The sequence below is a fragment of the Hemicordylus capensis genome, chromosome 2, assembly GCF_027244095.1.
Source record: "Hemicordylus capensis ecotype Gifberg chromosome 2, rHemCap1.1.pri, whole genome shotgun sequence".
Lineage (NCBI taxonomy): Eukaryota > Metazoa > Chordata > Lepidosauria > Squamata > Cordylidae > Hemicordylus > Hemicordylus capensis.
Window position 1 is genome coordinate 360,364,423 of NC_069658.1, and position 72,089 is coordinate 360,436,511.

The window sequence follows — 72,089 nt, forward strand, 5'->3', positions numbered from 1 at the left end:
TAAGCTGGGCAAGGATTGGAATTAAGGACAAATAAGAGTATGCTTTGTATTTTAATTCAAATTGTCTATTGATGGCAAACCCACTTTCCTGGGTTTAAACAACTAGATCAATATACCTGTATCACACTGTGTTTCTGGGTATCTCTTAATGTGTTACATGTTTACGTACATAAAAATCATAAGATAGTTGTGCTGGTGATCCATTAGAAACAATCCAAAAGCCACAATGTATGCATACCTTTATTAAATATATACCTTTATTAGGTATTAGGGTGGCTTTTGAGTTTTTCAGAATACTTCACCAGGCTGGAAGTTTATCAGAACTCTTTATCAGGTTGGATGTTAAGCAAAGAAAAAGAGAGAGGTGGAGGGGGCATGGAGAAAGTAGTTGGGCATGTTGTAATCGCCCTAACACGATGCAATTTACATGGCCATCTCTTCCATAAGCCCTGCTGAGGCAACCTTTCAAATGGGGTATTGCCTGCCAACCCCTCAAATAGCTGCCGTGCACCTGTGCATTGGCCAGCTGGTGAGTTGGAGGTCAGTGAGGCCCAGTGGTGGCCAGGGACACATGAAGAGGGGGTAAGCAAGGCAGCAAGCACAGCCCCCATTCACCCGGGGTCTGGGTTCACTGTCACACCACTGTCCCCACTTCTCCTGCAGATGTGTTGTTGAGCCAGTGGGCAGCACTTCCCACCTCTGTGCTCCAGTGCTCCAGAAGCGCTCTGTAAGAGAGGAAACATATCACTGCAATGTGCTTCCTCTCTTACAGAGCACTTCCAAAGCATAGGCAGAGCTGGGAAGTTTTGCCTGCTGGCGCAAGAGCACATGCGAGAGGCTGGGAAGTTGCTTGTGGGCTCCCATTGTATCCCCACAGAGCTTTGTTAGGATGTCAGCCAGTTACTCCTTATGTGTAGGTATACACCCAAGATGTTTTAAAGTATGAACACAGAAAATCCATGTCTGCAAACATGCGTATGGTACAAGTACACTCCAAGAACTGAAAGTGGCTGCAGCTCTCTGTTGAGTATAAACTTGCTAGCAAACCTGGGCATGCCTCTGCATAGTATACGGATGGCCATAATACATCTTCCTATTAGATTTAACTTTGTGGTCTCTGTGTTGATTGAAAACTTCTTCACTCTTTCATGCAATGGCTGCCTTCATCGGTCTTGCTCTGCAGCGAAGTACCAGTTGGTACTATTTTCTGTGGCCTGATAAACAAATAAACATTCAGTTAAATGGCAAAGGCTATTTACATTGATGACATAGATGGTCAGGCTGTGTGAAAGCTACTCAAACCTTTAGGGGCCAGGACTGGGAAAGATAATGGTGTCAGGGCAGGCTTTACCAGGCCTGAAACTATACTGACTTCTTACAGTTCCCTTCTGCTTTTGTTCAGCTAAAAGTCCAAGAACTCAACCACCTCTTGAAGAGCACTAGCTGGATAGCCCATCAGGTACTCCATAAAGGTCAGCAAGTACTTCATAAAGGTCAGTCTATCTGTTTTTCCTCTCATTTTTAGAATGCAGAACCCAAGGGACTCAGTTCACTCTGACAGCAGAAGGGAACAATCACACTGTTGTTTTTCTGTTAAAGCAGGTACTGTCTCTGCTCTGTCTTCCTGGGCTAATGCTGCAGAAAGGTGTTCTGCTTGCAAAACACACTCACATTGCTCCCAAAGGGCTTGGAAGACACCTAGCTCAACCTGCTCTCCAAATAGTCCCCAGCTATTGTTCCATGCACCTGCCTCCCTTAGCTCGCTATAAGGAGCCTGCTTCAGAACAGCTAGGGATTCCTGCCTAAAGAAAAAGAATGTGATAAGATCTTCTCTTAGGGAAAGCCTCCTACTAGAAGATAGGGGTGTTTATTTCTGGCTTTCCAGTGTGATGATGGCTGAGCTTGAGCTGGTTATATGGGCTTCTTCAGCCCTGCTTATGATCTATATGCAGAGTGGCATCGGGAGGTATCAAGTCTAGGAGGAGTGTGGGGTGTGAGGATAAGATGGGGGCAAAAAAATCAAATCAAGGAGAAGGTCCACAGTGCTGATGCTGCAGGCATCGTGATAATGGACACACATGATATCACATAGAGAAACATAATGGCAAGGACTGGGAAAGTTAAAGGATCAATCTGTTGCCCCACAGATAGCCTTTTCCATTGACAGTGTGTTGGCACAAAGTGTATGCTTGTTGCCATTGACTTCTCTGTTTGTCACCCTGGTCAGCCCTAGTGAGAAATTTCAAGAATAGGAGTGGTTTTTCAAACAAAAGCCTGCAGTTTGGTACCTACAGTTGTGTATGCATTTCCCCTTTTTAGCCTACTTACGGAAAGTAAGCTAATGAGATCACACAGCATAGTCTGTGTGTGTGCGCGTGTGCATGTACATGTGCGTGTGTGTGTCTCTCTATCAACTTCACAATGCCTGGCCCAATATGAACCAAATTAAGTACAGTTGTAGGGACACCTCAATGACATAGTTTGTGATTATCCACCCCAATTCAAGATGGCGGACATGTGAATGTTTTGAGACACAAGTGGGCTAACTTGTGAACTGCCTGACTGATCTGAATCAAATTTGCTACAGCTGTAGGGACTGGGGATGTGCATGGAACTGGTATGGCTTGTTTGGTTTTATTTCAAACTGAATTAAAACCGATCCGGCCCAGTCTGGTTCCAGCTGAACCAAGCCCAGTCTGGTTCGACCACTGAACTGGGCCGAACCAGTTTGTGGACCGGTTTGGGTCAATGTTTTTAAAGGGGAATCTGCTGAGGATTTTCTTTTACAAGCAAAGGGGGATTCTCAAAGGGTGAGAGGGGAAGGGGGAATTTACCTTCCCACCAGTGACAGAATGGCAGGGGTGGGGGCTCCTATAACACTTCCACTAGCCTCCCCAAAAGCAGTCCAAGCCAGTGGCTGTGGCCCCACTTGGGCCCTGTGCAGTAACTGCTGAGCATGCAGTGGGCCTCCACACATGCGTGGAGGCCCGTTGCACACTCTACTGTTACCGTATGGAGGCCCAAACAAGGCCGTAGCAGCCGGCCTGGTCTACTATTGAGGAGGCTGGTGGTGGTTTAGAGGAGCCTCCATCACTTTCATCCCACCAGCGGTGGGAAGGTAAGTTCCCCTCTTGTCCCCTGCCCTTTGTGAATCCCTTTTTCTTGTAAAGGGGAATGCTCGGCGAAATCCCCCTTGCAAGCATTGCCACTAACTGGTTTGGACTGGTTATGTTCAAACCTGTGCCGGTCCAGTTCGAATTTGAACTGGCTGAACAGGGCTGGTTTGACTCAAACCGGGGTTTGAATCAAACTGGTTTGCAAACCCTAGTAGGGACACCTCAATGGTATAGTTTGTGATGATGTCATCTACTCCAATTCAAGATGGTAGACACAAAAATGTTTGAGGCACAGGTGGGCTAACTTGTGAACCACCTAATCGATTTGAAACAAATTTGCTACAGCTTCAGGGATGCATAAGGACACCTCAACAGCGTAGTTTGTGATGATATCATCTACCCCAATTCAAGATGGTGGACATGTGAACATTTGAGGTGCAATTAGGAACTGTTTGGACCAAATTTTATACAATTGTAGGGATTAATAGGGACACTTCAACGGCACAGTTTGTAATGATGTCATCCGCCCCAATTCAATATGGCAGATATGTGAACATTTGAGGTGCAAGAGGCTAACTTTTGAATTGCCTAACCAATCTGAACCAAATTTGCTACAGGTGTAGGGACACAAAGATGGCTTGGTTTGTAATGGTTTCATCCACCCCAATTCAATATGGTGGGCACATGAATATTTGAAGTACAGTTGGGCTAACTTGTGGTCTGCCTAACTGATTTGAACCAAATTTGATACAGTTGTAGTGAGTGACACATAGGGACACTTCAATGACATAGTTTTTGATGATGTCATCCACTCCAATTCAAGATGGTGGATGTGTGGATGTTTAAGGATGAAGTGGGGTAACTTGTGAGGACGGTAATTATATAGTAATTATAGCGAGAGGAAAGTAGGCAGATTAGGATGCTTGTGTTTCTGTGTTAATAAGATGTATGTATTAGGTGGTGCTCCTAGCTTGTAAAATATGAATGAAAAGAAAACTACTGCTATTTGAATTGTTGTGAATCCTGACAACATATTTTATTGTTCAGTAGCATATTATATAACCCAGCAAGAGGATCATTTGTTAGACACCAGTTTCTATACTGAGATTTTTTTATAGGTGAGTATGATGTATCCTTATAACAGTGCTCACTAGTTCTAATATATATTGAATGCATGTATGTACATGGGTGCTGTAAATAATGAAAAAGCACTTGAGTTCAAAAAATATGATTTCAAAACCTGTGAGCTAGTTTACAAATGACCTGTATTTTAATCTGTGTCATTATATAACTCTTCTATTATATTATTTGTAGTTCTAGGATGAGGAAAGAGTTAGTTGGGGGAAATGAAGCATGATTTGTATATTTCTTGCACCCAAGAAAACACCTTACAACTTAACAAGTGTTCTGTTCCTTTCAGAATCTATCTATCTATCTATTTATCTATCTATTGATCAAATGTGTATACCGCCCCAAACTTTCATCTCTGGACAGTTTACAATAACATAAAACCAGTTAAAAACATATACAAAAGCTTAAAAACAATTTAACAATTTAAAAATAACCAGAAATTAAAACCCAAAAATATTAGGAAGCTGAGAAAGCTTGGGTGAAAAGATGGGTTTTCAGGTGTTTTTTGAAAATTGCCAGAGATGGGGAGAATCGTATCTCAACAGGGAGCGCATTCCACAATCTCGGGGCAGCGACCGAGAAGGCCCATCTCTGTGTAGCCACCTAATGAGTTGGGGGTAACTGGAGACGGACCTCCTCAGGTGACCTCAATGGGCGATGGGACTTGTAATGAAGAAGACACTCTCTTAAATACCCAGGTTCTAAGCCGTTTAGGGCTTTGTAAGTTATAACTAGCACATTGTATTTTGTCCTTTGTATTTTGTTAATGGAATGAGATTTCCATTGGATGTGTCACTAGAACCAAATATTTATATTCTTTACGTGAATGCAGTGTGAATCTTCAACTCATGTTATTCAGAGTGAAACCAACAATATATAGAATTCCATGTGATCTTTTATATATATAGTTAATAAATTGGCCTTCAAGCACTGTTTTTCAGAGATTGGCCAAGGTGCATATTAATGTTCCAGATTTATTTCCAGTTGCCTTTGCCAACTTACTTTGCCTCAAAGTATTTCTTCACATGGAATTATACCGTGTATACGACCACACTGTAAATGAAGTGGAAAGCCAAATTGTTTTTATCTGAAGTGTACACTTGCAATGAATAATTCAAGAGCTCAGACTCCTTGGAAAGCTGAGAAAGTGGCTATTTAGAGGTTCCTAATTAATTTTTTTCTCTCTTGTGTACTTTCACATGCTGTCAGAGCCCAGACCTTTAGGTGCATCAGAACTCCCTCAATGCAGCTGGGTTGTGTGTAGGGAATTTGGAGGCTTAAAATACTGCCTTGCATAAATTAAAACAGTCACTACAACTGTAGTCTGGAAGGACTCCCAAGGGCTGCTCCAGTTCACCAGATATTGCTAGAGCACATCATGTTTCAGTTGCAAATGCCTCTTAAATCATAGGTGTCTGGTACTGGTGTACGTGTGCCAGTGCAATCCTACACATATTTACTCAGAACTAAGTTTTGTTGTGTTTCAGGGGGCATACTCTCAGGTAAGGTGTATAGGATTACAGCTTGAAGGAGTAAGTTTTCCAGGCTCTTTGCACCACAAGAAATGTTCATATACAGGATGATCTGTTTGATCAGGTTATTCATAAAAATAAATGTCATAGAATCATAAGGCAGAAAGGAACAATCATGTCTGATCTCTAGCCCAACGTTGGTAGTGCCTGCTGAGAATATAGTTTGAGGCAATCCCACTGAGTGAGTTTCATAGTCAGGAAGAGGCAAAACAACTCACAGGCACCAGCCAAGCAGACCTTGTGGAAAATTTCTTCCTGGGTGTCATTTGCATTGAGATCATGCAAAAAACCTTGGGGGAAAATGTGATGCTGCCAAGATAGGGAAGAGTTCTTAGATTAGAGTTAGGAACAGTAAAAAAAGTTGATTAAATATCTCCAGTGCAGCTTTTGGGCATTGGATGGATGTGATGAAGCAAACCTGTTTCTGAGGACATATTCAAAGGTTTTAGGAGATCCATAGCTATTCGTTGGAGCACAAGCTTTGCTCACAGAAGGACTGTGTTTAACTTCTTAGCAACTCCAGTTAAAAAATGGATCTGAGGTAGCGTGATTGGAAAAATCTGTCTAAGCCTCTGAAAAACTATTGCCATTAGAGTAAACAGTGCTGGCCTGTGGTACTTTCTGACTCAGAAAGGTTGTTCTCACAACCGGCTAAACCCAGGTAGGGCAGCCCTAAAGCTGGTTGTGAGAAGCACTGAGATCAGTCCCAATCCCAGCACTCTTCAACCGGGTAGCCTGGGTTTTGTATTTGGGCTAAAAGTGAGGTAGGAGAGTGAGGTAGGAGAGACCCGCCCACCCCACTGCCCAGTCACATGGATGACTGGGCTGTCAGCATCCATTTTGTCCATGGAAGCTGGGGGAAGGAGTGTCCTGGCCTCAGGGATTTCTACAATGTACCAAGTGAGCAGTGGTGTCCTGTGGGATGGATTCTTGGAGGCCTTCCCCTGGCCTCCCTGTTGTCACGCCACTTGTGGCAGCAGCAACCATCTGGGATTGTGGCAGGCGGCATGGTGAGTGGGGTGGCAGTGGCAGTCATGTGGGGGAAGGTAAGACCAATCCTGCCTTCTCCCTGGTCCTGAGAAATGAGGTCATATGAATGTCCTCACTATAAAACAACTTATTTATTCTCAGTTGCTTGCTCATTATATACAGTACTAGCAATACACTGGTCTCAAGTACAAACCTACCTTTTCAAATATAGCACAAATAAAAAAGCACAGAATCAGATGCCTCCAGCCAATTGAACGAACTTTGGCATTTCCCCCTCCCCCATCTGTGGTAGAACAGACCCTTTCCTTGGTTTGCAAAGGGTATTGAATAATTTTTTACCAAGCTGGAGTATTTTAAATCCTCAGATGTATGCATTTCTTGAAAAGCAACAAAACTTTTAATAATGACAAGCAAAATACCTGTCAAACATTACATTAGCCTCTGGGGGCCCCAGTAATGTGATTTGCCTGTTAAATATAAGCCCATTTCCTTTTGCAAGCCTGACCTTTGCTGCTCATACATGGAATCATTTATTTAAAAAGTTCTGTGTTACATACTTTTCAGGGGGGGGGAGAGAGAGAGAGAGAGAGAGAGAGAGAGAGAGAGAGAGAGAGAGAGAGAGAGAGAGAGATGCATTTTATTAAACAAAATAAGCTAGTAAAGAACCATGCTAAACAGTTTATATGCATTTCCTTTCATTGGAGCTTTAATAGTGATATATGTCAGTTATGTTGTGTGTTTTTCAGCTATTGATCCTCAATATTGTTTTGCTTCTTTCATTAAAAGAGACTCATCAATACACCACCCACCTACTGCTTCAACTCAACTAAGCAGAATTTATGGATGTAGACTCCTGATTTACTTAGGTTTTAGACACACAGAAACATCAGGCAGTGATTCTGTTTTTCTTGTAGTTGCAACACTAGCTAGTAGCTACTATCAACTTACCCTTCATCAGGTGAAAGATCTGTATACTCATTGTCTCTGGCTTTCTCCATTATTTTTTAAAAGTATTGATTCAGGATGGCATCTTGTCTGAATTAAGTAATGCAGTGCGACTGCAGAATGGCTAGATTGCATGTATTCAGTCAAAACAAGTCATTCCTTTAACTGGCAGTCATCAAGCGTAGGCTTATGCTAATTGCCACATCTGTTAACTGTGGTGTTGAAAAGGTTTCTGTAATAGTATATTAGTTTAAAGTATTTACCTTGAGCAGATAACTACTATATTTCATCATTTTGGACATTTTAAAGAAACAGAAATCAAGAATATGATTTGGGAAACTGAAAATAACTGCTGGTGGGGGGGAGTCTATCTCTATGTGCTATAAAGGAAAAGCTGGGGCAAATTGGCAGTCTGTCAGGTGCTGTGATTATTGCAAATTTTGCATCCTAGCTAAGGCAAGCAGGGTACACTCTCTGCCCAGCTCTGCCTCATCTACCTTTCAACTCCTCCCTAGCAGTAGAGGGGAGGGATATTCTCTGATTCTTAGCCGCCGCCCCCCTTTTGTTGTCTCATTGCTACAAAGCTCTTGTGCCATTTTGGGGCTCTTGTCATGACAATCATTGCTAGCCAGGCAGGCAGAGGACAGCTCTCTAAACTGGGGCAGGGTGAGGAAGGGGCTTGGACTCAGAGCTTAACCGGATGCTCTCTCAGGACTCTTGCATTATCTTTCCTCCTACCCAAATTATAATATTTATTCTTTATGACTAGATGGAGTTACAAAATGTTCCTTCTGTTAATTGAGTAGCCTTTGCCAGTGTTTAGGTAAGCTAAACAAACAATGAAATAGTATACTGGGCATATATTGCAGATTCTCTTTTCTCATGGTCAAGCAGAGCACCAGGCTTTAAATGTTTGTCCTTTAAATGTAAAGAATACATCATTATTCTTAAGTAGAAACTGATCTTCCCAAGCTTATCTGCACTTTCCATGTTGGCAATGCCAGAATGGGCCCTTTGATCATGTGGACACAGATGACCACTTTACCATGATTGTTCCAGTGTGTGGCAAATATGGATACAGATGGCCATTTTAACCACACGTCTGTTCCAAGGTGTGGCAAAATCCTCCTTACCATTTGGCAGGATGATACAAGTGGCAGAGTGTATCCTAAGGGAGTTTGTTCATTTGTATGGGCTGATGGACTGTCAATTTCACTTTGTAATAGCGTGGCTAAGAATCTGATTCTGAGCTATTAGTTAGGACTCTACCAGTTCAAATATTACCTCTGCCATGAACTCATATGAATCCAGACAAGACGGAAGTGCTTGTTGTGCGGGGTCATTACTCGGAAAATGATATTGACCTGCCTGTTCTAGATGGGGTCACACGTTCTCAGATGGAACAGGTACGCAGTTTGGGAGTGCTTCTGGATTCACGCCTCTCCCTAGTTTCTCAGGTTGAGGCAGTGGCCAGAAGTGCTTTTTATCAGCTTTGGTTGATACGCCAGCTGCATCCGTTTCTTGAGATTCATGACCTCAGAACAGTAGTACATTTCTGGTAACCTCCAGACTTGATTACTGCAATGCGCTCTATGTGGGGCTGCCTTTGTACATAGTCCAGAAACTACAATTAGTACAGAACGCGGTAGCCAGGTTAGTCTCCGGGTCATCTTGAAGAGACCATATTATTTCTATATTACAGGAGTTACACTGGCTGCCAATAGGTTTCTGGGCAAAATACAAAGTGCTGGTTATAACCTATAAAGCCCTAAATAGCTTAGGCCCACGGTATTTAAGAGAGCAGCTTCTTCTGCATGATCCCCATCGTCCACTACGTTCGTCAGGGGAGGTTACCTTCAAGTCGTTTGGTGGCCACTCAGGTTCGGGCCTTCTCACTTGTCGCTTCAAGACTTTGGAATGTGCTTCCCGCTGATATAAGACTCTCCCCATCTCTAGCGGTTTTTAAAAGATCCTTGAAGACTCATTTTTTTAACCAGGCCTTTTAGCTTTTGTAATTTTAAATTTCATAAATTGTTCTCGTTTTAGGCAGCTTTTGGGAGTTTTAATTTATTTTAATGTTTCATTAATTTGTATTGTTTTATGATTGCGAACTGCCCTGGGACTTTGGTTTGGGGTTGTATAAAAATCCATCAAATAAATAAATAAATAAATAAATAAATATGATGGCCTTGGGTAAGTCACCTTCTCTCAGCCTCAGCTCCCCAGCTACAATATAGGGATAAAATAATATCTACATATCTTACAGGGTTGTTAAGATTTACAACAAGATAATGCATGAGAAGCCCTTTAAACACCTGAAAGTCTGATACAAATACTAAGTATTATTATGTTAGCATTGTCTGAATAGAGAGGTCCTTACAGGTTCAGGAGAATCCATGTGAAAATAAGCTCCTCCTAAGCAGCACCTAGGAAAACAGCAATGGAACTAAATAGCTAACTAAATACTCTTTTCAAGTTTAGACATACCTACAATCTTCTAATTCTCTCTCTTTTTTAACTTAACTGCTGAATTGCAGTTTAAAAATCTGAAATCAATGTGTCAATCATATTAAAATATCCAAAACAGAAAGGCAGACACAGTAATTACTATTTTAATTACGATACTAATAATTGCAATATTTCAAAATCATGTGTGCCTGGGCTTTGCACACATTCAGCTGGCTAGGGATCTCTTCCATGTATGAGGCACCATGTGACGCAGCATCATACATGTACATCAATATATGTGAACGCCCAATTTGCAGCACCCCTCCCTCTTAAATAATTGGGGATAAAACTGTATGAAAAGAAAGAATGTGAGTGTATGTAAGGTGGAGATACATCCTTGCATGTGGATGGGCTGAGGAAGCACATGCCCACCCCTCCACCAAACATCCTGGATTCACATGCTGGGCAAATGTGAGAATTGGTGCTCCAAAGATAGCAATAACTATCACTCAAGATTATTTGTCTTAGTGTCTAGGAAAACATGTACTGCAGGAGGAGTCAAGGTCTCTTGCTAAGCAGAAAGCCATGAACACACACAATGTAATACTAGATTCCATATTGATGAATTTAGTGTTTTGGAACATGCTGCCATCTAGCGCCTTATCTTAAAAAGAACATGATGTCTGAAGTTCATTCCAAAGGGACACATTAGGATAGGTGGAGACTGGCATGATCTCCACAGTATGGGAGAGCCCCATTGGCAGTATATAAGTAAAGGGAAAAGCTTCAGGGCAGGCTACTTTGACTGTACATCTTCTTCTTCTCATTCATCAGAGCAGTCATGGCTTACATGTACAAACATTCCTGGAAGTTGTTACAAAAGCATTGTTATTGGTAAGTTATCATTCTGTCCTTCTTCCTTATCCAAATTCCTTCTTTCCCCAGAGATTGCATTAATTTCCTCTCTAAATTATGAATCCCTCGAGAATCAGTTTAACACAAAGAAGCTTTCTCTAACATCCATCCCTGATGCACAATGATTGTCTCTCACACACTAGAATGGGGTAATGTCCTCCCTTTGCCACATCAAAGCCTTAGGAAGGGAGAGGGTGATTAGGGTTAGAGACTCCACCACAGTCCTAAGTGAATGCTGGTAAGTTGAGAAGTAGTAGCTAGAGCCACTACCTTCATTGGCTTTGCTTTATTTTTTATTCTTAAATATTTATTTTGCATATCTGTATACCACCTACAATAAATGTCCCAAGGTGGTTTACATAAGAATAACAAATGCATCCACAAAAATTATAATTCTGTTACAACAAGCAGTTTAAAATGTTTATGTAAGAAGCATGTGTATATGATGTTCAATGGAATTATGCTACAGGAAAAACACTCAGGAGAGAGAGTGCTCTCATGGGGAAAGCTGGAACTTGGAATGGGGGCTGAAGGACTGGAAGGTGGAGTAAAAATGAATCCTCCTCTCAAAGAAAGAAAAATGTATCCATTATACATGTGTATTTGTGCACATGTATATCAGATATGAAGGGTGCACTGTGCACTAACTGTGCCATTTGCATTTAACAATTCACACAGTGGAGGTTTGATCCTCTCCTTAATCCTGCTCAGATGATTTTAAAGGTGAAAACTACAATTTATTCTCATGCACACCTCTCATAACCCTTGCAATATGTATTTTCCACTTGGGGATCTGTACCCACACACAAAATGTCTAATGAAAAGTGACCTGTACTGCAGCCCATACAATGGTTGCAGTGCTACACACACCTAAAGGAGAGTAGGTCCCATTAAAATCAGTGAGGTTTACTTGTGAGTAAAATGTTGCTGAAAGTCAAGCACATTATTATAAGTGTACATACTTTTGTCAAATGTTTTTTTCACACACAACGCTAGATTCATTTCAGTCACTGATTTTAATATCTCATTCATTTCAGTTTAAATAGTACATTAAATGCCATCAACACTGGCAAGACATTGTGCTAAGAAGTACATTTTAATGTGTCACAATATAATCTAGAATCATGTTTCCAAAGTGGAAATATTAATAACTATTCCATTGTACTATTTATATAAGTTTATTGCACTTTATTGGAAATATTTTTTAAAAAACATTCTCTTTCTCTCAGATCAGAATAAATTTTCTGATCTTAATACTATTTTGTTCTGCTTAATAACACCAAGAGAAATGTACAATTATTTATCCAGTAGAAAAGCATAAGACTGATATTTTTTTTTTTAAAAAATACCACTCATCATGTATTTCTTTGCTGTCAAACCTATGCATGTTGGCCTGATAAAATATATCCATACAAATCTTTGTGCTAGGCTGTATATTAATCCAAGCACACCACTTGCAAATACCAAATTTTCCAAAAGTTCTGAGGTCACATATAACATGGATCTAGTTTACATCAACTAAAAACCAAACAAAATGGTTGGAAAAGTTGCCCCCCCACAAGGAATCAAGCCCTTTAAACAGGAGATTAAACAGGAATCAAGCCCTTTAAACAGGAGATTGATTAAATTCCTTCCTGTAGTCTCTGCAGCTATGGAATATATGCTTACTTGCAATTCATTCAATTAAAATGCACAAAAATTTTGAAATGTACATTTTCCCCATTTCTTTTTATATCCAAATACTTATTGCATGGTTTTGTTGGAATTTACCAGGGAAACCAGGTCAGTGCACCAAATCAAATTCCTACGTCTTTTTTTAACTAAGAGGTAAATCATCACTAAATCCAGTGAGACTCTTAATCTCACATGATACAATCTCAATTCTGAGCACACATGATATGATCAGGCCACTAGAAAAGTGTTTTAAAAGCTGTGCATGCACTAGCCCAAATCTGAATGTTCAAGGCACGTCCATCTTGCACAGTCCTTTGATAATACTGCAGAATTGCCCCTCGTCCCCGTCTGCATTGCAGCTGGGAGCAGGTGTCATTCATTACGTCTACATTGTCACACGAGCAATCTGTCTTCTGCCACATCACTCCTGTTTAAAGGCAAATGATTTATCCCACTGTCATTTCCCACACTACATTCAAAGCAAGAGTGTGACAGTATGGGGAGGTCGGGTGTGCAGAACACTCTAGATGCACCCTAAGAAAGCAGCTTGAGGTTTGGCAATACAGGAAGAAATGAGAGGAGGAAAGGCTCTAAAGAAAACCCCAAGGTTACAACTGGCATATCACCACTTCAGAAGTTTCAAACTTTTCTACATTCAGGGATCCCTTTCAACACTGACTTCTTTGCTGAGGAATTAAAGCATGATGTAGAAGATTCTGAGGCATGTTCTAGGACATACACTCCGCTCATGTGGGGATTGGGTCAGTCCTGTTGAGCCTCACCATTGCCTTGTGCAAGCTGTGGATGAAGCTTCCAATATATCTAGTAATCTCCTGGGGCTGCACACTGCCCCAAAAGACAGGCAGTGGTTTGCAAGCTGTTTTTCTTTTTACAAAAGCTTGTCTTATATTATTGATCATATCTTCGAGAAAGTCCTTATATACTTCCAAGCAACCCTAGGGCTCTCTGGAAAGAGTTTGTAAACCACTGCTTTACATGGCAAATCTCACTGTCTGGGTGTCTTCCAAACCAAGTGTTCCGGTCAAGCATCAGATCTGCTTCTCCTTTCAGTTCATAGAGGAGCATCAGCTGCCACCAACCACTCTCTGCTATATGGCACGTTTCACTCTGGTATTACAATAGTGAAAAACCTGGACCTCTATGCTGAGATGAACACATCTGCATACTAGCTAGGATAGCAAGTTACTACCACATTGGTAGCACAACACTCAACAATTGTGTACATTATTTGAATAGGTACAAAGGCCAAGGCTATGCTGGGTAACAACTCTACTGAGTACAGAGCTAGATCTATTCATATCACCACAAAGGGATCTCCACTGTGGCATTATATTTGGAATACTGTACATTAATGGTAGATACCAATGGCATGCATGTGCCAGACACATCAAGATTACAGTGAAATACCAATAAAAATAATTTCATAATAATTTGTGCCGCAGTGAACCAGCATAGCTCAGGGGAAAGAATGCTGGAACTTGGGGTCAAATCCCATCTCATCCCCAGAATGGTGGTGGGTTGTTGTTGTTTTTTTTAAAAAGAAAGCCTGGATTTCTCTATTGGAATAAAAAAATAGCAAGCTACTTTGCAGGATAATTGCAATGGAATAAAAGACAAGGACACATGCTTTGTCTGTGCTTCTTAGAGGATAAAACCACTGTTAAAGTTTAAAAGGCTATGGCACATCCACTTGGGGGAAAAACAACTTTTAGCAGCATGGAGCTTCCATGTGAATATGTTTAAAAGACTGTTTCAAGAAAGTCACATGAAGCTCAATGATTGTCAGATATGAGAAAACAAGGCCAGTATATGTAAGCTAATATATTCCTGTTTCTGGGGAAAGAACATGACAAGCAAGGCAACTCAAACTCCCAGTCTCCTGGGTTTGTCTTTTTTTGCAGAATTTGGCCACTGTCATGCATTAGGCAGCACAAGTAAGGTTTGACAACCATTAGGAAATTCCTATAGGATCCTGCCCATTGCTGCAGGATGTCAAGCACTATGTTGGAGAGCTAACTGAACAAATTGGACAGGACAAGATTTCCCTCCACTGGCAGTGTTTGGATGGTGTTCTAACTTTACATGTGCAGGGACGTTGTTGAGATACAGACACATTCACACACATGCTGAACACATGAAGTGGTAGCACAGTCCTGAGAAGACTGCACCACATACCTTGCTCACTGTTTGGATGGGCTCCAGGGCGAATTTACAAGGACAATTATAGTGATTGTTCCCACTGATTATACTACCACTTGATAAGCTTGTCCTATTGGTGGGGAGTTTGGGCACTGTAAGAGAGTTTGATCCAGGGATGCAGATGGTTATCAACTTCATACAACAGAGCTTTCATGGGGCAGTTGCAAATATGAAGTGCTAAAACAAGTAATGGGAACTGGCCTCAGAAGTGGTTTGAGAAGATACCTTTTCCTTGCCCCCTAACACTCAAATGTTCCCTCTATCCCTGTCCCTCACCACAAACACTCAAGTTATGTAAGCAAGGTAAGGCAACTTATGAAATAAGCATCAAGCAGACACACCACAAAGGTTCACCCTATGGGCCTTTGAATAACTCATCTGATGGGGACATACAATCTCAAATGTAAATACAAACATGGTAGCAAAACCAAATTTGTCCTTTTTTCTCTTGTCAAGGAAAATTAAGATAGATTTACTGCCTAAGATAGAACTGTGTGATTTCCTTGTCCCTGACATTTTTCAATTTTTCAAAAGGAATTTAAAATATTCAAATTTCAATAGCTACTTGAAATTTAATGTAAACCATTCCAGAAAAAACTGAAGCCTACAACGTGGACAATGTAGTCATGGCATCAACTGTGATTTGAATCCATAATTACAAACATCCTCTTGTGATCAACAAATACTGTAACCCCAGTGTTTAAAACTGTGCAAGACTGAAATGACATATCAGGACTGAGTTGTCTTCAAAATTGTCACACAATTCAAAAACAAATTTTTTGCCTCCTACAAAATTATAATCCTTTGTTAAAATACACACGGTCCAATTCAGGGTTGATCTTTTGTAGCTTGGCTTGTAATTCTGGCTCCAGATGTGTTACAGACATGGAACTGAGAAGAAGAAGGAGAAAAATAAAGACATTGCATAAAATCCATGATGAAGTCTAACATAAGGGTGAAACTTCATGTTTTTAAATGTGTTTGAATCAATTTTATTAAATAAATATAATTTGAACTAAAAGGGACTTTATTATCAATTTCATAATTCTTTGTAAGTTGGCTTAATATTTTCTTGTACCTCAGACAGTTAGTCTCTGTTGAAAATAACGAGTTACAAAATGAGCCACAGAAGAAACTTGAAGTGTTTTGCTTGCTAATGTTAATTGGTATGGTATGTTAATGTGTCAGCCAGGAAAACATATATCACATGAACAGTTAAGTGTTCACTTGTAAATTGAAATTGAATTAAAGAAGTCAGGTATCACCAAAACATTTTTACAATTTATTGTTAACATTGTAATGTTTACTATTAAGAGTGAATGAATTTAGCAAGTATAAATGTAAAGGAATGCAATACAAATTGGAAACAGTGCCACAAATTCACAGCCACCTAGTGAATACCCACCTAGTGTGATGAATGCTGATCCACCTCAGCTTAGCCTAGAACTGCTTTTGCTATTGCTATTACAGCTCATAAGTCTTTGCTAAGCCAAGAGGAAGGGAAGCACGGTTTGATCATTTTTAGGGAAACTAGAAAGATAACTTTAAGGAAAAAGAGCATGCAAGGACGCCATGTGTGGGGGGCTTTTTGAGATGTGCACCACCCCAGCAGGAAGCTGGAAGGAGCAGCGGAGAACAGGTAAGTAGCTGTTCTTCTTTTCCTTAAAGTCCCTGGGATATAAAATGTAAAAATAAAAACAAACAAACAAACAAATAAAAAATATATATGATTTCCCTAAAAGTGCTCAAATTGTGTTTCAAACTGTGCTTTGGGCACATCCCTACCAAGAGGGCAAATAAGGTTAAGATTGATTGATTTTGAGTTAAATCAGTGCTGCCAGAGAAAAATGCTGCAAGGTTTGCAGTTCCATTAAAACACTTTCATTCCCTGCAGTGCCAGCGCACCAATGAGGCCCCAGAGAGGCTATCACTTCAGGTGATGGATGGCAAAAGGAAGTAGTGATGGCTCACCCCCTCACCAAGCCTCACTCTCCTGGCCTGAGGTAGGGATGTGCACGGAACCAGCGGGGGCCTTTTGGAAGGTGTGGAGAGGACATCTTTAAGGGCGGGTAAACTCCCCACACCGGTGCTCTCTTAAAAACCAGTCCAGCGGGGCAGCAGCATACCTCCCTGCAGCCCTGTTCCCTCCTCGGTCCAGAAGTGACTGGAGGTATCCTGCCTGAAGTGCGCACACACATCGTGCACACCCCTAACCTATGGTGGTGGTAGCAAGGCTGCCCCCACTCAGGCTTGCCCTCCTTCCCATTCTGCCAGGAACTGCCCATCTGGTCCCCTGCTCTTCCCACCTTTTCAAAAGTACGAGAAGAGTGTTAGACCAGAAGGACAGGAAGGATGACAAGCCAAGATGTTGTTGCCGCCATCAACAGTGGGTGACAGACACTGGGGCAGGGAGCTGGGGGTTGTACAGGTTGAGATCACCTTGTTTTGCACACTGAGGTGGAGGAAAAGACTGGGGCTTGAGGGGGAGAGATTGGGGCTGGGGGACCTGAAATTGGTGCTTGGCACATGAAGTGCCGCTTCTCGCCTCTGTGCCCGAACAGTGAGGCGGGGGGCGGGGTTGTGCGCCTGGCCGGAAGAAGCAGGCACGGAAGCGCCATCTTGGCCCCCTCCACATGACTAGGGCCTGGCCAATCAGGAGAGGGTGCTGGGGAAACATCTTAGCCTGGCAGCCATCTCAGGAGCAGTCTCTCTGCTGCCCTTAGCCCTTCGCCCTTCGCACTCTAGTTAACTGGGACCTCGTTGCAAGTGTCGTTACCTCTGTACAATAATAAAAGTGGCCCTTATTTACTCCAACTAAGCGTGTCCTGATTTCATTGGGGGCCTGGGGGTGCAATGCACTGAGGGAGGTGACAGTGGTGGCTCACCAGGTTTCCTCCAGTGACAGTGGGGCTTGGATTGGGCCTGATTTCATGAAATGAATTTAATGTCTATTCCTGCCAACCGATAGGAGTTCTACTGTAGCCCTCTTCACACATTATGTTGTACAAATGTACAGGTGTCTGCATATTTGCACATGATTTTGTGTGAATGACTGTTTACATATACATTAGGAACATAGGAAACTGCCATATACTGAGTCAGACCATTGGTCTATCTAGCTCAGTACTGTCTTCACAGACTGGCAAAGGCTTCTCCAAGGTTGCAAGCAGGAATCTCTCTCAGTCCTATCCTGGAGAAGCCAGGGAGGGAACTTGGAACCTTGATGGTCTTCCCAGAATAGCAGCTCCATCCCCTGAGGGGAATATCTTGCAGTGCTCACACATCAACTCTCCCATTCAGATGCAACCAGGGCAGACCCTACTTAGCTTTGGGGACAAGTCATGCTTGCCACCACAAGACCAGCTCTCCTCTTCTAAAAGTGAACCTGGGTACAAGCCCCTCAGATGAAGGATACAGACAGGAAGCATACTGCTGTATGCATGCTGAACACCATGTCTGAATAGAGCTTTTGTTGATGCAATATCCTTTGCAACTTCATGGAGAAGCAAATGTCTCCCTTATTCAGGCTACTTCCCATACTCCAACTATTTTGGGAGAGTATTTTCTCTGGGAATCTGGGATTCTCAGCCCTCATTTGAAGAAATCCTCTTTTCAAACAGGTTTCTCTGGGAGAATCTACATTTTACAATAGATGTAACAGTGAACTGTAACAGGAAATGAATTTCTTCTTCCTAGATCTAATATTTATTTAAAATTACATTCCCTATGCTGCTATCAGATTTATTCCTCCATCAATGAAACAACCTTAAGGCCACTTTAGTTTGTTTTGCAAATCATTCTTCTCATAGTCTCAAAATCTACAAACACTATTTGTATAGTATAACCTATCCACCCCCAGCACAGTACCTCCAGTGGCTGTTGCTGGTGTCTATCTTATGTTCCTTTTTAGACTGTGAGCCCTTTGGGGACAGGGATCCACCTTATTTATTTATTATTTCTCTGTGTAAACTGCCCTGAGCCATTTTTGGAAGGGCGGTATAGAAATTGAAATAATAATAATAATAATAATAATAATAATAATTTTTAAGTACAGGATTTTAAGTGAGGGTAAGGACCAGTGTTCCCTCTAACAGGGATTCCCAGATGTTGTTGACTAAATACCTCCCAGAATCCCCAAGCAAAAGCCATTGCAGCTGGGGATTCTGGGAGTTGTAGTCAACAATATTTGGGAATCCCTGTTAGAGGGAACAGTGGTAAGGACACACACTAACCCAACTGGTTGGCAGTCAACAAGGGAAGCAGGAGCAGAGATGGGGAAATTGCTTCTTTTCTACGAAAGCTTCTTTCTGGGTATGTATAGTGAGAAATTCCGGGAGCAGGAAGTCCCCTTCCTTGCGATGCAGAACATTGGAGAATGACCGATGAGGGGGTTCCCTACTCTCAGCGTTGAACAGCAAAGACTTGTAAACCAGAAAAACCTTAACTAGAAAACCAACAGAATACAACAGTAAAGGGAGAAGAAGGAATCTAAACCTTACAAAGTGAGCAAGGTTTAGTGGTTAGAGTGTCAGACTAGGAGGCTGTTCTCATGAGCAGCAAAGCTCAGGCTCAAGTAGTCAAGCCTGAGCTTAGCTGCCCATGAGAACCGCTGGGATCCGTGCAGATCCTGCTGGTGCTAAACTCAGCATCACATGCGAAACTGGGTTAAGGGAGACCAGCCCATTTTTGCACGCTCATGTGAATTTGGCCGATCCTGGCGGCTCCATGGCAGCAAACCCGCCTATTTAGTCACCGTGTAAAAGGGGTTAAGGGAGTGAGCGCTCCCTTAACCTCATTTATTTGCTTGTGTGTCAGCCACAGCTGATTGCAGCCAGGGCTGGCACACTTGGGGAGGGGAGGGGGGACTGTGAGAAGAGGCTCAATGTTGTCTCCCAGCTGATGCTGTGGGTAAGAAATTGTTCCAAGACATTACCCTGCCCTAATTACAGGTGAAGGGGAAGAAGAAGGGAAAGGAATAAGAAAACAGGATAAGGAAGCAATGTCAGCATTAAGAAAGAACTTCCTTCTAGCCCTAGGCTGGAACAGATTGAGACCTTTCTTGAGTGAGTGAGGGAAGAGGATTTGATCTTTCTGAAGTGTTCTTCTGCTACCTAGAGTGAGAGAAAGGGAAAGAACCACTACTGACCTAGAGAGGAAAGTGAGTGGTGGAGAAGGGGAAGGGTTTGAAATTGCCATAGGCATAGTCTAAGGTGAGTAAAGAGGAAAGCAAACAACAGAGAGAAACAGAGAGTACTAGCATAGCAAAGTAAAAGTAGAGGGAGAAATACAATGCTCATCCTTCCCAGAAAATTAAGTAAGGAGGGGAAGCAGGGGCGTAGCTACCATTAGGCAAGGGGAGGCAGTCGTCTTGGGGGCCCACTGCCTCGAGGGGCCCCCCAGAGGCACATCACATGACTCCCCACCCGCCCATGTTGCACCCCCTATGAATTATGTTGAGTCTCTTGGAGATTGGCAGGAGCAGAGAGTAAAAAAGCTAGATTCAATGTGAACTGGATATTCACCGTATTCATAATGGGGATGTGAGTGTGAGTGCACTATATATTGTGAAGTGTGTTTGTATGTGCATATCAGCGGGGGCCCATTTTCAAATCTTGTCTCTGGGCCCCCTCCAACCTTGCTACACCCCTGAGGGGAAGTAAGTAAGCAGGGGAAGCAGAGAAAGGTTTGTGCTCAGCAACTAAAGTGCCTGGTAACAGCCCTCTACAGATTTGGACAGGTGCCCACCAGTTAATGACAACTACCCTAAGTCTATGATTTCTCTCTTTCCAAGAGAGAATTCACAGACATACAAACACACCTGAATTGAGAAGATTTTCAAAGCAAAGTACAAATTCCCTCATATTTTTGTAGCATGCTTCACATAATCATAGCACCCACCATAGAGAAAGTAGTATTTAAAAATGCAGTACCTTTTTTGTGGAAATAATGCACAGCATAGAGGTGTTGCAAACACCAGACTGGAAAAGACAAACATAAAATTAGATTGATTGGGGTAATAGCTCTCAATATGCAAGTGGGGTGGATCACTCCAGGAATTGTAGATATTTATAAGGGAGCTGTCTAGGCCTGCTTATCTATCTATCTATCTATCTATCTATCTATCTATCTATCTATCTATCTGAGCCTCTTTGCTCAGTTAGCAGGACTTTAGTTAGTTTAGCAGCTCAGTTAGCTTTAGTTTATAAAAACTAAAGAATCTACCAGATATAAAGAGAGGTGAAACATTAAAAATCCTCTTTTAAAAGATGTGTTTTCATTAAAAAAAAACAACCGAGGGAGGAAGCATGGAGAAGCTCTTTGGGGAGGGTGTTCTAAAGCCAAGGGGCCACAACCGAAAAGGCCCCGTCTAGTCCCCACCAACTGGAGTGGGACCTGAGATGCTGAATGGAGGGCCCTGGCAGGTTGGTATGGGTGAATGCAGTCCAACAGGTACCCTGGCCCCAAGCCGTGTAGAGCTTTAAAGGTCAAGACCAGCACCTTGAATCTAGCCCAGAAGCGGACCAATAATCAGTGAAGCTGCAGGATGGATATGACACAGGTGAAGCGACTTGCATGCATGATCATCCTTGCAGCAGCATTTTGGACTAGGTGAAGCATCCATACTGTCTTCAAGGGCAGCCCCATGTGGAATGCATTGCAGTTGTCTAATCTGGATGTTACCAAAGCATGAGTGACTGAGGTCAGGTCTGACTTCTCCATGTGGTAACTTAGTCAGGTCCAGCTTCTGCTAGTGGTGACAATCTACTTCATACCACTTACTCAGTATACAGATTCCATAATTGCCAGGTTTTGAGGGTGTGTGTGCATTACAGCGGACATTATTTGTTTTTTTTTTACACAAGTTTTCTTTCCCTATGATTTTTCTCCTTTCCATGAAGCCTCCACTTGTTGGAGGTCTATACAGCTCTATTCCTTCCACGTTCGCTTGATCTGTTTGCCCCCACCCAAAGTCAACTATATATTTGAACTTATATCCTGCCTTCCTCGAGAAGCTCCAGATCTGCTTTTGTTTGCATTGCTTCCAGTGACCAGTCTACTAAAGAGATTATCACTTCACTTACACTCTTTGTTTGCCTTTGTCTTAATGAGGTTTGGACAGGCTTGCTATGAGGAAGCTCCAGAACCACTCATGCAAGGTTAACAATTGACAACTGTCATACAAGTGAAGATTGCTAAGCACTGGTTTTTTTTTAACTCACCAGAAGCCAACTAATCCCACTTGAATGGGAGCACTCATCCATGGGAATCGCTGTGTTAAAAAAACAAAATCCAAAAACATACAAGGTGAATGATGTGTTCCTCCTCACTGCATATACACAATGCAAGTTTTTTGGGTACTGTTTTTGTTTTTGTTTTAAAAGCATATGGCCATTGAAAACATGAATATGAAGGCTTGCTGGAGTATGTGTCTTACTGTCTTTGTGACTATAAGCAGTTCAAACCTTAGAGTTTGAGATAACAACCAGTGTTCTCTCTAATTATGTTCCTCTGTGTGCAGAATAAGTTTTGTTCTGGGTAGCAGTATCAAAGCAGTGTGTGCACACATGCATTCTGGGTGCGGCCTTCCTGATTCAACCTGAGCGGGATCTAAAATTAACTGAGTGGACATCAAAAAATGTGTGAGCATGCACACACGTTAGAGGGAACACTGGTAACAACCTCCAGAGTCAATAAAAGCTCCCATTCTTTGATTTGTCTATCTGTTTGCAGTAGAAGGATGACTTTCTCATACACAGGAAAGACTTATGCTGTCATACAAGTAAAAGTTTCCATGAGAGAGTGGTTAAGAGATATATAACTCTTTGTGAGTCTTCTCTGCTCTCACTGCACTATTTCTATAAACTTCCATTGAAAGAGGGAGGGGTATTATGAATGGGAAAAACCTTATTATTCAGTCACTGTTACTTACATAATGTTAGCATAAGACTTAAGGCACTATAGATGGTGTGTGTTGGTATTGTTAGGAAATACAACAATCACTGTGATAGAAATGAAGCAATATGATCACCATACATTTTTCAGCCTATATATATATATAAAGCATTATCACCTGGAATGGTAAACATGAACAAAACAAACATTGAAGTCTGTATGGATTAACAAAATAATGAACTGAAAACAATATCTCAGTACTGCAGCTGAGATGCCTCAAGATGACATGCATACAGTGTTCTTTTTTTTTTAAAGTGCAATTCTTTGGTCAATAGATTTAGAGCTGATTGCTACCAAGTTTTATAATTAGCAACTATAGAGCAATGATTCACCTGAACTCATAGTCCATGAGGCAGAGAAGGGCGGGGAGGAGCAGGGAAAAATAAAATCGAGTCAAAAGAATACTGGAAGAGTTATTTAAGTTTGATGATCCTCAATATTTGTAATACCTTCAGGTTGATTAAAACTGTGCAGTAGTCAAATGGTGCTCCTTGACAGACAGAACTTTCATTCTGTCTCACAAAAAATAAATAAATCATTGAATCAATAGGAATGCTCACTGGAGGCTATGACCCCCTCAGGGATATATTTGTGGGTTGCACAAAGAGTGCTTCCAGGAGAAAGGGAGATCAGTGAAAAAGGTTTTCCCCTGTGTGTGAACACCAGTGCTGCTGAAGTGGGAGCACAGTCGCTCCAGGCATGCATCATTTGGCTGCACATGCACAGCATTACGATGTCAGCTGATATGAAGAAACTAGGAGCTTAAAGCCATTGAAGAAACAATAGTGGTGATAGTAAGGTCAGATGTGCCTGAGCTATGGGGCTCTGCTTGATTGCCCAGCTTAACAGCAGAATGACTGGAACTAAAAAATGCAGAGGATCACCTAGAAAGGACAACTACAGAATCAACCCAGCCCAAAGAGAACTTCGGCAATGTAAAAGTAAGCTAATGGATCTTGAGTATAGAGGAAGAAGGAATAACAAGAATAGAAGGAAATGCAATGGGATTTGTGGATTCTCTGTTGCATGAACTCCTTCATCTCTCTGAGAACATTGATTTGGAAATAGAGGGAGCAAATTGTGCAATGCTCACTAGCTGCCTCCGCCCCAGGTCCAGATTGTTCCATTCCTGATTGAGACAGACAGACAGACAGACACACACAGCTTAAGAGGAAATTATGCAGAAAGCCAGAGCACAGGAAAATCTTTTTTGCATGTGGAAGTGGGGTGGGAACAGAAAAAGGATCAATCTCTTTCATGACTACTCCAAGGCTATGACTGATCTCAGAATATCCTTGATCAGAGCTAGAGAAACAGCTAGAGTGAAAAGAGTGAAAAGCTTTATATGTTATTCAGCAATCAGTATATACTATATACCATGGGAACCAACTCCACATTTTCTCAGCCTTTGCTAAGGTGAACATTTTTTAAAAAATGTGATGAACTCTGTTTGAACAAACTGCACTCTGCTGCCACATAGTGATGGATCTGAAAACATGACCAACCTTCTTCATGACAGTGAGCAAAACTGTGCAGCCCAGGTTAAGTCCTCAACACCAACACCAAAAATGTTTGAGAGACACCCCACATCTGAAAGCTCCAGTGCTTCAATGGCCCGCAGATATGAAGTGAATAATCTGCTTTCCCAAAAAAGTTGAATTTACCCTAGCTTCTGTTAAACTAAACTATTGGAAAGCAGGCAAGAAAGCAGCCAGACTGCTGGCTCATAAAGTTATTCAAATGGAACATCAAAACCACATTCCTGGCATCAGACACAAAAATGGAAAGCAATCTGTTTTTTGCATAATTTTTTGAACTGCCAATATATTTTAATTATATATCGACCTCTTTTCATATTTATTACTTTTAAGCCATTATTGTTTTGCAATCCAAGACTGAACACAGGAGCAGTTATAATAATGTGGAAGTCCAGAAAATGGAGGGATATGGAATATTGCTCATCTGAGAGATGCTTAAAGGAGATTTCAGTTTTGGACCACTGTGCTTCAATTATAAGCTACCTTGACTAGTGACATATTAAACTAGGCCACCCCCTGCAATCTATGTACAGATGTATAGCCTGTGCAGCCTCTGAGACACCACTTCTAATGTGAGCCTTATAGAATTCTAACACCTTGCAAAGATCTACTCCTGATGTCTAGAGGCAAAAATCAGAAATACATTAAAGCCTGACACAGATCAGATGAGATCAAAATGGAATGCAGAATTGACAAGGCTGCTTCTGCCCCAACAATGAAAATGTGTACTCAGATCAAGCACCACATCATCTGTAGATCTCAGAATACATCTCATATCTAAAAATAATGCTCCTAGGAACACCAGAGGTGGACATCAGAGGTGGACACCATAAAGAGTAGTCAGAACAGGAGTAAGTGTACATACACACAGTGCTGAAGCAAACCTGGCACATAAGCTTTGGTGCTGTCCAGTAATATTTCCAGAACGGAGAGAAAGAGAAACAGTAACTGATTTTGTGGCTAGAATAACTGAACATCTTTCTGTTTCCAAGCAGTTCTTGAATATGTACCATTTGTACATATAATAAATATTGATAAATATGTACAGTGATGGCTCCATGGGGCACGGTTGTTGACTCAGAGGCTTGTACTATAGATGTGGTAGACTCAGTCTTTACCTGGAACAGAGTAGGGATGTGTAAGCCAGCTTGAGGTTGAACCAGCTCACGCTCGAACTGGTCCAGCTCAAGGGCTCATCCTTAAGCCAGACAGGGCCCAGTTTGGCTTGAGGTCAAACTGGACCCCACCGCCCTGGGCCATTCCGGGGCCATTCCAGGTTTAATTTTTTTTTTTAAAGAAAAAAATGATGAACTTACCGCCACTGTGGGGCTTCGGGTGGTGTTGCTGCCACCGTGGGAGGGAGTCTACTGCAGTTCCCCCTCCTCCTGCCAGCCTCCTCCAGTCTCAAATGGCCCATTTTGGGCCTCTCTGCACTGCTGGTGGCTATTTTGGAGGCCGCTGCATATGTGTGGAGCGGCCTCTAAAATGTCCACCACCAGCACAGAGAGGCCCCAAACAGGCCAGAAATGGTCCCACTTTGAGACTGGGGGCAGGGGAGGGGGACCCGCAGGAGACCCCAAGTGGCCATGACAGCACCCCGAGGCCCCACAGTGGCAATTAACCCCCATCCTAAGCTGGGCCCGAGCTGGTTCAGTCTTGAGCTGGACCAGGCCTGGCTCTAGAGTGCACAAAACTGGACAGGACCCAGTTCAGTTCGAGTCCAGTTTGACTTGAACCAAACCTGGTTTTCCGGTTTTGTGCACACTCCTAGACCGGAGGAATGATGTGAGAATACAATAGAACTGATAATGAGGGAATGCAGGGATTCAGACAGAGGGAAAGCTTCAGGAGCAACTCCTCACTTAATTTTTTGGGTGGTGGGGGCGGGAGGAAACATGTTTTAGGAACTGAAGATACAGTTTATAAGGTTTGGTGAAGGAGTTAGTAAAATGGGGATAAAATTCCTCAAATACTTGGCAAGGGGATCTACACCTGAGGGAATGTGTCATGTTCTGTAGCAGAGGAACACCAAAAATCACATCAAGAGCAGCTCCAAATACCTTAAAACCTTTGGTGTAATTCACAACAGAGAACTGCAAACAGACTGACTACATGAGTACCTAGATATAGAAGGCCAATAATCTACTTACCCACCAACATGTAATTTTTTTCCTTTACTCCCCCACCTCCTTCTTCCTTGGCTGTCCAGATTTATATGTTACCCCTTCTCCCACTGCATCTCTCACTCATTTCAAATTATTACATGCTAATTTATCAATGAACTAGGATGGACAGCCTGCATGCTATACAGATGAATTTTCTTTTTAATGACAAAGAAATGGAAACAAAGCAATAAAGAGTTAAACAAAAAATGTTACCAACTCTTAGCTTATAAACTGGGTATAATGATGCCCTATATCACAACTGATGTGTAACAAATGTGCTCCTGAAAAATGTTCCAGATATCATATATTATTTAGCTGGAGCTTGAACAAAATGTTTCTAAACCTGATGTTTTAAAAGGAAATATATGCCCTTTTTCCTTCTCTAAAAACTGTATTTACTCATTTTAAATATGTTGCTCAAGTTAACACCCACATTTCAGGACTGAAACTTACATTGGAAATAATGTAAATTGTGCTCCTGAAATGTGGGGACACAACTTTAAGTATCTGCACACTTGTGCTCTCTCACAAGACTGCCCTTGCTTCCACAGATGCTTGCAGCAGTATAACCCTGCACAGCATGTGGACCACTGCTGGACCATTCAATTGGGTATTTAACCCCATGTAGACTGCAGATTACAATTGCAATTTGTATAGTGCAACACAGTTCAGTGACCTCCACAACATTGCAACTTACTTTGTATTTTGCAATTGCAAATACAGCAGATGGCCCCCATGCATCTCTTATAGTTGTTCATCAGAAGTTTCTTTACAATACAGTATGTTAATAGTTAGAAGCAGCCAGGGGCATGGGACAATGGAGCAGTGGGGGGGGGGTGAGCATCCTTTGACCACCAGGGTATGGGGTGTGGGGTCAAGGCACCCCTTTACCCAGGGCACCCCCCTGCTCCTAACCCTCCCACACCCAGGTGGCAAGTTTGCCTGCTGGGAGTATGAGGCTCACGCCTCTCCTTTCTTGCCAGCATTTCATTGAAACTCTGGCTGGCTTGGGGTAGGGGTGTGAGAGCTGTCTTGGTTTGAGCTGGGCTCAACTTGTTTGGGGTTGAATCAGACTGGCTTGGAATTCTATCAGTAAAGGGGAATCTGGTGATTCCCCCCAGTAAAGTGGAGAGAAAGGGGACCTCCCTAAAGATAGAGCGGGCGGAAGGGGAGCAGTGGTCCCTCTAATTTTTTTCATCTCTGTGCAGAATGAGTTTTGTTCTAGGTGGCAATATCAAGCCAGTGTATAAGCACCTGCATTCAGAATGCAGCACCTCACTCTTAGCGAGGCAGAGAGGTGAAAAATTGAGCCAACCAGCATTTCTGTGAAGATATAAGGCCTGAACCTCCTCTTTTTGTGTTCCAGATTTCTGTATTGCATATGTATTTGCTTACTCCCTATGTTCTGTGTTTAAGAAAAAGCTGAGCAAAAACTCACAGCTCCTGTTCTACAGTCTGGTTTGGGAGGGAGAAGAGTTGTACTGGTTAAATTTTGGAGGGAAGTGGGGGTTTGATTTTATTAGATATGGTTTAAGATCATGGAAGGAACTTGAGTTGTTTTGAATGGGCTGTTTAGAAAAATTGGAGGGGGGAAAGAGAATAGGAGGCTTGCTTGTAGCAAAGAGTTAGTTGAAAAGCAGGGGAGCTAAATAGTTGAAAAGTTGGGGAGCTGAAGAGTGCAAGTTCAAGTTGGAGCTGAAGCTAGAGACTTGAAGAACCAGGGGAGAAGGGCTGAGAAGAGCTGCTGAAATTAGAGCTGAGAAATCACTGTGAGAGAGGAGCCGAAACACTCTGAAGAACTGGATCACTCTCAAAGAAGCTGAAAGAACAGTCTGGAATTGAACCACCAGGACTGGATAGAAAGAGCAAGATCTGAGGTTGAGAAAGCCAGGCTTGCTGCAGAAGTTGTCTAGAGGTGATTACAAGAAGACTTCTGGGAAGGACACTGAGCTAGGGCACAGTATTAGGTGCAGGTTAGATTGGATGCATTTCCCCCCTAATTTATTTGTTTCTTATGCTCATAGGGCTGCTATTTCTTTGTACTAAAATTTCCATAAGAACTACTGTTTTGAACTGAACTATTTTAAAGTAAGTTTTTATTGTGTTGAATTTAAAGATTTGTAGCTTAGAAAGGCTGTTTCACTAGACACAGCCAGAAAAAAAATACAAAAGTCGACTTGATGGCAGCAATGAAGCTTAAGATCACAGGGCTGGTTGAGACCAGGCTGTGACAGTTTCAAAGAAACACTGGCTCAAAAGGATCCCTAGTGGTTACTCCCCCTGCATCCACTTTGGACACAGGGAGTATGGTCAGTGCCCAGATGGGGCCATTCACCCCTGTTGCCAAGTGTCCCCACACCAGTCAGCAGGGTAGTGAACCTCTGACTGAGGAGGGGGAGCTTTGCAATGGAACTGAATAGCCCTGTCCCGGCACAGGCCACACCCCGAGTCTGACGTGGACGCAGGGTGTGTGGCTTGCGCATGCACGTGCTAATGCACGCAGAAATCAATGAAGAAGGGAGCTGTCAGTGGGACTTTGTCCCCCGGGGAGCTCCCTAAGTGCCTGGAAGCAGCCTTAACACTTAAAATACGTCTACAGGCTTTTGTCAATTAAAAATAAATAAATCAGTTTCATGTCAAACATAAATTTAAGTGGTTTGGGCAGATTCCTATTCTGGGAATGAAACTGACATGAAGTTGTTTCATCATTTTAGCAGCATTTTATACTGGCCCTAGACATAGGATTCAAGTAGATACGAAGTGCTATCCAAAGCGGTCTACATAGCACCCTCTGTATTTTTGTAATAGATAATGGAAAGCCAGGTTAGACATGATTCTTCTTGTAAAGCACTCTGCCAAATGTTAAGCATAAATCCTCTCATTTAAAGTTAAGGAGACACTATCTCATTCTAGGTAAGATTAAGAGTGTACATTCACACTCAGGTTCCAAAAGGAAGTTGCAGTGCAGAAGTTGCAGAGGAAGTTGCAGAGGAGGTCACTCAACTGTATTGTAAGTTTTCACAGACTTTTGCATGGAGGAAGCTGTCACAGAAGGCAATGTGAAGCAGTTGTGCATGGCAGCTGTTTAATATGCACCAGCTTTTGTGTTCCCTGTATGCAAGAGGGCATTAGAAGACAAATCTTGAATCTGAAAAAGACCCACTTAATTTTGGCCTACATGCTTTATCCAATTGATGACCCAGTATTACTGCTCATGAAAACAATGGAGCAGATCTAATCTGCATGACTGAATGAAGAACATTTTACAAGTTTTTTTTCTAGCTATGTTCACAAAGAGAATATTCCCGACAATAGAATAGGGAATAAGTAAAGATTTAGACATGTTCCTTTTACTGCTCTGTGCATATTTGAGGCTATTTCATTAAAATTGATCTCTTAATTGCATTTACTGTATTAAGGAAATGAATATATCTTTAGTAATAGGCTTACCTTTAAAAATGCCTTCTTTTCCAAAGTATTCATTATGAAGGGGGGAATGGCTAGAAAGTAAGAAAACAAATAACAGCTGCATGTCTAAACCTTACCAAACTGCCAGGCTATTCACCCAACTGGGAGGCGGGGAGGGCAAGCGGGCAGGGGAGAAGGTTGTGCTGGACTTACCTTTCCCCCAGATGATCTCCTTGCTTGCCTGGCTATGCGACTTGGCCGGGCGTGCACATGAGCAGTGCTCCCAGGAGCTGTGTGGCTTGCCAGAGGCTGGGACAATGCATCCTGGCCTCCAGGAATCCCACAATTCCTGTCCAATTCATAATGCCAAGCGCAATGCATTAGGAGATTCCTCTGTCTCTGTGTCTGCTCGGGCTGCAAGCAGCCTAAGCAAACACACAATACTGGCACCGAGATTAATGGCATGCTCGCACCCTTAACCTTAGCTAAGAGCTGGGACAAAAAGCAGGGCTAGGCTGGGTGGGAGCACTGGGATCAGGAGCAATCCCAGCACTCCACACAAGCAGCCTCACCTGGTTTGGCTGCTTGTTATAACAGCCTTTGTATCTAGTTGTTTATCACAGGAATCCTAAGCCTTGATAGGCTTACAAGTAGCATTAGAATCTATACTAATCAAGTGTGCACTGTGCAGGTATAAGATGGATGAATAGGAATTATGCAGGGGGTGTCTACTTGAATTTTGGACAGTACAGTTTGGCAGAAAAACCTTTAAATATTACTCCGTGGCACACTTGCTGCCTAAGGCTATTGCCTTACATGGGAAAGCTGTCCCTGTTAACAGGGGAGGAAGGGTGAAACCAAAGCTGTGTGGGAGCTGTAATCTGGGCATCCAGAGTGCATGACTGCAGCCAATGTTCTTAGAAGAACATGATTTTATCACTGCCACAATAAGCATGATGCTTAACTGAAGCTGACCTTACCCATGCCTGGAGCAGCCATAAGGATCCTGGAGATAACCACCTGCACAATAGCCTGTTGAGCAGCTTTGGCCGATTCACCTAATCGGTTTCCATTTTCATCTGTAATGGGAATACCATACTTTAGTTCCCTGTTGGGTTTAAGAAAAGAGAAGTGGGGGGGTGGAGAAAGAAAGAAAAGAAAGAGCTGAAAAACAGTTACTAGGTTTTATTCTTAAATGACCCCAAATGCTCAAATTATATATTTCCAGTGTCTAAAGATTATATTCACACAACACACACACACACGCACACACACACACACACACACACACACACACACACACACACACACTTTAGTTATATAGGCTTACTTTGTTAAATGCATAGTCTGGTTCTTTGGGGGCCAGCTTATGTAGGCCTTAGTTAACCTCTGTACAGGTAACTGCAGAGCTAATCTATGTCATATTTCCCCTCTCCCATATTTCCCCCCCGTGAAGACCAGTGTGAGGAGAGGCAAGGATTTACTATGGCTAGTGGATATAATCCACCTTCTATTCCTCTTGTGCTGCAGACACTCTTGTTATCCATGTCCTTGCAGTAAGAACTGATCTGCACAGGTCTCCACCCACACAGATCTGACTGTGCCCATCTGAAGCACAACAGGAGTAAGGCCATGGGATGGCACTCTGAGGCAAGCAAGTATCCTACTGCAGACCTTTTCCTCAGGATCAGTTTAGGTAGACAGCAACACAAAATACTCCTTGAATCATTAGATATGAGTGCAGCACGAGAACATGCCAAATGCAGGTATTCTATTATTTTGAATCCTGGAACAGTCCTCATGTCGACCTTGGTGGTGATGCATGCAGCATTTATTTAAATGATTTATATCCTGCTTTTCCCTTTTAACAGCAGACATGAAACAGTAAGGCATAATAATATACAATAACAATACAAACAGCCATTAGAACAGATGACAACTCTTTCCAGGGAAAGGAAGGTTTGATCAGTCATAGGATCATTTACCTCTCTCAAACTTTATGCCTTTCCATGTCTTCTTCCTCATCTCCCCACCCAAAATCCAGTCATCGTTCTAAAACCACCAAGGGCACCCGCATTAACTTCAATAATACTCTATTATCAACTTGTTAGTTTTTCAAGATGTGGGGCAGACTGCCCCCACCTCCCGCAAACCCCCATAGAGACAAAAGGAAGACTGGAAGACACAGACTTCCAGAGAGGGAGAGGATTCTATGAGGGAGAAAAGGCCTCCCTTCCCCCTGGAAAAAACTGCTACTTGTTCTAATGATGTTGCCAGGGTTGCAGTGATACCCCATTCACAGCTCTTCCCATTCAGCAGAAGGATAAATACTCACAACTGGGCAATAAAAAGCAACTGCTTCTTAAGAAACATTTTTCAAAGGAATTTGTATAGTCACGAGGACCGCCCACTCACCCTAAGAACAAGTGGATGGGGCTGGGATTGGGGGGCAGAAAACATTTTAGAACCCCCCTCAGTATAAAAGGTTTGGAAAATATTGCCTTAGTAGAACCTCCCTAGTTCTCTCAAAGCATCTATAGCTAGTCCAGGTACACAAGTCTCAGGCTGCTGGGACGCCCACACCAGACAAGGCCAGTTGTGTTATCCATGGCCAAGAAGCTCTATAATCAGCAATAAACTGTACCTTACCTTTGCCTCATTAATGGGATATTAATGCAATTAGCAGCAGCTACAGCAGCAAAAGGAACAAAACGTCCTATAAGGGGTGAGACATGCTGTAAAAAAGGAGACGAGAGTTATCTCATGATGATCAAACCCTGGAGTGTTTCTAGATACTCAAAGGGTGCCACTAAAATCTCCTCTATATTATTATTTTGCCACAAACTAATTTGAAGGATCTACGCAAAGGCACTGGGAAATCTGCAGACATGAGTTTGGCTAGCACTGGTATAGAGCTACACAACTTGGTCCTCCAGCTGTTTTTGGACGACAACTCCCATCATCCCCAGCTACAGTGGCCAACAGTCAGGTACAATGGGAATTGCAGTCCAACATCTGTAGGAGGGCAATAATTGTGCATCCTTTATATAGAGTGCATCTTCTAAAAGTAGGTGGGTCTATTCACACAACTGCATGGGTGGGTGGCGGGGAAGGCAGGGTTCAACCTACCTTCCCCTAGATAACCACTTTTAGCCCCTGCAGTGCGCAAGCCATGGGCCCACATGACCACACTGCCAAGAGCAGTGGGGATCAACAGAAGCTGGGACTCATTATCCCGGCCTCCAGGTATCCCACAGTGCACTGTATGCTGAGTGGGATGCACTGAGGGATTCCTCTAGGGCAGTGTTTCTCAACATCTTTGGAGTCATGGACCAGTATATTATCCGTGTGCAATTTCCCAGACCAGCAGTTAGTAAGGGGGTCACCCCCCTCACCCCCCCATCCCCAGGCACCCCCCCCCATGATTTTGGGCAGCTCTCTGGAACTCATTTCCAGGCAGCCCTCAATGCTGGATAATGTTCCTTTTGAGGAAGCGAAATGAACATTATCCAGCAAGGAGGGCTGCCTCGAAATGAGCTCCCACTGGCCCGAAATTGGTTTTGGGGGGGGAGGAGGGGGGTGATTTTTATTAGTGATGGCTCATGGACCGGTACCTAACACCTTGCGGACCTTCACCAGTCCACGGACCAGTGGCTGAGAAACACTGCTCTAGGGCACAGATGCTCTAGGCTCTGTCTCTGTTTCAGTATGAGCTACTAGTAGCCCTCACTGACACATGAGCCCAGGAGCCGGGTTTTAGCACTAGGTTTGGTGCCGCGGTGCAGCCGGGATCTGTGTGGATCCCCGCAGTTCTTACGGGCAGCTAAGCCCAGGCTTGGCTGCTTAATCAACTTGACATAAACATGTCAACTATGTCCTAAACATGACATAAACATGTTTGTGGACAGAAATCTTATGTTATTGTATGCTGTTTTGAGAGCTTCAGTTAGACAGCAGCTAAAAATACTATATTATCATCAGCCCAGTAATCAGGCTCAGTTGTTGATCAGACATCCTGCAGGTAGATACATGACCATTCACCTTGTCCCCAAAGTACAACTCTTTCCCACCCCCAAGAAGTTACTGCTGTGTGAAATTTTAGAAGCACAGCCATGTTAGTCTATTGCAGCAAACACAACGGTTAAGTTGTGTCTCCTTAAAGATTAACAGATTTATTGTGGCATGCATGCAGAGGACTAGTGGTCATAGGAAAACTTTTTTACAAGGTGAGATTAAAGAGTGAATGAACATATACTGAAACCACAGTTATCACATATAGGAGTCAATCTGCGGAACCCATCAAGATCAATCACAAGGTGCCAACAAGTCCGCAAACAAGTAGGAGAAGAAGTACGGTCTTGCCTAAGCAAGGCCATGAAGTGTCCTTCATGTTAGGTTTGAAGGTGTCACAAGCAGTGTTCCCTCTATGGCATGCACATGTGTGCACGCACACGCAGTGGTTTTTTTAATGCTCGCTCAGTTAATTTTAGATTCCATTCCATTTTAGGATGAATCAGGAAGGCCCCATTCTGAATGCACGTGAGCACACACTGTCTTGATACTGCTGCCCAGAAAAAAACTCATTTGGCACACATATGAAAAAAATTAGAGGGAACACAAGTCACAAGGCTCTTCATTGTGAAAACATTTAGTTAATGATTTGTATGTTATGCCAGGAGATTAACATTCTCTTTCTACCCCCCCCCAAAAAAAAGCAGTGTGAGGGGTGGGAATGGAAATACCTTAGTTAGTGCATTTAGTCCTAGAGCAGTTGCAACAGCACCTGTGGTGGCAGAAACATAGGCTGTTCCCAGCTGGCTAAAACAAAAATAAAAATGTTTGCACACACAACGCTGAAATATATTATTTGCAGGTGAAAGACAGCACTTCACCAGGATACAAAGTCAGGACAACCAATGATGTCCAGAAGAGTTTTCTTTTTCTCACTTAGGGTCTTGGGTTCTTCTGTCCCCTGGGGCATCTGGAACTGATACAGCAGCTAGGTGTTGTACATTTTCACCCTGATAACATTTCCCTTGAGATCACTTAGTGGAAGCATTATGCTTTCACTGGCACACCCTCCTTATGAGGCTAGGCTACAGCATCTGGGGCTCTTTATATTGGAAAAGAGGTGACTCGGGGAGGACATGATCAAGGTGTATAAAATGATGCATGGAGTAGAGAGGGTGGACAGAGAGACACTTTTCTCCCTCTCTCACAACACTAAAACCAGGGGTCACCCCATGAAACTGAAGGTCGGGAAATTTAGGACCAACAAGAGAAAGTACTTTTTCACACAGCGCACTATGAAATTCTTTGCCATGGGATGTGATGATGGCCACCAGCTTGGATGGCTATTAAAAGGGCTTAGGGTGGACAGGTCTATCAGTGGCTACTTGTCTGGTGGCTGAGGGCCATCTCCAGCCTCAGAGGCACAATGCCTCTCAATACCACTTGCAGGAGAGCAACAGCAGGAGAGAGGGCATGCATCTACCTCTTGCCTGTGGGCTCCCCAGAGGCATCTGGTGGGCCACTGTGTGAAACAGGATGCTGGACTAGATAGACCTTGGGCCTGATCCAGCAGGGCTGTTCTTATGTTCTTATGACTGAGACCCATACTTCAGTGGTAGACTACATGGTTTGCATGCAGAGTGGTCTCAAGTTCAATCCCTAACATCTCCAGTTAAAATGATTTCAGTTGGCAGCGCTTTGAAAGATGTCAGCCTGAGACTTTGGGGAACCACTGTCAGCCACAGCAGATAAAGCTACTACGTAGTTCTGTCTGCTCACAATATTTGGAGGCAAGAAAGACTCTCTCACCCTCCCAGCTAGTGAGTCTGTCTCCTACCTCCTCTGTAGAATGTTGCCTGGTTTGTTTCCCTGAGTAACCTGGGATGGTTTGCTGTCATTGTTACATGGCAAAACCAGCTGTTTTGACTATGCAAGTTGATCTACAGGAGAGGGGTGTGCATGGATAGACTGGCCTTATGGTCTTTTTGGCCCACCCCATGATGGAGGCCATTATGTAGCACATTCAGGTTTTGCTCACAGGGCAAAATATTTTGGGCTAAACACTCAACAGAATTAAAGAATGTTTTTTATTTTCCCCTGCCCTTGCAATAAAGAAGGTTACAGAGTATTCAGTTTTAAACTGTCTGGAACTGTGCTAAGACTCTTAAATGTCTTGGGTTCCAAGGAGATGGAGAAATATTGAGCCATATTCATCAGGGGCAGATAGTTTATTACATTTATATTTTGCCCTTCCACTAGGGAGCTCAAGGCAGCATATCCAGGCAGTCTCTTATCTAGGACTAACTGGACCCAGACCTGCTAAGCTCTAACAGGGCTGCCTACAGACTATGTCCAGGGTCCTGATAGTGGTTTGTTACTGGTTCTAGCTCTTGCAGGTACTGAAAGGAACAGCCTTGCCCTCTCTAGTCTTAGATCTCCCAAACTATCCCCATTCTCTTCCTTGCCATCTCTGGGCAACATCCTTATGTTCTCCAACCACAACCTTTCCCCCCCTGGCATTTTACCAGATTATAATTCTACACAACACTTAAAAAGACCCCCACTAGACCTCCAAGTACCAGAAAGACCCGGGCTAGAAAAGTTAATCATGCATGCCAGTTTGAAGTGCTCTGATTCTCACCAGCAGCAATCTATACTAAATGAGTAGAACTCAATAGTGACCTAAGTCATTTAAATGATGCAAATATGAATTTAAGTGTGATTATCAGCATGCAAAGAACTTGTTTTAGTATATACTTTTAGTACCAGATAGAAGTAACTCGGCAGCCATGCATCTAGTCATGTGTATTACTGAAATAATGTGAAACACTTTGAGCACTTGAAATGTTCTATATACAGGTTAAGTGTTATTGTTATTAAATTAGCATCATTTCTCTTTCCCATTATGTTTTACCTTGTGCTTACATGTCACCACGTCAAGCCATTCTATGAAAGACCACATTGCAAATTTAATTATCATCCTAAATAGACAATCTGAGATCCATTACTACCATAGCTGCTAAGAATCATTGAGGAGAAGCAGGGACCTCTGTTGCCTGGAGAAAGCATTCCTCAGGGGAGGGAAGCCTGCAGGACTGCTCCAGATCTGTGGTGCTTTGGTCCCTGCTTAAGAACTAAACCTTCATGCTAACCCTTCATGCTAACAGCCAGCCACCCCCCTCATCTCTACCTCCCCTTTCGGGGGAAGATTCTTTAGTGTGTGATCACTCCACCAGTTGGTGAACTAAGATGGCTATCACTAAGACGGCACAGCGTCCATGAGTAGTTAAGAGTACATTTCAACTCATTGCAATCATGTTTGCAAAACATTTAAACAATTTTCTGAGACAGCCCATATGTATATACTGAATTAAATCATCTAAACCAAGTACCTCTAATAAGTCATTTGAACTGTCTGAGCTAGCTTAACTTCTTTACCTGACAGTAATTGGAGCATCTCCACTCCTATTGGTATAGTTTACAATAGCATTGAAGGACTGGTTAATCCATTGCCAGAAGACCACCGCTGGAGTTGTCCTTAAAAAAAGGGAAGTGCTATTAATTTCCTTTAAAGTGATGAGACTGACATCTACTGTTGACTGATCATTCCTCATCCCAGAAAACTTACTCTGCAAATTAATAAGTCAGTTGGAAAGTTCTAGGTTTATGATACAATGGTACATATACAATTTTCAGTCAGAGGCACACAATATAATTACAGCAATGAGTGGACCTTTTTTTTTAGCCTACTTCCCTTAAGGAAAAGAAGCTTGTGAGATCACCCAGCTTTCTGTGTGTGTTTCCGTGTGTCCCCCTACTTTGCAATGCCAGAACTGATTTGATCCAAATTTGCTGCAGTTGTAGGGACACATAGGGACACCTCTATGGTGTTGTTTGTGATAATGTCGTCACAATCCACCAATTCAAGATGGTAGCCATTTGAGGAGCAAATGGGCTAATTTATGAACTGTCTAACCAATCTGAACCAATTCTGGCACAGTTGTAGGGACACATAGGGACACCTCAATGGTGTAGTTTGTGATGATGTCATCATCCCCAATTCAAGATGGCCAACACATGAATGTTTGAGGTGCAAGTGGGAACTGATCTGAACAAAATTTAGTACAGTTGTAGGGACACATAGGGACATCTCAACAGCATAGTTTGTGATGATGTCATCTACCCCAGTTCAAGATAGTAGACGTGTGAACGTTTGAGGCAGAAGTCGGCTAACTTGTGAAGATGGTAATTATCATTTAAGATTATTGTGAAAAGAAAGTAGGCAGATTAGTTCTGTATTACCAGACTTCTTGTATGTTTTTCAATAAAAGTGAAGGCATGTCAGAGAAAAGCTAATTCATTTCAAAATATCTAGCAACAATGGGTTGCTTTACAAACAATAAATTGACTACAAAGATTTCATTTTAAGTGTTTCATAAAACATTATACATTAAAGACACTGGGGCTATAGTATCAAACCTCTTTACAGTGCACCAAGCGGTTATGGGGCAGCTAACAAATAAAGTTTATTATTATTCCCACTCACTTCAGTGGGACTACAGGCTCATAAATGTTTTCCAGGACTACAGATTTATTCCATCCAAATATCAATTTATAATTACTTACCTATAAAAGGTCATCATGCAGCCTGTGATGGTCATGTTCATAGGCACCTGAGCAGACATTCGGCCAATCAAAACCATTTTTTCACCCGTATCTGGGTGGAATGCTGAATCATAGACATATTTTGCCCTCCACAGTTCATCTTCTGTCAACCCAGGGGCCAGAATACCTTGTCTTGGTATAAATGGTAAAAGGTACAGTCATAAATATGATATTCATAACATTAGATATTAATATGAAGGGGTGCCACAAATAAGAGTTGCATTTACTCCCCCCACCCAATGCACGGTTACATTTTCGTGTGAAATAGCTGATTATATGAAGATCTCTATATCCATTTCCATGACTGCAACTTCTGTCTCTCAAGACACCATAATCAGAGAATTTAGAGGGGGCTGATCTCATCGAAACAGCTGATTCACACTGAATTTTCTCTACACGATTGTATAAAGTACATAATCATTTGGAGAAATTATGCACTATTTGTTTGTGTAACCAGCCCTTTATTTTCAGTTTCAAAATGACACAATATGGAAGCTTAGTATTGCTGGCTTCCCACCAGTTCCCTCTTCCTCTGCCCCTCCCTCCCTTGTTTCCTGATGCCATTACCCAATTAAAGCGGAAAATGGGCCCAGATTCAGTATTTAGATCTATCAGGCAAACACTCAGGGTACTTGCCTGAAAGTGCTGTGTGTTGACTGGATCCATTTTCAGTTTTGAAAGGGTAATAGCAGGAGGAAAGAAGGAACTGGGGGACTGAGGGGAACTAGGTCAGGTGCTCCCACATCCTTCCAAGCATTCTTTCTCAGGACCGGCACTGAGAGATGCCATTTTAATTTTCCCATCCCCAAAATGCATTGCCTCCTTAGTATAGTATTGGTCTGGAGCAATACTATGTTGGGGGTAATGTGTTCTGAAGAAATAAAAATGGTGCGTCTCCAAGCCCAAGCCAGAGCAGAGTGGTGTCATTTTAATTCATTCAGGAGAATACACTGCTCTCCTTGACATAGTGTCTCTTCAGAACAACACTATAAGGCTATTCACACAAGCGTGCAAAACTGGGCTAAGGGAGTCTAGCCCAGTTTTGCATGTGTGTGTGAACTTGTCCGATCCCAGCGGCACCATGGCGGCAAACCTGCTTGTGGAGCCTCCCCTCAAAACCAACTGTTTTTCCAGTTGTGTGTCAGCTTACAGCCACAGCTGGCAGACTGGGGCGGGGGGAGGGGGATCCCAATAAAGCACCGTGCACTTGTGCAGTGCATTGTTGGAGCACTGGGGGTGGGGTGGGGCAACCTGAGGCAAAGCACCCCAGCACCACGACCCTCGGGGCTACTCGCAGGAGCGGGTGCTCGTCTGGGCGGGCAATCCACTCGCCCAAGGAGGCAGAGCTGCTTGTCTGTGGGGAAGGTGAGTCTAACCCGCCTTCCCCATTTCTCAGAGGGAAGAGGCTCTATGTCAGAGGGGGCGATGCATTGTGTTGGGGGAAATAAATTAGTGTCTCTCTGTTCCAGTGCTGAGAGGAAGCAGCAACAGCAGGCACTGGCAGCAGTGGCCAGCTCTTCTGCTTAATCTAGCAGGAAATAACAGCAAATACCATCACTGTGGCCACCCTAGCTTGTTTACTGGGCAGTGGGTGGTGGCCAGCAGCAGTGGATTGCACTCCCTCTTGGTACCAGAAAGGAGAAATGCCATTCTCATTCCTCCTTCCCAGAATGCATTGTTCACCCTGATGTAGCACTGTGCTGGAGCGATACTGTCTCAGGGCAGGCAATGCATTCTGGGGAGTAACACCTCTTGGCACCTGGTGTCAAGAGCGAATGCTACCCATTGATACCCATCACTAATTCTTGCCCAGTAAGTAAGCTAGGGTGGGCACAGTGAAGGCAGCAATAGTACAGGTACTGAGAGGAATGGTGAAAGCACTGCCACTGGTTGCTGTTGCTGCCCACCACTGCGCCTGCTGTCCAGTAAGCCCAGCCCCACATCAACCCTCTGCAGCACCTTCTGCAGGCCCCTCACGTCAGTGTGGGCCCTGGAATTACTGGGCAGCAGGAGCTATGGTAGGAGCAGTGATGAAGTCATTTTGCAGGTTATAAGAACATAAGAACAGCCCTGTGGGATCAAGCCCAAGGCCTATCTAGTCCAGCATCCTGTTTCACACAATGTCCCACCAGAAGCCTCTGGGAAGCCCACAAGCAAGAGGTGAGGGCATGCCCTCTCTCCAGCTGTTGCTCCCTCCTCAGTTTTAAATGTACTTTAATAGCAGGTTTATTATTTCCAATTTAGGGATTATTTGAGTTATTGTTTCCAAAAATATCAGTTTAAGAAGCAATTGATCTTGCTGGCTATTGCCTATAAACCTATAAATATAATGAAGTCAGTTTCCATATCTTTCTAAGAGATCACATTTTCTATGAGAGCACACTTATGACTATACCACCTCTCAACCACATGTGCAAGAGGGCATGCAAGGAGGCAGCTGTTCGACAGCTACATAATTCTTTCCTCTAAAGACTTCTTAAAATCTAAGGCTGGTGACATTTTTGATAAAACCCTACAAGACTAGCCAGGGGAGTGAGGAGGGGTTAGTGACCTGGGTATCATTTTATATTTTCTGCAGGCTATTTACTACGAATATGATGGATATTTATATTCTGCTTTTCAGCAAAAGTTCCCAAAGCAGTTTACATGGATATAAATACATTAATAAATAGGCTCCCTGTCCCCAAAGGGCTTACAATCTAAAAAAGAAAAATAAGATAGACCCCAGCAACAGCCACTGGGGAGATGGTGTGCTGGGGATGGATAGGGCCAGTTACTCTCCCCCTGCCAAATAAAGATAATCACCACTTTAAAAGGTTCATCTTGCTCAGTTAGCAGGGGTTAATTTATTCTACTAGTCGAATTACATTATGCCCTGAACATTATTATCCACCCTCAACCCTTGGGATGGGGCTAAAAAAAAAAAAAAAATCAAAATCATACCTGTAATCATGTACAATTCTTCTTGCTTTTTCTAATTGTTCATTGGATAACAAAATATTCCTGGGATCAGTAACAGTGAAGAAATGACTGGCTCTTCCAATAAATGTGCTTTGATCCCAGCGGGGCTCTTTGATATTGATGTCTAAAGGTATGTTTGCAGACATTTTCCACCCCAAACTCTAAATACAAAAACACGGAGGCAGCAGTCAATTTCAGTTTCACAGTTCTTGGCACCCCCAATCTCCTTGTTCTCTGTCAGAGATCTCTGAACTCCTGGCAGACGGCAGCAGGAGAGGACACTTTGCCCCATGCTGCACAGGGAGAGCCCCTTCAGGGGTTCAGTTCTGAAACAAAGATTCATGCTTCACTCCCCATGGATTTTCATGGAGCTTGTCACCAAGGCACAAATTACCCAGGAATAAATTAGAGTGCATACAGAAATTATAGCATCATTAATATAATTTGTCAGAGGTTTACAACAATATTGAATTTTTATTTTATTTTATTTTATCCTAGTCTGCTTTATTGTGCTATATTTGTATAGATCTGCCAGGGGAGCTGAAGCCTCTTCAGTTCCCTTTAGAAGAGGGGAAAATCCACCCAACTGAAGCCATCATTAGTTATATTCAGCTGCACTATTACAATTCTTGGAAATTCTGATATCCAGGTCCCGAGATTGATTATTAGCAAATGCAAATACAGAACCAGAGAAAGAAAAAGTCTAGAGAAATCACAATGGTGGCTTAGGAAGGATACTACAATTGCCTTATAAAATTAGCAAACTATGGATCAGGATGCTGGGTAGGAGGGAAGAAAGAAACCAATGTTTCACTCAGTGGAACTAAATGGGTACAACCTTCCTACTGTTCACATAATTCCTCCAAGATGACTTGTAGGGAATTAAAAACCCATAGGTTGTGCTCCAAGTTATGAATCATACCAAGACCTTCACTTATTTTAAAGCCAGTTTAGTCAACCTGATGTTAAACCATCATATTCTTAGGAACACGTAGAAAGTTGCACTGACTGACACTGGCTCTCCAAGGTTTCAGGCAGGAGACTTTCCCACCTGGGATTGAACCTGGGACTTTCTGCATGCAAATCAGATGCTCTTCCACTGAGCTATGGTTATAACTAGTTGAATTGATGAATGTCTGAGCTGCCTGGTTGATAAAGTATCTGTAAACATACTGTGGGGCAAGACTGGGTAAACTAGGCCCTCCAGATACTGTGGAACTACAACTCGCATCTCCCCCAGCCACAATTTACTGTGGCAGGGGATGATAGGAGTTGTATTTCAACTACATTTGGAGGGCCTAGTTTGCCCAGCCTTATTTAGGGGTGAATCTGGAAAGGAAGTGCCCATGTGTGAACTGCAACATAGACCACTGTAAGCAGTGCTCCGAGGACTATAGCCTATAACCTATGGGTAGTCTTGGTATGCATGCATGGGAGGGTTTTTGCATGTTCCTTTAAAGGACAAGTACATGTGTATCTTTATCATTCTATAACAGGGTTCCACAACTACTACCAGCACCCCTGCAAACACTCACCAATGAGGAGTGCCTCTCCCAGCGTTTTCTGTGATCACAGAGTAGGGTCTGTCTCTGTGCTGTCTTTGCATAAGGCAAAATTCCCATGAGAAGTGAAACAAGACCCAGACGACCCTTCACCTGAGTCCTATGGCACATGCTGAGGAGTCCTGAGAGGGAGAAGCTAGTGGCAACCACAAATAAGTGCTTACTAGTGAGCCAGAGGTTGCTGGTTTGATTCCCCACCGGTATGTTTCCCAAACTATGGGAAACACCTATATTGAGCAGCAGCAGTATAGGAAGATGCTGAAAGGCATCATCTCATACTGCGCGGGAGATGGCAATGGTGAACCCCTTCTGTATTTTACCAAAGACAACCACAGGGCTCTGTGGTCACCAGGAGTCAACACTGACTCGACAGCACACTTTACCTTTTTAGTGAGCCCAGACAAAATGTTTGTCCCCTCTTCAATGAAATACTTGTATTATCCTATCTTTATTAGAATTATAATAGCATAAAATATCCAGTTTAAGATATTTTCTTAACTTTTGCATCATGTAAGCAAATACATTGTGCAGTCTCATTACGCTGGAGTTACAAATTAGACTCCATACACTTACACTTTGCCTTGGTCTTTCAATTCAACAATGGTTTGGGAAGAGATGTATTAGGCATGAATTCAACAAGTAAGCAGCTTCACCAGTGACTTGAATGGTGGGGGAAGAAAGGATTGCAACTCTTCCTGGCTTTGTACCCTGAATTTCACTGCATTTTCTTGCCAGCTGATGCAGAACAAGGTGATGGGGAATGTTGCCTATTGCCTCAGCACATATTAACTTCCTCAAAACAATAAAAATTCAAGGTGTTTTGAGGGTGGACTTGAAAATATGTGTGCACCATTACCCGCCCCCTTATTTGGCTTAGCTGTGCTTGGGATAGCTGGTTGCTGCTGCCACCCTTACTGTTCTCTTCTGAAATTCCACTTTCATTCAGAGATGCTACCTCAATTTGCTTTGTCCTTGAAACCAATCAAAATATATGTCATTACCATAACCAGTGTCACTGAGTTCCATAGCTCAATGGGCAAGATGGAATCAAAGATGTGACCCAACTCTCTGCAGCTCATTCAACTGTTATAACTTTTTGGAATTTGTGTAACATTCAACAACTTTCCGGAAAAGTATTTCTATAATTCAGTGCAGGTTAACTGAGGACCACAATACATAATCTTAGTAGCCATGGGATAATATCACTGAAGGCAAACAATAAGCTGAGAGTGAGGGCAATGCCTCCTGGTCATACTGGTGATTGAAGCCAACTGGATAAGTGGGTTTTCACTTTATATAGGTAGCCATTTTAACCTTCATTTGGTATAGTCCCTGAAATCCCCAAATGGCTAGGTGATGTGCTTTTTGCTACTGTCAAAAAACTCATGAGGAATGCCCCCAGGAGCTCTGGAAACAATGACATTCCTGTTCTTTATTGCAGCAAAATATCTGTTTATATCTGGGTAGACCAGTCCTCTGAGGTGGGCAGATGTGCCAGGTACAGAACAGAAGGCTGGTCTTCCTGCTGATCCCAATTGGTATACCAGTTCTCCTATTTTTGTGGGGAGAGCTGGTCTACTAATTGGGATTGGTGGGCAGACTAGCCCTACACTTCGGACCTAGAACATCAGACCACCTCAGAGGACTTGTCTAGACCAGTTGATGTGCTTCGAGGACTCGGAGGACTGGTCTAGACCAGTCCTTTGAGGTGGGCTGATGCGCTGTGTCTGGAGCAGAAGGTTAGTCGGCCCACCGAACCCTATTGGTAGACCAGCTTTCCCCGGGGAAAAAGTGAAATTTTGAGGCCCACTTTTCTAGCAAAATGGGCCTCAAAATGGTGTTCAAATCACCCAAATCAATTTGGGTTGAATCAGGGGTGATTCTCCTTGACCCTGAATTGGGCCCACTATTTTGAGTGTGATTTGTGGTCGAATTTGTGAATTACACCCAAATTGACCCAAATAAATTCGAGGTTGAAACAAATCGAACACCTCTACTTAGAATCTCAGTTTTAGTAATCTACATTAATAAGCACCTACGCATCCTAAATATAGTCAATAAATTATTTGCATAGATGTTGCCATATTATGCTAATCAGTTTTGCTTCAAAACCTGAAAAAGCTAAAGACAAGCATAATAATCCAACCAGATACACAGATCTTGTTTATTGTCATCATTCCATAACAGCTCATTAACTTGAAGCTAAAAAAAAATTATGCAAATTGGTCACTTTGACCTTCATACATTGCATTTACATAAGCAATCAACAGGAAAACTGCTTTTTAGAGACAAAAAAAGCACAAAAATGGATTCAGAATCACCTACACTATGAATGTGCATAGAATACCATTTCCTTTGTACATCAAGCATTAGCCATTTGAACTAGGGAAGAGCTAGGGACATCCCTGATAGGGAGATGCCAAATTGTGGGCAGGGCCCTCCTCCAGAACTCAGGGTCCATATAATCAAGAGTAGCCTGTTCACTCTCAATGGAAAAGCCTGACCACAACATCCATCCATCTAACACATTTGTGTACCACCCAAAATGCAAATCGGTTTACAACAAAACAATAAAAACAACAGATAAAAAGATTAAAACATTTATTTATTTATTTATTTATTTATTTATTTAGTTAGTTAGTTAGTTAGTTATTATGCTTATAAACCACCCCATCCAGAGACTCTGGGTGGTGTACATCAACTTTTTAAAAAACATAAAAACAAACAATTCAAAACATAGTGCTAAGAATAATATAAAAACAATTAAAAACAATTAAAACCATTTAAAACCAATTAAAATACTTTTAAAAACCCCAACACTTTACAAGCATTGGAAGGCCAGGCCAAACAAATAGGTTTTTACGGTTCTCTTAAAGGCTGACAGTGAGCCTAAACTGCAGATATCTGCTGGGAGTGCATTCCATAGACTAGGAGCAGCTACAGAGAAGGCCCGGTTCTGAGTCTCCACCAGGCATACTGGTGGTAACTGGAGACGGACCTCTCCAGATGACCTCAATGAGCAATGGGGATCATACCGAAGAAGGCGCTCTCTAAGGTAACTCGGACCCAAGCCGTTCAGAGCTTTAAAGGTAATAACCAGCACTTTGTATTTCACTCAGAAACATATCGGCAGCCAGTGCAGCTGTTTTAAGACAGGCATAATATGGTCTCTCTGGGTTACCAATCTGGCTACCGCATTTTGAACTAACTGAAGTTTATGAAAAACATACAAAGGCAGCCCCACGAAGAGCGCATTGCAGTAGTTGAGCCTGGAGGTTACCAGCTGATGCACCACTGTTTTGAGATCATTCTCTTCAAAGAATGGACGCAGCTGTCGAATCAGCCGAAGCTGATAGAAAGCACTCCTGGCCATAGCCTCCACCTGAGATATCATGGTGAGGCCTGGATCCAAGAGCACTCCCAAGCTGCGTACCTGTTCCTTCTGGGGCAGTGTAACCCCATCCTGCACAGGAAGATATAACTCATCCCTTAAATTCCGATCCCCCACAATGAGCACCTCCATCTTGCTTGGATTCAGTTTCAATTTGTTATCTCTCATCCAGCCCACTACTGCCTCGTAGGCGGGCATTTAGGGAGTGAATGCCATTTCCTGATGATGATGATTATGATGATGATAAGGAGAAATAGATTACAACAACTAAAATTTAAAATGTTAAAACTATTAAAAACACAATTAATATCTAATTAAAAGCCTGGGTGAACAAATGCATCTTGACAGCCTTTTAAAATGTTGTAAGAGATGGGGAGGCTCTTATTTCATCAGGAAGTATGTTCCAAAGCCTTGGGGCAGCAATGGAGAAGGTCTGTCTCTGAGTAGCCTCCAGACAAGCCTGTGGCAACTGCAGACAAACCTCTCCAGATGATCTCAATGGGTGGTGTCGTTCCTAGCAAAGATGTTCTCTTAAATACTCAGGGCCCAGGCTGTTTAGGGTTTTATAGGTTATAAACAAAACCTTGTATTTTGCCCGGAAACTTATCGGCAGCCAGTGTAGATCTTTTAAGATAGGAGTGATATGGTCTCTCCGAGATGACCCAGAGACCAACTGGCTGCTACATTCTGGACCAATTTCAGTTTCTGGTCTATGTACAAAGGCAGCCCCACATAGAGTGCATTACAGTAGTCAAGTCTGGAGGTGACCAGCAGATGTACTACTGTTCTAAGGCCATTTATCTCAAGAAATGGACACAACTGGTATATCAGCTGAAGCTGATAAAAGGCACCTTTGGCCACTGCCTCAACCTGGGACGCCAGGGAGAGTTTTGTGTCCAGAAGCACCCCCAGACTATGTACCTGTTCCTCCATGGTTACTATGTCATGTGGAATGAGTACTGTATGGGGGGGCTGGGGTTATGGCATTATATAAGATGTATTTTGTAGAATTGTGTTGCTGTATATGTTATTGTTTGTAAGCCGCCATGAGTCCTATGGGAGTAGGGCGACATATAAATCTAAATAAATAAATAAATAAATAATAAGTGTGGCCCCATCCAGAACTGGCAGATCAAAATCATCTCCCGAGTTCTGACCCCGCACAATGAGTACCTCCGTCTTATCTGGATTCAGACTCAGCTTGTTACCTATCATCCAGCTCATCACTGCCTCTAGGCAGGCATTTAGGGAGGTTATGCCTTCTCCTGATGAAGTTGGCATTGAGAAAAAGATTTGGGTATCATCAACATACTGATAATGCCCTGCACCAAATCTCCTGATGATCTCTCCCAGCGGTTTCATGTAGATGTTAAACAACACTGGAGACAATATGGAGCCCTGAGGGACACCATACCGAAGTTCAGTTTTTGAAGAACAGTCCCCGAGGGACACCATCTGGAATCTGCCCTAGAAGTAAGAGTGGAACCACTGCAAAGCAAAGCCTCCCACCCCCAACCCTCTCAGATACTCCAGAAGGATACTATGGTCGATAGTATCGAAAGCAGCTGAGAGGTCCAAAAGGACCAACAGAGTCACACTTCCTTCTGTCAATTCCCAATTGGAGATCATCCATCAGGCCAACTAAGGCAGTCTGCACCCCAAAGCCCACCCCAAAGCCAGTCTGAAACGGGTCTAGATAATCAGTTTCATCCAAGACTGCCTAGAGTTGGGAGGCCACAACCCTCTCAATTACCTTGCCCAACTACGGAAGGTTGGAGACAGGCCTATAATTGCTCAACTGAGGAATCCAAGACAGGCTTCTTCAGAAGTGGTCTAATAATTGCCTCCTTAAGGCAAGGAGGCATCCTGCCTTCACTCAGAGAAGCATTTATGATCTCTACTAGGCCTTCTACAACAGCCTCCCTGCCAGATAGTATTAGCCACGTCGGGCAAGGGTCAAGAGAACAGGTGATAGGCTGCATCACTCCAAGCAGCTTGTCACATCCTCACGAGTCACAAACTGAAACTGATCCAGCCTGACCACATAAGAGGAGCTAGACACCTTTGATTCAGGCACTGCAGAAATTGTAGATCTAAATCCAAGTTGGCCCAAATATGAGAGATTTTATCCACAACAAATCATTAAACACGTCACAGCAGGTAATAGATGGTTCCAAATACTGATTCAAGGGAGGAGGGTTACTTACTATCCCTCTCACTACCCTGAACAACTCCACTGGATATGACCTTGCGGATGCAATACGGGCTGAAAAGACTTTTTTTTTTGCTGCCCGTATTGCCAGAGCATAGATCTTCAAAAGTGCTCTATGTTGTAGTCTGTCGGATTTGAGTTGGGTCTTCTTCCACTTGAGCTCCAGTCATCTACCTTGCCACTTCAGCCCCGGTAGTTCTTCTGTATACCAAGGAGCCAATTTTGAAGCGAGTTGGAAGGGACGCTTAGGAGTGATCATGTCTACTGCAATGGTGAGTTTGCTGTTCCACCAGGGCATCAACAGGATCACCAGGAGAGCCAACACTAAATCCCTCCAAGGCTTCTTGGAACCCTATTGGATCCAATAACCTTCTTGGGCAGACCATTCTAATGGGCCCCTCACCCCTGCGAAGGTGGGGTGTGACTGTGAGTCCAACCTTAACCAGATGGTGGACCATGACAATAAGGAAATCACAGGAGTCCCCACCCATGGAACACCACCCTGTTCAGAGTGAAAGACCAGATCAAATGTTTCACCTGCAATGTGTGTCGGTCCTGAGACCCTTTGGGATAGGCCCATAGTTGTCATGGCTGCTATGAACTCCTGAGCCACCCCAGACAAACTGGTCCCAAAGTGGACATTGCAGTCCCCCAGCATCACAACCCTGGGGAACTCCAATGTCAAACCTGAGACCAAGTCCGTCAGCTCAGTTAGGGACTCCATTGGGCAGTGGAGCGATCAGTACACCAACAGAAGTCCCAGTCTATCCCTGGTCCCCACACTTAGGTACACAAATTCAATATCATCAGACACTTCAACAGGAGGGAAAGGTTATTCTTATAGACCACAGCCACTCCACCTCCTTGCCCATGTCCCTGCACCTGCTCCTCAGCAGAGTACCCTGGAGGGAGAAGCTGGGACCAGACTGGCCACCAGCCTCTCCCAACCAAGTCTCTGTAATACATACCAGGTCTGCCCCTTCATCCAGAATCAAATCATGGATTGTTTCCGACTTATTCTAGACAGACCTGGAATTACAGAGGAGCAAGGTGAGGGTCTGTGGGATGTTGGCACTGCTCCCCAAGGTCAAAGAGCTGGCAGGACAGCCAGAAGAGAGGACGGCTAATAGATTTCTGACTTCCCTTCCCCTGTAATGACTCACTGACCTGCCAAATTTACTTCTTCTATCCTCCCCCACCACCACCATTTGACAACATGGGAGAGAATGCATGATGAAAATGGGCAGAGATCTTTCTAATCTACCAGTGAAACTACCTGAAAGCTACCAGCTTTATCTCATTTTCTATTCACAGTAGCAGAGGTTTCTTGAGATTGAAATTTGAGGGTGAAATGGTGCAGATACTGACTTACAAGATATACATTTTAAGGACTACTTTTAAAGATATCCATTTAAGGTTTTTTTAAAAAGATATCCATGCTTTTAAAGATATCGATTTTAGGACTACTTTTGATGTTACTTTCCCCTTCTCACCTTAGGAGAAAGGAGGAAATATATTAAACAGGTCTGTGTGTGTCAGATCCAAGGCTGATCCTATGTGCAACACATTTCTTGCAGGCTTCACACACATTCCTGCGCATAATGGATGCAAGGAGAAAAAACTTTGCAGATATTTGCTTTCAGCACAAGCCCTTCTAGTCCACTGAATATTTCTCCAGAAGACTTGCCCAATCCTCATCACTGACTTTTGTGGAAAACTGCTATGGAGAGGGAGACCCCTAAGGTCTTGGTGCATACACAAAATAAATACCATGATTTCCTGGATCCCCGCCATAATCTTTAAGATCCACAGAGAGAATTGATACCAACTGTGTACCATGTTTGGAAAAAGAAGGGCATACAGGTCTTCAGTAGCTGTTTGAGTATCCAAAGGTCTTTGGGAAGCACTGTCAGAATTTTATTGTAGCCACAGTTATGTTAACTGGGATAGGCATGTGGAAACCCCAGTGGATTTAGTGAAATCCCCTAGCCTTTGGTATGAAACAGACTTCACATTAAAATGAATCTGCTTTTCTGCCAACATTGTAAAAAATCCAATAAAGGTTCTGTGCAGAAATAATATCCTTTCCCCTCTGAGTTGGTGGAAAGTCTGAAAAGTCAAATGTCTAAACACAGAAGTCACAGAATAGTAACAAAAAATTAAAGACATATTATAAATCTGATCCAGTTTTGAAAATAAAATACAAACCTTGAGCAAAGTTCAAATTAAAGTTTTTAGTACAAAGAGCACATTTGTTCTTTGAGAGAGAAAAAGACTTATACTATGTTCAAAGGTCAACAATGCTCCTGCAATAGCTCGGTAACAAATCAAGAATTAATCGCAGACCTTCTTTAAAAATAAACTGTTTATACTTTTCAAGGTGGTTGAAAAGTTGTCATTTTTGTAGTGAATACATCTCACTAAAATAGAACTGAACAGCAATCCTCATTCACTTCAAAGAAGTGACTGTTCTATCTCAATATATGCAGGCAATCTGTCTCATCTACGGAGTGATGAGGAAGCTCTTGTGAGCAGTGGAGTTCTGTCATGTTCCCATGTTCATATAGGATTAAGGATTAGGGCACAAGGTGAAATCCTGTACACAGTTAAGCATGTGTATAGCCCATTGACTTCAATGAGATTTAAACACACACGCATGTGCAGGATAGGGTTAGGCTGAAGCTATTTGCACTCTTTAATTTAAAGTTTCAATTTCAGATTAGTGCTGATATAGAATAAAATCAGATTAGTACATTTTGAGTATATACTTCTTCACTAGACTGAAATGAGATTTGCTAATGAATATCCTCCCAGTTTCTTAAGCACATAAGAACTGCCTTACTTGGTCAGAAGCAATGGCCCATAAAGCCTGGTATCCAATAATAAGCATTAGCATTTATATAGCCATTTACAGGGCTCAAAGTGCTCCACATACTTTATAGGATTCTTAGGATTACTGAGATAAAGCCAATGTTATTATTCTATATCCCAGACTGGGTGCGGGGCTGAGAGTCAATGGCTTGCCATAGGTCAACTAATGAATTCATGACAGAGGGGCAATTTGAATTTGAGATTATCAGAAAAAGTTTGTTTCCCACAAGTATTCTCCCACCTTGTAATATTTTCAGCTGCCCCCAGAATTTCTTGTTCATGTCTGAGCCACTCTTCTCAGTTCAGACAGAAACATTAAAAACCCATACATAACCCAAACGAAAGGTAAGAACACTTTCTCTTATTTGATCCCCCTCCAGTCACTTGGGCTGGTGGGAAAATATAAATGTTTAGCTCACTTGGGTAAAACAAGCTTAGAGACTGCATAAGTAGGTCCCTTGCTGGAAAGACGAGAGCTGGAGAAGTTTCCTGAGCAGTGTCCTGTGAAACAGGTTGGGATCTGCACAGTTCCCTGGAGCCCTAACACACCAATCATCCTTTCATTACGAAATGAGTCATCTCTATCTCTTGAAGCTGGTTTGTGAAATTACAAGTCAGGATGAATATTTTCATTATTTTGGGAATGATGTTGAATTTCTTGGCCATCCATTACTATTCATTAGGGTGAACTAATGCTTTGGTCAACCCACTTCCCAAATACGGAATGTATATTGACCTGTGCAGTCCTCAGTTGTGAAATCCACAAGTCACTACAAAGATATTAGTGACCACACCTGTACTTGTAACTGGAAGTCTTAAGATTTTGAAATCCTATATACTACTTTACACATAGTAATTGTCAACTGCATTAAAATAAATAATGACATCAAGCAAGCCCATCTTTATGAACCCAGGAGTGCCTCCTTGTATATTTGAAATCTGTTTACTATTTCATGATTCCAACAGCAAAGTTAAAGAGGCAGCTGCAGCAATAAAATATTCTATGCATAGTTACTCAATATTAAAATTAAAAGCATCTCCATTAAAAAATATAGTTCCAGCTACAGTGACCACCAAACAGTAACATGCTTCTGCCTTGTTTCCCACATGCATACTTTAGCACTGGCTTTCATTTAGGCAGTTTCTGTGGGCAGAATCCACAGACTGACATGACCTTGTTTCTGAGCTTCTAAACAGAGGCACACCCATACAACTGACATGGGGAGGCTCTTACTGCTTCTCCCATCTTCTTGAAGACATGGCAAGCTGTGGCAAGGCCTTGTACTAATTAGAAATCTAATTTCCATTGAAAATAATATTTGATGGTGTTTTGGGAACATGGATGTCCATGGAACACTTTGAAGGTTGACACTACTGTTTGAAACACCTTCATTTTACACACATTTGGGATCTAGATTCGCTATTCTATTCTAGGCCTTCAGGAAACTTCACCATGTGCAAAGTATGTGTTAAGCTCAACACTCTTTCCACTTATATAAATTAATAGTTGTATATGTAAAAAAATCAGTAAGTTCTTATATATGAATATATTTAATTCTCCTGCCCACAAGATTGTCCTAAAGTAGCCACCTTGTCTGGTTAGCACAAAAAATGTTGGCTGTCATCTGAAAATGAAAAAAATGTTGTATCATGAATCCTGTTAACTAGATTCCCCATATGGAACCTATTGAATAGGTTTTAGATTAACTGGGTACAATGTGCAGCCAACAATACCCTACTATGGAAGGATGGCCTTTTATTCATTGGTGATTTATTAGTTTTAGTCACTGTAAATAAAGCAGCTCCAAGTATGAACCTGCTGACTCAGCAGCATACTGGCATCATTGCAGATAACCTCTGTGAAGGTATCAATGTTGTACACGGCAGCCACACAGATTAACTTCCACAACACTATATGAACAAGAGGTGCACTCAGACCTTGAAGTGCACAGTTCTGACAGCCATGTCAAAAAGAGGGGTGGGTGGGAATTAGTAGCACTGAAAATGCTGCATAGAATTGGCAGGAAAATGACAGTCATGCAGTAGCTTCTGCAGGAGAAGACTGTCAGAAAGACTATGTGATTTCAGAGTCCCTTCCCCTTGCTTCTAGTGAAACTCCACCTATGGCAGTTTGAAGGAGGTAATGTTCAGGACACTGAAGCTGTGCATTTCAGAATTCATTTGTGTCACTTAGCAAAACAGTCCCCGGTGTACCCCCTGCCTGCAGTTCCAGTCAGAGAGAATCAGCAGCACAGCTGATGGTTGGGAAATAGGACTGGTGCAATACATCAAACAAACAAGAGGGAGAATAGTTGCCAATTTCTTTTTCTTTTTTAAAATCAGCTTGTATTGGCATTTATCTGCAATATATACTTTCCCACAATGCACTACAAGCAGTATATGTACCAATGGAAGAAATAGGTCGGGGGTCTGAAACGTCAGCCTTACAAGATGAATTTATGGAGGGGCGGGATAAACCCTGAGGTAACCTAGCAACAAAAACTACAGCTCGCTTGTGGAAAGTGTCTACTGTTGCGGCAGCCTCCTCATTAGAGCAGCCATCTTTGGTGTGTAACTTAAAGGGAGATTTCATCATTCCATGCTGAAGTCACTTCCAGATGTTTGAGGTTTACAGCAGCTACTGCCAGAGCAGCAGCTTCAAATCCTTTCATGTAATGTCACATTCTGTTCAAGTTCTCTGCAATAATGCCACATTGTATTATCTCATAATGTATTATCTTAGCAGCTACATATTTTTGCACTGGAGTAAAAACAGTACTTTATGGCTTTGTGCTTTCTTTCTAATGGTAACACTAGCAAACTATGCTGCTGGAAGAGGTATTTTGTGTCCACTTTCCTCCAATGTGTCCATATCCATTGTTTTACAAAATCCACACATTAACTGATATGAATGTCCTATCCAAAAAATTCCATCTCATACAATTAGTTTTACACAAAATCGGGGGGGGGGGAGCGGGGGTTGGTACTCAGAGAATGACTGTCCACCATGATCATAGCTTGGTTTTTAACACCCACTCCCCGTCAAATTCCCAATACGCTTAATATATCCTTGAAGTAGGTCAATGTATGTGAGAATGTACACACAAAAACGTATATTTGGGGGTTCCACCAAGCCCAGAAAGACTGAAGCGCGTAGGGCAAGCAGACCGCGTTATACTGTTACCTTTTTTAGACGATCCTGTACTGTTTTAGCATGGGGGAGGCAGGAAGAGGCTTTCTGCTTACATTCTGGGGAGCGGTTGACTGTTTTATGCAGAGAGAGTACAGCATCGGGGGAGAAGATATCTTCAGTGCCCCGAGACATCTGAGACTATACAGAGGTTATTGCCCATTTGGAGGATGCTGCATCCAAAGGGAAGGAAGGAAGGAAGGCTTCTTCTCCGTCAATCCTCCACGGAGTTGTAGCCGCAAGACACAGACCCACATACCCTACACTTTGTGTTTAATTAATTTACAATCGGCATGTGGTGAATGAGGCCCGCGAGGAATCAATGTCTGTATTCAGACGGGGGATGGGGATGGGGAGGGAGGGCGCTTTTAGTCGCAGGTACTCACAGCGCCCGCTGCGCTCTAGCCCGGCCACCGCTCCGCTGCTGCTTCCCGCACGTCAGCGCCGGCTCCCTGGCTGACCCTCCCGCTGAATCACACACAACCCTGCAAAGCCCGCCGGAAGAAATTCAGCCGCCTCACGACGGCAACGCGGGCAAAGCAAGCGAAGGTGGGAGGGGCAGAAGCGTCCGGACCGCCCCGCCGAGGGGAGCGCAAGGAAGAGAAGGAGAGGAAGGCAAGGCAGGCACGAACGAGGACAAAGAACTGGGTGACAGGCTGGGAGTGACTGCAGCGCGCCCGGCTTGGGCTGGGCACGGCTCTCTGGCCGGCCGGGACACAAATGGCATTCAATTGTGAAGCTTTCCTCGTGACTGCAGCCATCTCAACAGGGGGAAAAGCTCGACGTGTGGTGGTGTATTCCCAGCATCCAGCGGTTTTAGGTGCAGGGGCCCTATCGGCAAAACGTGACAACTCTATTCTGCACGCGTTCTCCGCGTTTTGTACAGAAGGAAGCGCGGCGGGGCAGGCTACGAAATAAAGAACGAAAGCAAAACGGAATGTCGCGATCGAGCTGTCTTTGGGCACAGGGTTGGCCTACCTGGGCCTGGGGGCTTGCCAACTGAAGCAATTCCTACCCCCCCTCCCATTTCCCCCCAAGCCGTTAACATCGATTGCTTCCAATAGGCACCTGCAGTCTGTTGGAAAGCCTCCAGGCCAATCCTCGGCCCCTGAGGTAGCGCGATGAGCCGGAATCCCCTGATCTCACCCATCCGGGCTCTGCTGGGAGCTCTCTGTTCTTCCCATCTCCCACCTTCCGGTAGCGTCTATAGCACTGCTGCACACCTCTGTTATCCTTTGCCACCCTGACAGCGGGGTCCTTTCCTCCCTCGCTCTCCCCCACTGGTACGGGGTGCCTTGCCTCTCGCTCCTCTCTTTCCGTTCGTCAGGGTGGGGTGCCTCTCCCCACTTGTACCTTACTCTAGTTGACAGTGCGCCTTCTCCATTATTCCTGCCTCTGGAACTTTCAATAGAGAGGAGGAAGGGAGTGAAAAGAAGTGTGGAGGAGCTGGGCAGAGTGCTGCTGGGCAGAATAAATCGTACAGAATAAATCGTTGTGCTTTTTTTCATGACTTACTTAACTCGTGGTTTTTTATTTTTTTTAATTCCTCCTTTTAAAATTTGAGACGGCTTATATTAGCCCTATTCAGACTTGGCATTGTTGCTAGCACTGATCTTCTGTAGGCCCCAGAAGCCTCTCTAATTATGCTTGAGACCACAGGCTTGTGGATTCTCACTCTTGACATGTTCTGGAGCCACACAGGATCATGAGCTCTCCTGTTTGTTTGCACATGGGGATCAGTCACTTAGTAGGCAGCGGGACAGTTACCCCTAGATTTAGCAGCTTCCAAAGCCAAATTGAAAGGGAACTAGCCCCACACCTTCTCTATACTGGGATACCTAAGTACACTCTAGAGTTATCTTACGAAAGTTAACTCCCCATTCATACAAAAGTTAATCTCTCTCTGCACAGAGATTGACCCCACTTTGGTCTACCACCTCCCCTCCATAGATGCCTCAAACAAGCTAGAAACCATTTCCTCAGAAAGGAAGTCAGATAAGGCTCTGCAATGCAAACTCCTTTCCTATCAGAAAGCTAAACAGATGATAGAAACTCAGAGATGTACCCATTAAAATACTGATTAGTTTACTAGGTCCTTCCAATCTAAAAGATACCGTGTTTGCAGTTCCATTCACTCTATTTACATAACTGGGTACACTTGACCCATTCAAACATTGAGGTTCTCATGACTGGTGAGAAGAGCCATGAGGGGGTTTGCAAGGAGAGCGGGCTAAGCCCTCTCTCCCCGCAGATGAGCAGTTTGCTCTGGGCGGCTGCCCACACGACTGCCGGCTCTGTCACAGAGCTGGCGGGGCCTGGGGAGTTTGGGGGCCATGTGGCCCCCAGAAGCTCCAGCATGCCTTGTGCAAGTGCGCAGGGCATGCTGGAAAGACCCCCAAGCCAGGAGACTGCTTTTCAGCCTCCCAGTCAGGGGTCTCCTCGTGAATTGCTGCGGCGTGGAGCTGCACCACAGCAATTCACTGTCAAAAAACCTGAGTTTGCAGAGGGTTTGTGGAGCGCTCTGCAAACCTGGTTTAAGGGGAGGGGTAGTTTGGTGTGTTAACCGCCTGGAGGACACTGGGCTCGCCTGCGAGCTCGGTGGTTCTCACTGTCCACCAAAATCACGCTAAGCTCCCCAGCCCAATTTTGGTGGAGCGTGTGAATAGCCTCATTTTGTTGCAGTGCAACACAGAAAACACAAACAATGGAAACTTTTGAGATTCCCCAGAACTACCCTATTCAGTGTGCTTCACTTGGTTTCCATACCTTGAAGTCACCCGTTACTTGGACGCTACAGCTGACACCAACCATTCCACCTGACTGTGTTTTGCTCTCCTGGCCACCCTTGCTTCCAGGCCCTAGATTGGCTCTCTTGCTTGACCTGATCTGCACAGCCCTCCTTGCTACTACCTGGAGCTGGCTTCATGAGAACAGACACTCTTTGGAGCAACCCCTGCCATCTAACCCCCTTGATTCCTTGCTGATGTTTTCTGCCTCCCAGTCCTCCCTGAGGAAACAGGTCCATCGGTTGTGCCTGAGCTACAAGGATCCATCCACCAATAAAGGAAGGAATGAGGTTGTATGATAACTGCTGCACCCCAATCTGGGCTCTCTATCCCTGTTTCTTCTCTCTTCAATCCAAGAGCCTGTTTCTCTGAGCCTCCTTTTCTCTGGTCAGCCTAGGAGCTACTTTAATTCAGACATTAAGCTAAATTTCCTCCGAGCAGTTGAATGGTTAATCTTGTAATAACATTTTTAGTAATAACATTGCTTTAAGTGACTCTGTTAAATGCCTCTTTGCAAATTGTTCAGTAACGTATTTTTGTAGTAATATTGCTTTAATTGGCTCACTTACTCTGCTGTAACCCCTTACCCTCAAATAAAACCTTCTTTCTTTTTGAACTTCAGCATTCACTCTCTCAGCCCATTTTCCTGGCACCAAAGCTTTGCACAAAAATTATTCTGATATGGAACTGCTCCACTCTGAGCTAATTTCTCCATTCAACGCACGAAAGCAATTTTGGGGTGTTCACCAATCCCCCGGGGGCGAAGTATACTGTACAGTAAACACAGACTGTATTTATTTTTATTATTTTATTTATTTTATTTATTTAGCATTGTTTACTGTCCATGACCAAAGTCTCTAGGCGGTTTACACCATTAAAACAAAATATATATATTAAAAATATAAAAGTTCAGATTAAAATAGCAAAAAACCACTAAATAAAAGGCTTGGCAGAAGAGATGTGTCTTCAGTTATTTCCTAAAGGTCAACAGGGATGGAGCAGCTCTAATCTCGGAAGTGTGTTCCACAGCTCTGGGCAACTACAGAGAAGGCTTGCCTCTGAGTCGTCACCAGACAAGCCAGTGGAGCCTTCAGACTAAGCTCCCCTGAAGATCTTACTAGGCGGCAGGGTTCATAATGAAGAAGGCATTCTCTTAAATACCCTGGGTCCAAGCCATTAAGGGCTTTTACAGGTAATAACCAGCACTTTGTATTTTCCCTGGAAACCTATTGGTAGCCCGTGTAGTTCTTTTAAAACTGGAGTAATATAGTCTCTTTGGGACAACTTGGAGACCAGGTTCTGGACTACGTACAAAGGCAACCTCACATAGAGTGCATTGCAGTAGTCAAGCCTGGAGCTTACCAGCATGTGCACCACTGTCTTAAGGCCACTCACTTCCAGGAATGGGCGCAGTTGGCGAACCAGCTGAAGCTGATAGAAAGCACTCCTGGCCACCACCTCCACCTGAGGTATCAGAGAGAGGGTTCAATCCAGAAGTACTCCCAAACTGCGGACCTGTTTCTTCTGGGGGAGTGTAAGCCCATTTACAACCGGCAGATCTATCCCATTTCTCGACTGTGACTTCCTACAATGAGCACCTCTGTCTTGTTTGGATTCAGTCTCCGTTTGTTATCTCTCATCCAGCCCATTACTGCCTCAAGGCAAGCATTTAGGGAAGTTATGCCACCGCCTGATGAAGCTGACATGTAGAAATAGATTTGGGTGTCATCAGCATACTGATAACACCCTGCACCCAATCCCCAGATGATCTCCCAGAGGTTCCATGTAGATGTTTAAGAGCACTGGGGACAGAATGGAGCCCTGAGGGTAGGGATGTGCAAACAAGATTGATGTCAAATGTGTTCAGTGTCAAACCAGTTTGGTTTGACTGTTCAGGGTTGAACTGAACCACCCCCTGTTTGGTCTGGCCCCGGACCGAACCCCCCTTGGCGGTTCTCAAGTTTAATTTTTTTTTTAAAACTTTCTACTCTTACTCCCTCTGGTGAGTTGTCCGAGGCAGCAGGGTGTGTGTGTCCATGGAGGTTCCCACTCCCCACACCAGCCTCCCTTATTCCTGCAATCGGCCTTCCCCCCTCAGCGTTGTGGCCATTTTGGGAGGCATCACACCTGGACAATAGGCCTCTGCATGACTTCCCAGGGGGTAAGTGTAAACATTTTTCTTTAATTTTTTTAAATTGCACACCCCAGACTCAAACCGGTCGGGACCATCCGGTTCTGTGCACACCCCTACCTGAGGGACACCAAAGCTTTCTCTTTGTAGAGCAACAGTCTCCAAGTAACACCTTCTGAAATTTGCCTGAGAGGTATGAGTGGAACCATTGCAAAGCAGTGCCCCCTACGCCCTCGGGATGTGCACAAATTGATTTTTTTGATTCGATTTGTGTCCAAAACAAATAACCCCTGATTTGTTTTGTAGCCAAATCCACCCCCTCCAAATCATCCCAGATTCGATTTGTATTTAATTTGATTTGATTTGGATTAATACCTATTTGGGCCACTTAACAAGGTCCTAAGGGCACCAAATTTGGGTGGTGGGTAGGTCCCTATGGGACAGTGCCAACTGTCAACTGCCATTTGTCAACTACCCCCACACACACACACACTGGGGTACTCAGTTTATTTTTTAGGTATTTTTGTAGTGTTAAATTCTTTGTTGTCTTCATTACATACCTTCATTTCTTCTGTTCATTTTGACCCCACTGCTTTGCAGGTGGGGGTGGGGAATTAGTGGCATCCCATGTTCCAACTACCCCCCAACCCACAAGCCACTGGGTACTCAGTTTATATTTAAGTAATGTTTAAGGAGTGGGAGATCAAAGAGGGTGAAGAGAGGAGGGGGCTAGTTCCTGTCAGCTTCCTGACCTCTCCTGACGAACAACAGCCGTCTCACCCTGCCTGCGCATTCTTGTCTCGATTGAGGAGGTTTGTTTTTGCAGCCCCAGACCTTCCGAAGGACCAGCTTGGCTTGTGATTGCTGCCCTATTTCACCTGTACCTTCTCTCTGAGTGCTTGACTTGTTTCACCTGTCCCCAAGGACCAGAGAACTCTTGTGAGTGGAGAGATTTCTGGAGTTCCTTGGCAGCATATATTGGAGGGAGGCATGCTAGAGGCGTAGCCAATGGTGTAGCCGGTGGACCGCCTGTAGGTGGCCGCCAAAGCCGGCTGCCAAAGGGGGCCGGCCTTTGGTGCCGGTCCTTCAGTGTGGGACTGAGGTCGGGGGGGCGGGTTATAAGGTGGGGTTGGAGGTCTGGGTTGTCTGTTGTTAGTTCTCCCTTTTATTGGGTTGTGCCAGGCCTTCTGTTGTCATGTGTTTGGGCTCTCTTGGGCAGAATGATGCGGGGGGGGGGGGGTGTCCAGTGGCTCAGGGGCAGCTATTACTGTCGTGGTGGGGAATAGAAGAATTGGCGTTGGCAGAGCAGCTGGCCGTTACAGGGGAAGGGAAACGAGTAATTTAGTAACTGTTTCCACTTCCGGCTGCCCTGTCAGCTCTCTGGCCTCGGGGAGCAGTTCCAACTTCCCACAGAACCTAGCCTTGCTCCTTTGCAATGCCAGGTCGGTTCAGAATAAGACCGAAATCATCCATGACTTGATCATGGATGAGGGAGCTGACCTGGCTTGTATAACTGAGACCTGGATGGGGGAAGCTAGTGGCCCAGTTTGGGCTCAGCTTCTTCCACCAGGCTACTCTGTTGTGGAGCAGGCTAGGGGATATGGGCGGTGGGGTGGAGTGGCTGTGGTCCATAAGGATACCATTTCCCTTACCAGGCCCCTGTGCGACATTTGACTTATATTGAGTGTGTCTTTCTAGGATTGGCAACTAGGGATCGATTGGGGATTCTGTTGGTGTACCGTCCACCCCGCTGCCCAACAGACTCCCTACCTGAGCTGACAGAGCTGGTCTCGGAGTTGGTGTTGGAGTCACCCAGACTTTAGGTTCTGAGTGACTTCAATATCCATTGTGAGGCTGACTTGTCTGGTGCAGCTCAGGAGTTCATAGCGGCCATGACAACTATGGGCCTATCCCAACTAGTTTCAGGACCAACTTATGTTGCTGGCCACACACTTGATTTGGTCTTTTGTTCGGATCAGGGGGATGTTCTGTGGGTGGGGGATCCTGTGGTCTCCCCATTGTCATGGACAGACCACTACCTGGTTAAGGTTGGTTTCACCGCCACAACCCAGCCCTGCAGGGGTGGAGGACCTATTAAGATGGTCCGCCCGAGAAGACTGTTGGACCCAGAAGGATTCCAAAAAGCCTTGGAGGGTTTTGATGTTGGTCCTGCCAGCGACTCTGTCGATGCCATGGTGGGAACCTAGAATAGGGAACTCACCAGGGCAGTAGACATGATCGCTCCTAAGCGTCCCTTCCGATCTGCTTTAAAAGTGGCCCCTTGGTATACAGAGGTGTTATGAGGTCTGAAACAGCAAGGTAGGTGACTGGAGCACAAGTGGAGGAGAACTCGGCTTGAATGTGACAGGACACGGCATAGAGCCCATTTGAAGGTTTATGAGGAGGTGGTGCGTGCGACAAAAAACCAATTCTGGTATGTGTGCATTGCTTCTGCGGGTTCGCGTCCAGCAGAGCTGTCCCGGGTTGTGAGGAGTTTGATTCAGGCTCCTCCCAATTCAAACCAATCCCCGGGGACTTTGTTCTGCTGTGATGCTTTCAATGGGTTCTTTGCGGTCAAAATCTCTTGTTTTCGGGCCGACTTGGACCCACTGTTTCTGCAGAGTCTATTATGTGGTGTCCAGCAATCCCTCTTGCAGTATTAGATTGGATCAGTTTCAATCTGTGATGCCTGATGACGTGGACAAGCTGCTTGGGGCAGTGCGGCCTACCACTTGATCTCTGGATCCCTGCCTGACTTGGCTGCTTTTATCTAGCAGGGAGATTGTTTGGGATGGCTTAGTTAATAATTCATCGCTGAAGGAGGGTAGGATGCCTCCTTGTTTGAAGGAGGCAATTATTAGACTACTTCTTAAGAAGCCTTCCCTAGATCCCTCAGTGATGGACAGTTATAGGCCGGTCTCCAATCTCCCATGGTTGGGTAAGGTGATTGAGAGAGTGGTGGCTAACCAGCTCCAGGCGGTTTTGGAAGAAACTGATTATCTAGACTCATTTCAAACTGGCTTTAGAGTGGGCTATGGGGTTGAGTCTGCCTTGGTCGGCCTGATGGATGACCTTTACTGGGGAATCAACATAGGGAGTGCTACTCTGTTGCTTCTTTTGGATCTCTCGGCGGCGTTCGATACCATCGACCATGGTATCCTTCTGGATAGCCTGGAGGAATTGGGGATAGGAGGCACTGCTTTGCAGTGGTTCCGCTCCTATCTCTCAGGCAGATTCCAGATGGTGGAGCTTGGTGACAGTTCCTCTTTAAAATGGGAGCTATTATATGGAGTCCCTCAGGGCTCCATTTTGTCACCAATGCTTTTTAATAGTTACATGAAACCGCTGGGTGAAGTCATCAGGAGATTTGGTGCAGGATGTTATCAGTATGCTGATGACACCCAAATCTATTTCTCCTTATCATCATCATCTTCATCATCAGGAAATGGCATTCACTCCCTAAATGCCTGCCTACGGGCAGTAATGGGCTGGATGAGGGATAACAAATGGAAGCTGAATCCAAGCAAGACGTAGGTGCTCATTGTGGGGGATCGGAATTGAAGGGATGAGTTAGATCTTCCTGTAATGGATGGGGTTACAATCCCCCAGAAGGAACAGGTACGCAGCTTGGGAGTGCTCTTGGATCCTTTTTTTTTTTTGCTTTAAATTTTTATTGATTTTAACAATATCTTGAACATCTCATTACATCCAATTAAACAAAAATTGACTTCCAGCTCACCAATCAATGTGAATCACTAACTATACAATTAACCCTTGCTATAATAATTCAAAACATATATCCTATATCTTAACAAACTCGATTTTAGTCTACTCAACCTGCTAATATTACTAAATTTCAAACCCTGTTGAAAAATCAATATTAGGAAAATCATTCTTTAGGTACAGTAAGAATGATTTCCAATCTTTTTAAAAACCTTCCAAATTTTGATCTCTTATCAGTACTGTAAGTTTTGCCATCTCCGCAAAACTTAAAATTTAAATAAAATTTGAGTGCTCTTGGATCCAGGCCTCACCATGATATCTCAGATGGAGGCTATGGCCAGGAGCGCTTTCTATCAGCTTCAGCTGATTCAACAGCTGTGTCCATTCCTTGAAGAGAATGATCTCAAAACAGTGGTGCATCAGCTGGTAACCTCCAGTCTTGACTACTGCAATGAGCTCTATGTGGGGCTGCCTTTGTACATAGTCCGGAAACTTCAGTTAGTCCAAAATGCGGTAGCCAGATTGGTCTCTGGGGTAACCTGGAGAGACCATATTATGCCTGTCCTAAAACAGCTGCACTGGCTGCTGATATGTTTCCGGGCAAAATACAAAGTGCTGGTTATTACCTTTAAAGCCCTGAACGGCTTGGGTCCGGGTTACCTTAGAGAGCGCCTTCTTCGGTATGATCCCCATCGCTCATTGAGGTCATCTGGAGAGGTCTGTCTCCAGTTGCCACCGATACGTCTGGTGGCGACTCAGAACTGGGCCTTCTTTGTGGCTGCTCCTGGTCTATGGAATGAACTCCCGGCAGATATCCACAGTTTAGGCTCACTGTCAGCCTTTAAGAGAACCCTAAAAATCTATTTATTTGGCCTGGCCTTCCAAGGCTTATAAAGTGTTATTGTTTTAAAAAGTATTTTAATTGGTTTAAAATAGTTTTAATCATTTTTGAATTGTTTTTATATTGTTTTAGCATTGTTTTAATTGTGGGTTTTATGTTTTTTAAACGTTATTGTACACTGCCTAGAGCCTCTGGATGGAGCAGTTTATAAATGTAAATAATAATAATAATAATAATAAGGTATTTAGACTCTTTGGTGTGTAATGAATCCTCATAGGGATTCATTATTAAGAAAGATTATTAGACACCAAAGATCCTAAACACTTGAAAAAAATCCTAGAACATAAACTAAGTAGTACCCCACTGCCTTGCTGGTGGGATTGGGGTGTAGTTGGTATATGGCAGTTGACAGCTGGCACTGTTGAAAAGACAGTCAAAATGTATAGAAGAAATGAAGATGTGTAATGAATCCTCATAGGGATTCATTGAGGGAAAGTTATTATATACCAAAGAATCCAAACACTTGAAAAATAGTGACCAGACATTTTCCTCCATAACTCCACTTCTACAAGGGCTACAGGTTAGCTTTTTTTTTTTTTTTTTTTAATGAAAGCTGGGAATCCGGGGGAATTAATAAGAGGGATCTGAATATCGAATCAATTTGAATCAAATCAAGCGTGATTTGATTTGTACCCGAATCTAGCCAATGGACCACAGGGGTGATTTCTTTTGTCTCCAAATCACCCGAATCAGCTAGATTTGGGTACAAATCGATTTGTACCTGAATCAATTTGCACATCCCTATTATGCCCAGTCCCCTCAGGTAATCTAGAAGGATACTATCTTCTATGGTATCAAAAGCTGCTGAGAGATCCAAAAGGACCAACAGATTCACATTCCCTCTGTCAATTTCCCTTTGGAGCTCATCCATCAGGCTGACCAAGAAAGTGTCCACTCCAAAGCCCGCCCGAAAACCAGTTTGAACTGGGTCTGGATAATCTGCTTCCACCTTTTCAAGAAGCCACCACCTTTTCAATCACCTTGGCCAACCATGGGAAATTGGAAACAGGCCTATATTTGCTCAACTCTGAGGGATCAAGTGTAGGCTTCTTCAAGAGAGGTCTAATAATTGCCTCCTTTAAACATGGAGGCATCCTACCTTTCCTCAGAGAAGCATTTATTATCTCAACTAGGCTCTCTCCAACAATCTCCGTGCTTGATAATATGTGCCATGTTGAACAAGGGTCAAGAGAGCAGCTGGTAGTACACACAGTTCCAAGTAGCTCATTTACATCCTCAGGAATCACAAACTGAAAATGATCCAATTTAACCACACAAGAGGAATTACTGGCAGTGTTCTCTGTATGGCGTGCACACATACGCATGCTCACAAGTTCTTTTTATGTCTGCTCAGTTAATTTTAGATCCCACTCAGGTTGAATCAGGAAGGCCCCATTCTGAATGCACATGCACGCACGCTGCCTTGATACTGCCACCCAGAACAAAACTCATTCTGCACACTGATGAAAAAAATTAGAACACTGGTTACTGGTTAACCCCGCTAAAGACTCTGCACCAATTGTGGAACCCAGGTCAGCCCGAATACAAGATAAGTATGTGTGTTGAATGTAACGTATGAATAGGGCCATTCTAATTCTAAATACTGTACTTCTATTATTTCAGAGCCAGAAGAGTAGGGTTTCCATCGCTGGGAGGGAGGGAGAGGTTTCAGAGCTCCTGTATCTTTAAAAGCAGCATGACAGGCAGAAACATGATATGGAAACTTACACTCTTTATTAAATATTGGTTAATTAAATTAATAGTTTATTTTTTATTTTTTACTAAACACCATCTGTCTGCATGGTGTTTGGCAGAGTAACAAGAAAAGCCCTTTTCCCAAGGACCTTACAAAATTTAGAGGCTATTCTCATGACTGCTGGAAAGTGGGCTAAGGGAGCCCGGTATCTAGCCCGCTTAATTCCCCCTCCTCTAAAATGAGGTTAGAGGAGCGAGTGTTCTACTAACACTGTTTTCCTGATCGTGAGTCACCGCAGTGTGGTGACTCACAAGGAGACCCCCAACCGGGAGGCAACAACAAGCCTCCTAGTGCTGGGGGTCTCCCCAGAATGCCCTGTGCACTCGTGCAGGGCATCCTGGGATTTCTGGAGGCCCCTGCTGCCCCTACTGGCTGCATGACAGGGCTGGTAATCATGTGGGCGGCTGAACTGGCCACCCAGGGAGGGTGGTGTGCTCATGTGCGGGGAGAGCGTGCCAAGCCCGCTCTCCCTGCTAAACTCTTCTCGGCACTCCACACTGCTCATGTGGAGAGCCTCCTAGTGTTTTTAAGACTTTAAAGCCACTTTGGGCAATAATGTGAGGGGAAAGCAGAATAAAAATTAAAATGTTTATTAAAATAAACATTGTTGACTCAGACTAAATCACCGTATTTGTAAATTTTGGGCTTTTTGGCCCAGTGAATCTCACTTTACATTTATTTAAACCACATCTGTCATTTTGTTATCCAGTTTGTAGACATTCTTTTGGATCTTCCCTTTGCAATCTGCTTTGGTTTTCACCACCCTGATTGTTATCTGCAAACTTGGTCGCCTCACTGCTTCTCCTTCCAGATTATTCATGAACAAATTAAGAAGCACTGGCCACAATACAGATTCTTGGGAGGCTCCACTTCTTACTTCCCTCCACTGTGAAAATTATCTATTCTCCTCCATAAAATAATCCATCCTAATATCCCATGACTGCTAAGTTTATTCAAGAGCTATGGAACTTGGTCAAAGGTATTTTGAAAGGTGGAAACGTGATAGTGACACTTTGATGTTGCTGCTTGGACACCATCTCATATTATAGCTTCTTGAAATTTGTCCCCAGAGTTTCTATCTTCTCACTCCTTGCTCTAGTGTTAGTACTTACTAGCTATTAGTACTTATTAGTTATTACTACTTATTAGTATTAGTACTTATACCAAAGTACTATTAGTACTTTGGTATAAGAGGATTGCAGCCTTATGGCTGGATTAATAGATTTTCTTTCAAGTTAATAAAGCTAAAATTGGAACAATGTGATGCAATGTATTTCAACCAGAGATGTAGTTGGCTAAGACCTCTTGTGCACAATCATGCAATTTATAAATTCATAAAATGTTCTTAATCATCTTTAAAATGTTTTATTGTTTTAAAATCTGATTGTTGTTTTAGGATCTAAAGCACCTAGAGACACCAGTTGGGGTGTTATATAAATGCATTAAACAAACGAAGTGTGTCCTATCTGCCTTGATCCTGGACAACAAGAAGGTTTGTGTGAAATGGGATTGTTATTGGATGTTCTTTGGAAGGGAGGGGAGATGTGACAGTCTTGTAAGGGATAGCCATGTTGCTGTTCATTTGCAGCAAAATGCACACACGACACCCTTCAAGTTTCACAACATAAAATCTCTTGATTGCCTTGAAGCTGAGCCAGACACTTTTGGCAATTGTGTAGAGAGAACATCAATGGATGATCCAGCTTCATGCAGTAGTGAGAAATACCACATCCACAAAACACCCTTTGATCCAAACTTGGTGAGTGTGTCTCTAATTTCTCTGTCAATCCACCATAAAGTGGAAGCAGTTTGGACATGGCATGTTGCTGATCCCTCTCTTCCCCACCACCACCTCCCTGGCTGTGTGAAGATCATGCCTCTCTTCTTCTCCCTGTGGCATGTAGGCTTCCCCCAAAATCCTAGCAATAGGGCATTCCCTCCCCCATTCCCATTGTGGTGGCAAATCTATAACAATTGCTTGCTAGAGATGCCCCTGATGAATTTCTGCCTGATGCCTCTCTAGAAGGCACAATGCATCCTTAAAAATGCCATCTACTGTAGAACATGTCCAGAAAGAAATTCAATAGATGCAGCATCCACAATCACTTGCTAAAGGTGCACTTGATGGCTTTTTGCATTATAGAAGCACATTGGACAGAAATGTATCTGTACATCCTGGCAAATATTGAACCTATTGAATTTCTGCTTTGATGCATCCCCATACCCTATGTCCAGCTGAAAGACCAAGACAGAGTCCAAATATTCTTTATTGTTTGTTTATTACATTTTATACTGCCCCATCCAAAGTCTCTAGGCAGTGCACAACAGAACAAAAGCTAACAAAGAATCATTTAAAACAATCAGCTTAAAAAAATAAAAACAAATTTAGAAATAGTTTAAAACCATTTTAAACAGAAACATTAAAAAGCAATTATAAAACCCTGGAAGGCCAGAGCAAACAATTAAGTTTTAAGGACTCTGTTGAAGGCCAAAAATGATCCTAAACACACTAATTTCTGTCAGGAGTGCATTCCATAGCCCAGGAGCAGCTACAGAGAAGGCCCGTTTCTGAGTAGCCACCAGATGTACTGCTGGCAACTGGAGAAGGAACTCTCCAGATGACCTTATCTTGTGGTGGGGATCATGCAGAAGAAGGTGGCCAGAGCTTAATTTGTAAAGTCAACAGAATATGCATAAGAACATAAGAACAGCCCTGCTGGATCAAGTCCAAGGCATATTTAGTTCAGCATCCCATTTTACACAGTGGCCCACCAGATGCCTCTGGGGAGCCCACAGGCAAGAGGAATGTGCATGCCCTCTCTCCTGCTGTTGCTCCCCTGTAACTGGTATTGAGAGGCATCGTGCCTCTGAGGCTGGAGATGGCCCACAGCCATCAGACTAGTAGCCACTGATAGACCTGTCCTCTAGGCTTGTGCCCGAAACGGCCTCCAAAATGTTTCGGCGCTGGGGCAGGATTTGGTGCTTCGGCACCGGCGGGGGTACTACTTTAAGGGCGGGGGAGGGTGTACTCACCCCCACGCCGCGTTTCCCCCGCCATCGCTCTCCAAATTTCAAGCCCCTCGGGGCGGCAGCGTTCCTCCCTGCCGCCCCGTTCCCCCCATCAGCCGGAAGTGGCTGGACGTCACGAGTGCGCGGGCGCCCGTTGTGCATGCGTGCACGCGCACAATGGGCGGGCGGGCACACGCGCGCACGACGGGTGCCCACACGCTCGTGACTTCCGGCCACTTCCGGCTGACAGGGGGAACGGGGCGGCAGGGAGGAACGCTGCCACCCCGAGGAGCTTGAAATTTGGAGAGTGCTGGCGGGGGAAACGGTGTGTGGGGGGGTGAGTACACCCTCCCCCGCCCTTAAAGTAGTACCCCCGCCGGTGCCGAAGCCTATTCGGGCACATCACTACTGTCCTCCATGAATCTGTCTAAAACCCTTTTAAAGCCATCCCAGCTGGTGGCTATCACCACACCCCATGGAAAGGAATTCCATAGATTAATTATGGGCTGTGTGAAAAAGTACTTCCACTTGTCGGTCCTAAATTTCCCAACCTTCAGTTTCATGTGGTGACCCCTGGTTCTAGTATTGTGAGAGAGGGAGAAAAATTTATCTCTGTCTACCCTCTCCACTCCATGCATAATTTTATATACTTCAATCCTGACTCCCCTTAGTTGCTTCTTTTCCAATGTAAAGAGCCCCAGATGATGTAGCCTAGCCTCATAAGGAAGGTGCTCTAGGCCCCTGATCATCTTGGTTGCCCTCTTCTGCACCTTTTCCGGTTCTACAATGTCCTTTTTTAGATGTGGTGACCAGAATTGTACACAGTACTCCAGGTGTGGCCGCACCATCATTTTGTATAAGGGCACTATAATATTAGCAGTTTTATTTTCAATCACATTCCTAATGATCCCTAGCATGGAATTGGCTTTTTTTCACAGCTGCCGCACATTGAGTCAACACTTTCAATGAACTGTCCACCACAACCACAAGATCCCTCTGCTGGTCAGTCACCGAAAGCTCAGATCCCATCAAATCAAATCAAATCAAATCAAATCAAATACTTTATTACAGTCACAGACCAGTACATAACAATTCATACACAGAGGCTCAGTAAAATAAAATAAATCATACGGGTTGTAATGTAGGTAAATAAAAATCATGATAAGTTCCTGGTGGATCTTGCTGACAACCAAACACACACACACAAAAAAACCCCAGAGCAGAGCATCCTTTATTACAGCCATAAAGTGGCAAATGCAGAAGAAAGAAAGCAAAACATTACTGAAAACTTGAATAGATTTTACAAATTATGTAACAGTACCTGGCCATTTTGTTAATGATCTCGTCATCAAGACAAGAAAGTAAAAACTTCAGATAGAAGTCATCTGAGTGTCCAGAAAAATTTAGCAACAAATGGGACACTAGTCTTAAGTGGGCATCCCTATAAAAGTCACAATATAGGATAGCATAGTCTTGACCAGACCCATGGGGCAGAGTCGAGCTGAGAGATGGATACCTTTGAATCCTCCCTCCATGATAGCAGATGGAAGCGCATTTAGATGGGCGAGCGTCAAAGCATGTCTAAGTTTAGGGATAGTAACAAGGCTCTGATAACTTCCTAGTTATCCCATCAACGTATACTTGAAGCTGAGATTTTTCATCCCAATGTGCATCACTTTACACTTGCCAACACTGAACCACATTTGCCATTTTGTCACCCACTCACCCAGTTTGGAGAGATCCTTTTGGAATCCTCACAATCTGTTTTGGAATTTACTACTTGAAAGAGTTTGGTATCATCTGCAAATTTGGCCATCTCGCTGCTTACCCTTACTTTTAGATCATTTATGAATAAATTAAAAAGCTCCGGTCTCAGTACAGATCCCTGGGGGATCCCACTTCTTACTTCCTTCCATTGTGAAAATTATCTATTTATAGCTACCCTCTGTTTCCTGTCCTTCAATCAGTTAGCAATCCACACATGTACTTGTCCCCTTATCCCATGACCACTAAGTTTTCTCAAGAGTCTTGAGAAACTTGATGAGAAACTTTGTCGAAAACTTTCTGGAAGTCCAGGTATACCATGTCAACTAGATCACCTTTATCTGCACACTTGTTGACACTCACAAAATAACTCCAAAAGGTTTGTGAGGTAAGATTTAACTTTGCAGAAGCCATGCTGGTTCTCTCCCACCAGGGCCTGTTCTATGTGCTTTACAATTTTATCCCTGAGGATGCTTTGCTTTCCATTAATTTACCTGGCACAGAAGTTAAGCTAACTGGCCCGTGATTTCCCATATTCCCCCTAGATCCTTTTTTGAAAATCGGTGTTACATTTGCTACTTTCAGTCTTCCGGTACAGAGCCTGATTGCAGGGATAAGTTATATATTTTAGCAAGGAGGTCGGCAATTTCACATTTGAGTTCTTTGAGGACTCTTGGATGGATGCCATCCGGCCCTGGCAATTTGCTAGTTACCAGTTTTTCCAGACAGTTTAGAACATCATCTCTTGTCACTTCTATCTGACTCAGTTCTTTAGCCTCCATCCCCAAAAAGCCTGGTTCAGGAACGGGTATATGCTCAGTATACTCTGCCATGAAGACGGAAACAAAGAACTCATTTAGCTTGTCTGCAACCTCCATATCCTCCTTAATAATCCCTTTCATTCCCTCATTGTCTAATGGTCCAACCGCCTCCCTGGTAGGTTTCTTGCATCAGATTTACTTAAAGAAGTTTTTGTTATTCCCCTTGATGCATTTAGCTAAATGTTCCTCAAACTCTCTTTTTGCCTCCTTTATTGTTACTTTGCATTTATTTTGCTATAGTTTGTGTTCCTTTCTGTTCTCTTCATTTGGACAGGCCTTCCAATTTCGGAAGGAAGTCTT

General features: G+C 43.5%; 1 protein-coding gene across 3 annotated transcripts; it reads right to left on the minus strand.

Moving 5' to 3' along the window:
* Positions 1-12,074: 12,074 nt before the first annotated feature.
* SFXN1 (sideroflexin 1) lies at positions 12,075-56,098 on the minus strand. 3 transcript variants are annotated; one of them, XM_053299394.1, is made up of 11 exons: positions 55,967-56,098; positions 41,655-41,833; positions 38,673-38,843; positions 37,485-37,583; positions 34,778-34,853; positions 32,685-32,770; positions 31,016-31,143; positions 30,078-30,127; positions 22,192-22,241; positions 20,902-20,949; positions 12,075-15,862 (listed from the first exon to the last, which is right to left on the minus strand). In XM_053299394.1, exons 2-11 carry the CDS (start codon positions 41,816-41,818, stop codon positions 15,766-15,768), a joined length of 969 nt encoding a protein of 322 aa, XP_053155369.1. In that variant the 5' UTR covers positions 41,819-41,833; positions 55,967-56,098; the 3' UTR covers positions 12,075-15,765. The 3 variants fall into 3 exon arrangements, with proteins under 3 accessions (XP_053155369.1, XP_053155368.1, XP_053155367.1); XM_053299393.1 differs by lacking the exon at positions 55,967-56,098 and adding an exon at positions 55,285-55,428; XM_053299392.1 differs by lacking the exon at positions 55,967-56,098 and adding an exon at positions 54,893-55,278.
* Positions 56,099-72,089: the final 15,991 nt, after the last annotated feature.

What these genes read in the sequence shown, in the direction of transcription:
- SFXN1 (XM_053299392.1), bottom strand. Translation starts at nt 55,033, where the DNA reads ATGTCTCGGGGCACTGAAGATATCTTCTCCCCCGATGCTGTACTCTCT. An exon ending in GATGCTCCAATTACTGTCAG is followed by an intron (nt 34,854 to 37,484) that starts GTAAAGAAGTTA and finishes TTTTTGTTTTAG; the next exon opens with CCAGCTGGGAACAGCCTATG. An exon ending in AAAAGAAGGCATTTTTAAAG is followed by an intron (nt 22,242 to 30,077) that starts GTAAGCCTATTA and finishes TTTTTAACACAG; the next exon opens with CGATTCCCATGGATGAGTGC.